The following is a 72,089-nucleotide window of genomic DNA, read 5'->3' as shown; positions in this document are numbered from 1 at the left end:
AGACCTTAATATAAATGTAGACTTTGTCATAGGATTGGACTTTATGTTACATAATAATGGTAGCTGTATGATTACAAGAGATGGAGTAATTTTCTTTAAAAATATTACTCATACACCAGTACAAGTTCTTAAGACTGAAACTAGGATCCGTCATAAGGAGATACCTACCACAGACCTACAAAAGAAAAAGGATAGTTGTTGTAAAGAATGTCAAGAAAATAATACATGCTGTAAAGACAAGCCAGAAATAAAAAATTTAACTCTAGAAGAAGAAGAAATTCTAGGAGAAAAGGATTCGTTAGAAAAAAATTATACTTTAATAGACATAGAGACAGAGTTATATAATTTTAAAACAGGAATAGAAAGAATAGGAATAATAAAAAATCAAAAAGACCTAGATGATATAATAGAAATACTAGATGAAATAGAAATTATAGGAGAAAAACCATTAAAACATTGGAAAAATAATAGGATTGTATGTAAATTATATATAATAAATCCAGACTATATAATTAAAACAGCTTCGATTGAAGCAACAAATCAAGATGTAGAAGATTTTAAAGTACAAATAAAAGAACTATTGGACTTAGGAGTAATACGGAGATCTACTTCTAAACATAGATCTGCAACATTTATGATAAGAAATCATAGCGAAATAGTAAGAGGAAAAGCGAGAATGGTAATAAACTATAAAAGACTTAATGATAATAGCAGAACAGATGGATATAAGTTACCAGACAAAACGGAATTAATAAATAGAATACAAGGAAAGATAATATTTAGCAAATTCGATTGTAAATCAGGATATTGGCAGGTACGAATGCATGAAGAAAGTATAGAGTGGACTGCATTCACCTGTCCTGAAGGACATTTCGAATGGTTAGTAATGTCATTTGGATTAAAGACAGCTCCGCCAATTTTCCAAAGAAAAATGGATAGTATATTTGGAGAATACAAAAGGTTTGTATTAGTATATGTAGATGATATACTAGTGTTTAGTAGAGATATTAAAGAACATTTAGGACACCTACAAACAGTATTTAGACTATTTGTAGAAAATGGAATAATAATTAGTAAGAAAAAAAATGGAATTATGTATAAATTATATAAATTTTTTAGGAGTAACACCAGGAGAAGGTCAGATAAAGCTACAACCTCATATAGCCAAAAAAACTTTAGAAATGCCAGATAAGTTAGACAATGTTAAAGAATTACAATTTTTTTTAGGAATAGTCAATTATGCTAGAAAATTTATAAAAGATTTAGGAAAAATAGCAGGACCATTGTATTCAAAGACTGGATCTAATGGTCAAAAACACTTTAATACTGAAGACATTAAATTAGTACAAAAAATTAAAGAAAAAATAAAGAACATTCCCGATTTAAATATGCCTCTAGAAACAGACTATTTAATTATAGAAACAGACGACAATTTTGAAGGATGGGGAGCAGTACTAAAAGCAAAACCTAATAAGTATAGTAATAAAAATGAAGAAAAGATATGTGCTTATCAAAGTGGTAAGTATAAAGAAAAAGGAAATATGAGTAGTATAGATGCGGAAATTTTAGCTGTAATATATGGATTAAATAGTTTTAGACTATATATTCTACCAGAAATACTAGTTAGAACAGACTGCGAAGCTATAGTTAAATTCTATCAAAAGATAAATGATAAAAATAGCAGTAGAAGACGATGGCTAAATTTTCTAGGTACCATTTCAATTTACAATTTAAAATTTGAACATATAAAAGGAACATATAATAATTTTGAAGACCAGTTAAGTAGACTAAAGATTACTGCTAACTAATTTTTTATTTGGACAGCATGAGACCTTCCAGTTCTCAGACAGCAGACAAGGGGAAAGGCATAGCCTCAACCCAAGACACATACAGACAGACAGTATTAGGTAACCTTCATTTTAGACCTACATCTTTATTAGAGAGAAATACTATGCAAAGAATACAATTCGGAGCCAATAACTTGGATAGAAGTTGTAGACTCTATTAAAGACATAAGAAAACCTCTTTTTAAAGGATTTAATGATTTCACTGAAGCACTAGACTATGCTAGAGGAGTACTGGGTCCAAACTACTATATTTCTCCAGCTCTCAGACAAAACCCAGACAAAATCCCTCAGTACAAGGTAAAACAAGACACAGACAAGATAATTTTTTGTGATCACTGCTCTACTATGACTGACGTGGTCAAACGATTAAACCAGCAGAAAGAGACATTGGTTTAAGAAAAAATGAAACTCTTGGATCAAGTGAAGACATTAGAAAAAAGACTACAAGCTGTTAAGTTCGAATTGATGCAATCTCAGAGTTCTCCATCTCAGAGAAAAATGGATGAGACGGGTGTGCATTCCCCAATGAATGCAGTCAGACCCACTGTATCGGGTAAGGATACAGCTAGTCCGGTTCAAACGGTAGCCGGTAAAGACTTATCAAATCCGTTGATGGTTGTCACTTTGCCAAAAAGTGAAGGTGAAGGATGTTCAAGATGGAGATTACCAAAGACACTTACGCAAGGAGCAACTTCTACAAAGAAAAACACACTTCCAAAAAAGAAAAAGAATGAAAAAATAGAAAGTATAGTAAAAGAGACACTAGAAATTTTTTTCCAAACAAAGGAACAAGATAAACATATAGTTAAAAATTCTAGCCCGGAATTATCTCCAAGTCAAGGGATGTCACCGGTCCATAGTTCAGATTTCGAAGGAGATGATATTAATTTCCAAGACAGTGCATTTCAAGACTCTCAAGATCCAAATGATGTAGACTCAGGCATGAGTTTTGATTATATTGCACTACATAATTTAGACACATAAAAAAAATTATATATATATATATATATATATATATATATATATATATATATATATATATATATATGTGTGTGTGTGTGTGTGTGTGTGTGTGTGTGTGTGTACAATCAGACAGACGTAGTGGAGGAAATAGTTATGATGAGACAAAAGGCTGAAAGATTCGTTGAAAAAAGCAACGGTTAGCAGACATTTGCAGAAAAAGAAGGCTTTATTAAAACCAACTTTAATAAAGTAGCCACAGTAAATGGACAAATCAGCTAAAAGACGAGTAAATAAAATTTCTTTTGAAAAAGTTCACGTGACGATGGGGCCCAAAAGAGCACTCGGCTGAACTCAAGAGATTCTTTAGCATTTGAAATCCGAAGTTGAAGTCTGCCAGACACCTATAAATAGCAGCATTTGTGAAGAAGCAAAGGCATCACCAACAAGAGCATCAGCCAACTCTCTCTAGAAAATTTCCATATTCCCCTTCTCTTTCAACAAATGCTCCAATCCCTTGCCCAGTCAAAAACCTGTGTAATATAAACCCTATTGTAAATCAGTATTAAGCCTTTAATAACTACCCCCTAGTGTGAAGTAGTTTTGGGGTTCCCCGAAAGGGAAACCTCTCTCCTTCTTCAAACCATGTAAGTTTATTTACTATGTTTTCTGTACTAATCTCCCTATTATGTAAATTATTTTGTGCTTATTATGTTTAAGAAATTACTTCCTTATCAACATGAATTTGTTATTCTTAGTATATGGTTATTCTCTTAACTTCTTAATAACCACGATAGATTAACCTGTAAATTCCTAGGTTTTAAAAGAGGTTCTTTTAATGTCTAAATAATAAAGGACGATGTTGGCCGTGGTTACCGAGGTGTGGTTAAAGAAGACTGTTATTAAGAACAAAGGTTAAGAGAAAGAGATGAACAGTATAACAAGATTCGTGATTGCACAAAGTTCAGATTAAAAAAAAAAGAAGTTACTGTTCAAAAAAGTACTGTTCATTTTTTACTGTCCATAAAAAATAATAATAATAATAATAATAATCCGGGAGATAGACAGAAAATTAATTATAACTACATGATAAGAAGAAATATAGGAGTGAGGAAGTACCGAGTAGGATTGTTAAAAATTTATTTGAAAACAATATAAATTTCCTGCTTTGTCCTTTGAACTTTTCTTATTGAAAAATTTACTACCCCCCCCCCCCCCCCCCCCCCCTTTATTGGTATCAGAGCGAGAAGATTTTTGGACCTATACCTGTTTAAAGACAAGATTATATGAGACAACATAGTTTTACTCAATATATAAGTTATAATTATCGTATGATATATTTCACCCAAAGAAGACTTGCAAATCTTAGACAAACAAGAAAGTTTTTAACTAAATACAGTAGATACATAGACATAGTCCATCGCCGAGACTTACATAATAGTATAACAATACTAAGTTTAAGAAATAATCTTAATTGGAAATTATTTTTCATCAACGACGAGATCGCTCGAGCTGAAGATCGTATTAGACGTCTAGAAGAAAACGTAAACTTTATACCTTTCGGTTAATAAATGCAAGATAATTATTTAAAAGTCAAGCAAGAGTTAAATAACCTATACCCAGAATATATTAAATTAAGTAGTACCAAAGAAAATCAGTTAAGACTACAAGAATTAATAGATATAATATCAGGATTAGAATATAAGTTACTAGGATATATAAAATCTAGAAAGACCTCAAAGAACCAAAAGCGATTTAGACCATATTAATTTTATGAGAACACTACCCTTTGTTAGACAAATACATATTAATCATTGGTATTTATATAGAGATATAAAGAAAAGACAAGAATATAGACAAGTAGAAAAAGCCTTAAGTGCGCATTTAGAGATAATAAATTCAGAAACATTATCATCACTAATAAACATAAATTAAGTGCAAAAATGCGCATGTAGATTTACTCATAAATTTTAGTGAAAAAATACAAGAAAATAATAAAGATATCACTAGAATATTAGAGGTGGTAGAAGCATCTCAAACTAAGCAAAAGAAAACATTCGAAAAATTAGAACAAAATCTAGATTACTTAAAAACATAAGAATTAGAATTAGAAAAGAAAGTTCAGACTCTAGTTAATAAATTTAATCTAGAAAAATTACCTACTAAGACAGAAATAGAAAAGTTAGTTAAAGTTGTTACAGAAAAACCAAAAGAATTAGAACTAAAAACAGCCCACATAGTCTGTAAAATAACGCAACAAGTAGAAGTTTTAACAAGTGACATTAGAGAATCTAAGTTTATAAATTCGTATTTTATAAATTAAGTATATTTATATTATAAGTATATTCTTAGTATGTTTTAGTTATTTTTCAAGTATATAACTTTCTAGTTTTTAATTTAAGTAGATGTATATTATAAGTATATTCTTAGTATATTTTAGGTATATTCCTAACTTAATATAAGTAAAAATATGAATACAAGTAAATAGAAGAAAGCTCAATGAGCCATATATTTTATTCATTTCTTGGATAACATTTATTTGCAAGATGTAGTTTTTTTTTAACTTGCAAATAATACATGAGTTGCAAAGAAATAGTAGAATAATAAAATCACCAATTCTCAATCATTTGGTTAATTTCCCCCATATCATATTTGGCCATGGAGATATCTTCAAAGTCTTCCATTTGGTCCGGTCCACTTGCTATCAAATCTTCAATCTCTTCCTCTTCGCCTTCCTCCGCTTCTAAGTTTTGGTTGCGTCGCTCTGATCTAATCCAATCGCGAATGCACATTAGTACTTGCAAGCTAAAGCCGGATAATGAGTGTCTATGGTCTCCAATTTGTTGTCTTCCTTGGCTAAATGCACTTTTTGAAGCCACAGTTGATACTTGAACCGTAAGGATATCTCGAGCCATTCTTGAGAGTATCGGATGACTTGCCTTGTATTTCTTCCACCATGCTAAGACGTCCAACTCATCTAGTTCCTTGATATCCACATTTGGCTGCATCAAATAAAAGTGATATTCATTAAAATTTGCATTACAAGAAGGAGTTGGATGTGAATGTAAAACTTTTAAACCCGACAAGCCCTTTTTACTACTTTGAGAAGTAGTAGGGCGTGGAGCAACGGGTGTAGCATGTTCTTCCAAATTAGAATAATGAGTAAAACTTTTCTAAACTCGTCATCAATAACGAGTTCGGCTTCAGCTAAATATAGTTGAACTCCTTCTTCAATTTCTAAAAATGTATAAATTTGACCAACCAATGTTTTAGTATAAGACACTTTTAAACAAGGATTTAAAAGAGAACCCAATATAAATAAAGTTGGGATGGAAAAAAAAAATACTTCTTAAATTTTGTTATCATATAAAAAATAGCCGCTTGATAACCGGGTTTATATTTATACTCTTGTAAAGCTCTAGTTATTTCCGCTAAGTAGGCTAAAATTTTGATTACCGTGGGATAGAATTGTTTAGAAAAAGCAAGAGTTGCATTATAAAAAAATTCTAAGAGTTCAACACATTCCTTAACATCTTCCCGTAAAATTTAACCAATCATCATTATTAATATTATATTTGTTGTGAACTTGTTGTATGGGAATCCTATAACCATATGCTTGTTGTAGCATAATGTAAGTGTAGTTCCACCTAGTCTCAATTTCTACTTGAATTTTTCTAGGTCTAAGGTTATTTTCCACACAAGCATTCTTAAAATATCTAATTCTTTCCCTATTAGCATTACAAAAAAGAAACGCAACCGCATCTCTAACTTTTTGAATAGAATCGTCAAAATGCACAAGACCGTCTTTAACAATTAAGTTTAAAATGTGATAACTACATCTTACATGAAAAATATTTCTTAGCGGAAGGTTTAGTTCTCTTTTTAAAAGACCAATCGCCTTTGTATTATTAGAAACATTATATAAAGCAATACAAAGTGTTTTTCTATAAATGTTAAAAAATCTCATAATAGTAAACATTGAATCTGCTAAATTTTTTCCATCGTGACGACCTTTTCCTTCATCATATAAAAAAGCTATAATTCTTTTTTGCATAACCCAATTGTCATCAACCTAATGACATGTAATAACAAAAAAATCTAACTTGTTAAGACTAAGACCCAAATCAGCGGTAAGAGAAACATTACAATTTAAAGAATTAAATACATGGCGCAAATAAAATCTATATTTTTATACAAATCTATAACATACACTCTATAAGTACTTCTAGGAATACCCTCAAATAATGGATTATAACAACGTTGAATGTAAGTAACAAACCCCAAACCCGAAGGAAAGGAAAATGGTAAACAATCATAAGCTACCATTTTAGCTATTTCTATACGCTCTTTTTTCTTGTCATACTTAAAATTTTTACCGGTTCGTGGGTCTATCGTCATTTGAATACCCCCACATTTGAACCCGTTTGCTCTCCCCAAACATCCATATGTTTCTTTCTCATATGACCATTTAGTGTACCCGTTCCACCATCCTTATTAGTTTCTTGCTTAAAAGTAAATACTTGTCCACATAGGGTACATTTAGCTGTTTGACTTTCCCTATCCTTAGTCATAAATTTTCAAATTTTAGCGGTTGGCTTACGAGTTCTAGGCGGTTTGTCTTGTGTATGTGATTGTGCAGGACATGTATCTCCTATGGGATTTTCGGGGGGTTGTGTTTCATCATCATCATCAATTTCATTAAAAGTGTCAGTATAATGTTGTTGCATTGCCTCATGACTTAAAAGTGGATTATTTCCACCAACATCAATTCCTAAATTAGGTGTTTCTTCCACAAATGTTTCCTCATTAAGCCCACACCAAATAATACCACTACTACCGGCACCGCGTCTAAATCTCTTTGCCATTATTAAATAGAATTAATTTAAATCACACTCAAATAAATCACAAGAAAATAAATTGCAACAAATTAAATTGGTAGAATTAAATTGCGAAAAATAAAGATAGAGTTGGAACGAAGGTACCAAATTGCCGGACTAATTTCCAACAAAGTGAAAGCGGCAAGAATTGCAAATCCACCAAAGCTACTTCGGATTGTTGCAAAATCACCAACTCCACCAACAATATTATAATTGCAAAATTAATAATTGAAACTATAATAAGACTTTATAATATTTATTTGAGAGAAATTTAAAGTGGCTAATTTTTGCAAAGTAACTATAACTGAGAGAAAGAGAAGAGTGAATTGGTGTGGATTAAAATGGAAATGGAGAGGGGTTTATATAGGGGTGGGGGATGGGTCAAAGTGTTAAAAAAAAAGTTTAGGGGGTTGGGGGTGCAAAAAATGAGTTTGGGACCGTTTGGCAACGGTCATTTTTGCAAATGGGTCGTTGCCCAACGGTCCATTGGACTGCCCCAACGGCTACAATTTTTTTTTTTTAAATTCCACACCGGTTTTACCAGTTTAACCGGTTCCGGTTTCAAAAAAATTGAAACCGGACCGGTATATAATAAACAGTTAACCGGAACCGGTTGAACCGGTTCCGGTTCCGGTTTCAGTTTTACCGGTCCGGTTACCGGTTTGAACCGGTTAACCCAAACCGATTGACGGGTTTAGTTTAATATGTATATAAATAATAGTGATAATAATATTAGAAGAGCTTTAATAAGATTAATCTCGTTCCTCACCAGTAAACATCACTTGATCTTTTTCTTTCATCATACTTTACTTTTAGGAAGTCTGCATTTATTTCAATAAATTATAGATCTCTCGATATAATTTCCTTTCATTTGATTTCATATTTAGCTCATTCCCTATATATTGATATCTTCACTTACCATAACTTCATTCTTATGGATCAATACATTTGTAGGTTAACACAAGACATGATTAGATTATCTCAAACGGCATTCTCTCATTTTATTCGTGCTACTTGTAACTTTTGGCCTATATGGTCATTTTTTAAGCTTTGAATCTATACAGTTTTAATCTGAAAGCCATAGGCATTTTTTTACTAGTATAAGATATAAAGTACATATAAACTCCTTATGGTCTTTGATTGCTGGACTTGTCATGTTTTGAGAAATTAGTCTCAAATATTTTTTCTTTTCGAAAGAAATTAGTAAATATGTGACATTTCATGATTCACCTTAACTTTTTAAGCCTTTTAAGAACCACTTTTCACTATCATATGCCTTCCATAAAGAAGAAATGAATTTGTGAAACAATGGTATTTACTCATATCCTGAAAAGAGACATTTTTAAAAAAGGATTCCAATTGGAATAAGATATTGTATACACTAGCTAAAATCTCCAACTAAATTGCCATTTGATACTTGATAGTCGCAGCATACAATGTTAACGTGGCAAAATGTGGGTCCCTAACATCACCAGCACTGATCCGTTTCCCATTTTCGGGTCGGGTAAAACTCTGACCCATTTATACGAAGGTGGGAGCTCACATTTAACTTAAGATCATATAGCTCCCTAGAAACAGGATCGGATAGCGTACCGTGGCGGTTGCCGGCGGTGGAAGTAGAAGGGTTTTGTAAAGATAAAGGGAAGGAGGTTGTCGTGGGTAGAGTTAGTGATTCCATTTGCACCATTGGAGAATGATTTTTTTTTTTTTTTTTAAGCAACATGAAGAAAATTGTAATTAGTGTGTGTGTAATTTAAAGAGAAGGAGAGAAAGAGGTTTATATATGAAACAAAAGTTGAGCCTTTTAAGATTAAATAAAATAAAAAGATGAGGGGGAATCTTGAGCACCCACCGTTTCTATCGGTTTAGCAGTTGGAAGAAGACTGTGTGCTGACGAGGCATCTTTTCCTTCTAGACGAAAATGATTGGATTTATTACTCTAAGGTTTGTGGTAATCCATTGGTTAACTAACAGAGTGTTCCACGGTTGTTACGTTTTGTCTCGTAATATATCGTACTGTATTCTATTAAATTGTCTTATATCGTACTCTATTGTTTTAATAAATTAGTATTCGTACTTGGGGTTGGCATGAAAAGAAATTAATAGTAAAAAATTAGTACATATACCTTACTTAATTTGACATCAAATTTAATTGTTTCAATTTTTAAATTGACAATTTTGCCGAGACCATTTATTTTTTCTTTATAAATCAATTTTAATATCCTACCTACACCAAAAAATTAAATTAAGAGTTGTTAATAATTTTTTAAATATGCAAATAACGGTATCTTTAAGATTTGATTTTTATAGTGTCTTTTTTCACAAATGCTATTTCAATTATTTATCCGTCCCAAATTTATATATAATCATTTCTTTCACACTAAAAATGATTAATTTATATTTTAATTAAATAAAAGTTAATTACACTTCATGTTAGTGCATCCATTAATATTGTCCGAAACTTGACATATGATTTTATAATAATTTACACTTGGCTAATATCTTTGCCCACTATATATTTTATTGATTGAAACCTTGTTAGATCTCTTTATAATTTCTCAATATGTCTGCCACATAGTACTTACTACATAGCAAAGCAACAGAACGATTTAATTACACTGCATAAGCAAAAAATATTCTTAAGCAATTGATCAAACGAATGGACTTGCAGTGAAAAACGTATTAGATATTGTAGTCGTCATTAAATCAAATTTCTTGTCCCATTATCTCAATTTTTTTCTACTCATACAATATTCACCACTCACACTTGTTCTTCAAACTCTTATTCGTTGTCTCCTTCTTAAATGGGTGATTTTAGTGATGAATTTACGAAAAGCGTTGACATTGATAAACAGCCAATGCTTGAATTCCAAGGATCAACCTCAATAATTAATGCATATAAAATGTTTTCTGAACTATATTTATCCAACGACTCTTGGATAAAAAAAAGTTCAAAATATTTTTATTCTTAACTTTTATTCAATTTCCTAGTTGAAGTTTAAAGTAAATCTTCTCAATCGCATAGAAATGTTTCATTCCTATCATTACATAGTCACCTTTAAATGATTTTTATTTCTTTAACTTGAAATATTTATCTTTGAATTTAAAGCTATCAATTGAAAACTAATATCTATAAGAATACCCCTCCCACATTTAAAATTGGCAAGTGACTTTTTAATAGCTTAGCACTGGTCTTAAAGTATTAATAATATGTCATATCCAATTTAATTTATATTTTATTTTTACTTAATTATACATCTTTTCTCAAAGGTGAGAGTCACTACCTTATGTTCGAAAACTAAAACCAATGATATTTAACACCTTATAAAATCTTATGTCTGCTTTATTTGTGCATGACGTTTTTTTTAAAAAAAAATAAATTATATATCCTCGTTTATCCTTTTCTTCCTTGAAGCATTTTTGTTTTTAGAGAAGAAAATAACTGTTCTATTTTTATCAATGCCGAGATTTATTATATCACGTGATTAGCAATTAATTTTTGTTTCTCTTTTATTTTGAACATACAAAATTTGAGTTTAATTTCAAATTAAATTTACTCACATGAGAAATTTATTTATATTTTTAAAATTTCTAATGTGTTTCCTGGAATTCCTTCATGATTCAATTTTTTTTTTTTAATCTACAAAGACAATCGTATCCATAGTATGACTTTTTTAATCATAACTTTAAGACACTTTCCTATATTAAATTCAAAATAAGTTTATTAAAAGGGGTACTTGTAAAAATTACTAACACAAAATGAGCAACGTGCCATCCTAGCTCTCCTATTTCCATTTACCGTGCGAAGGCTAATGGATTAACTTTTCTCAATAAAAAACATTCAATTCTTCTCCGATTGCATAATGTCCACAGGGTTCACGTATTTCCCCCTTTAAGTAAGTGTCCTATGAAAAAACCCAAAATCGATAACAATATCAAAATAAGTCTGCAACATTTTTTTCATTTTCAAAGATGAATGGTAATCCACAACAACTTAAAATAAGATTTTCCATGATACAATAAAAAGCGCATACATAACCTGCTTAATTTTCCTCGGTTTTCCTGTGTGTCCTTCAATATTTAGGAGCAGATAGGCTCGCTAGAATTGCTTAATCTTCGTCGGTTGAATTTACCTGAAAGATAACATAAAAAATATTTGTATACATTAGTTAATAGCAGGAAGGTAAGGGACTGTTGGAATTATAAGCAGCTATAAATAATAACATCATTGAATATTGATAGACTTCCTCAAAAGCGATATGCATATACTAACATCATTGAATATTGATTACTGATTACTTACATAATAATATTAAAAGCTACATAATATTACATATTTTATATCAAAAGCTCTCATGCAAAAATAAACTAACATGATTGAATATTGATATTTCATACAATACCTTTTTGTATAATCAACGATTACCCTTAGACTACAATTTTTCCTATAAACTATCTTTACTAAAAGAACAACCATAGCAGTTTACTTCACATAAATGAACAACCTTTAGAGTTACAAAAGGAGAAAATATAAAACTATCAACAATACAATTATCTATTTACTTCATAATCTCTGTGTTACTCCTTAAACTTTTGATAAGAGATTTCGTTCTTAAAAGTTATTGGGAAAGGCATGATAATTTACTAAGTTGATTTGGTAAAACTCCTTCATATATTTCGTTTCTCCATCGTATTTGTTCATTTTTCATATATTCATTTCGTATTTCTGAGATATTTATATACATCAGATCTATTGAACGAGACTTCAGATTCCTTAGTTACACCTGTGACAAAAAATAAATGTAATGTTAATTGTAACAACACAACATACTCAGTGTAATCCCACAAGTGGGGTTTGGGGATAATGTTAATTGTAAACAACTACAAAATAATAGCAATAACAAAGTTAAATTAAGCTTGAAAATATACCTTGAATATTATTCAGAGAAATTTGATGTGCATAACCCATAATCCTTTTACCCATCGTAGAAATTCTGTACAAAAAAAAAAAAAAACACAACTAAAAGTCCTCTTACGATTTTATTTATTGCAAGCATGGTATTTTGAATAAAAAGAATAAAAGAGGCATAAATATAACATGACCTTATCAGTACCAAACAATGGGAATTAAAATCTCTTACCGCTATATGCTACATTAAAGTATATACGAATAAAATAGTATCAAGGCGGGTAAAGAAATAAATCATCAATACCTTGTGAACGAAATGTTCACAGAAAATTTTCTTGAGGTAAAAAAAATAAATCTGAAAATGATTATTAGTAGAAGAGAATTAGAAAGCTTACATAGATTTATGTGTTATTGAAGGGATATTTATAAGAGGTTAAGCTCAAAATTCAAGCCAATCAGTTAGTTAAGCAATATCTATTTGAAAAGGTAGGATTTTAAAATATCATTATCTTATTATATATTTGAGTTTGGAAAAATTTGAATTGGTTATCCTTATCTTATATACTTAAGTATATATTCTTGTTAACTTCTTTTTTGAATTAGAGATAGGATAAGTACTTCATAAGTGGTGGAATTGTACTCATGGTCATGTTAGTAATTTGACCGTACATGAACTTTTGATGATATTAATTATGACACCTAATTAAACATCTTCATTTTTATTATATTAAATCTCATGTTGAGTATATTTTGTTAAACTTTGAATCTTCAATATTTTTCCAGTTAAAGAAGGTTACAGTACACCACCTTTTTTTTTACGTGCACCACTTTATAAAATATGCTGGAGAGCTTATTTTAATTAATTCAAATTTCAGACATCTTTTATTTGTTTGTTCAGTATAATGACACAAATATTTTTTAAATTGTGCAGATTATGTTGAAAATATTATTTGAATTATTTAAAATTCAAAATAATTTTGTCACATCTTTTAAATTAACCTCAATGCAAATACTCTTTTTATATAGGTGATTTATTTATTTATTATTATTTAAGAATATTTAAAATTCGTCTGTTTAAGATTAGAATGCTTCATTTTTGAAGATAAAATGATAAAGAATTCCATTAGGTTTAGATCACTTCTTCAAAATTCAAACTTACCGAAACCTAATTCAATGGATTATCTTCTCATTAAAATTTGAATATTTATATTTCAATTATAAATTCAAAATTTATATTACAATTTTTATTAACTTTGTCCTAATTTTCATTAATTTTGTCCTAAAATTGCCAAGTGGCTTGTCATTAGCTTGCCACTTGTCTTAACCACATTGCTTATACCTCTCCTATTTTATATATATAGATATAACGTTTAGATAGATCGCATGTTTTCCGTCGTTATATAATATCACACATCAATATTTTGGAAGTTCTACTGCTGCTGAGAAAGTATGGTTGGTTGCTCAAGCGCTCGGGGACATTGCCTTTGCCTTTCCATTCTCTCTTATATTTCTGGAGATTCAGGTGCTGCATTTTGCTTTCTACATCAAATAATAAGAGAGTTTTAAGTTTTATACACCGTTACTGTAAACAACTTTTACTATCAGGTCATCTAAACGACACCTACTGGTAAGTCTCGTTAACATGTGGGATTTGCAATATTGAAAATAAGATGTGTTGCGTGTTATAACAGGTAAAGATGACCTGATGGTGTAAATATTATTTACACTAACGGTGCATATTACTTAAAACTCATAATAAGAATGTACTCTTAAACTACATTAAGCAACACTGAAGCAATTAATGAAAACTTCCAAAAAATATGAAGGACACATTAAAGGCGCCTCCTCCAGAAAAGATCACCATGAAGAAGGTCTCGATAATGGCAGCCTGTATTACAACTTTTTTCTACCTTTGCTGTGGGGGATTCGGTTATGCAGCCTTTGGTAATTCCACACCAGGGAACCTCTTGACAGGATTTGGTTTCTACGAACCGTATTGGCTTGTAGACTTTGCTAATGCATGTGTTGTTCTCCATCTAGTTGGTGGATATCAGGTACTTGAAAACCTAAGTGTTCTGTCAATCCCTAACAATGTTGCCCTATGTTTTTAATTCTTAAACTTCTATGCCTTCGCAGAGAACTTGTTTAGTACTCAGCTAAATCTTTAGTTTTGGCATCTCAATGAGCTAGCTTTTAAGTTTGAGTCACGCCTAAGTTCATTTTCTTTACAAAACTACAAATTGCTTCCTTGGAATTGATCTTTTGTATTGACTTGAATATGCTTTACAGATTTTCAGCCAGCCACTATTTGCAGATATTGAGAGATGGTTTGCCAGAAAATTCCCAGAGAGCAAGTTTGTTCACAAGAATCACACCCTGAAACCTCTACTAATGCTGCCACTTAAGTTTAATTTTATGAGATTAGTCTTCCGAACAGCTTATGTAGCATTAATCACTGGGATAGCAGTATTTTCCCCTTACTTTAACCAGGTCGTAGGGGTGTCTGGGGCGATAACCTTTTGGCCTATCGTCATTTATTTCCCTGTAGAGAAGTACTTAACCCAGAAAAAAACTGAAATTTGGAAAACCAAAGCTATCGTGCTTCGCGTGTATACAATGGTATGCCTGGTTGTGATATTCTATGCATTTGTAGGATCCATTAGAGGAGTGATAGTCGCTAGGTTCAGGTAAAATATACTATACTTCTTCATATACCTACTGAACAGGCTTTAGTCAGAGGAAATGTAAATGAATTCTTAGCAGTGTGTAAGTCTTGATTATGTAAACAAACAATGTTTTACTTTGTCAACAACAAAATATGCCATGAAGTGTAATTTTGAAGAGTCGAGCATTCTTTTGTTAGCTTCTGCAAGTCCCTCATTGCAAACTGCAATGCTTAGCTTATCAAATGAACATGTGGATAACGGGCTCGTCTATTATTAAGTTATTAGTTTACAAAGCTATATCAGATATCTCGAAGTAAAGTAGACGGACGGGTATGACAGCTAGAATTCTATTTCTAGGAAGAGACTATCGGGAAGCTCAGTTTCGATCGGGCTCGAAGCAGAAGGTAGAGTCGTCATATCTCTTGCTGGTGCAGCATTTAGGACATTCTTGGGCTATTGAGCCAGGTGCTTATCAAGTAGCTCTAGAAGCATGTGTACAAGCTCGGAATGGAGGACGTGATCTGGCTCGAGAAGGCAATGAAGTTATTCGCGAGGCTAGCAAACCGAGCCCAGATATTGGCTGTTGCTTGTGAGATATGGAAAGAGATCCGATTTGATTTTCCAGAGAAAGCATGAAAACCTCTTATTTGGTCAACGAGAAGTGAACTCCTCTTTAGTAACCCAAGGTGATCCGACCTCTTCGATGCTTTATCTTTGTATACCATCTCCAACTATGCTTCAAATCCAAATTGGTCGATATCGAATAAATTAGTCCTCATATTCATTCAGCTTATCAGGACTAATGTCATTTCAATACTATATAATTAAGTCTCAATACCAAAAAAGTAAAGTAATAAGTTAACAACTAATGTAAAACTAATCAATTTATGATAAAGCATGCAGAACGACATTCGACTAGTGGGTATTCATATAGCCAATCTAACTTGCTTGCAAAAAAATTTTTAAGCTCACTCTTTTCAAAGAACAACATCAGATGTTCAAATTTATACTCCAAGTCAACACGGTCTGCCCCGACACCCTACTTTTTTCTTTGAACTGCGCCTATCTTAATAGTTTGTCGGCCTGTACCGTGTTAAAAAAGAACTGTATTTCCTTATACGTGCCCTATGGTTGTGTATAAACCAAGGAATGCATGCAAAGAGACGAGACCATCTTTTCGTGCAAGAACCTTAAAACTTGCCAAAACGAGAGATCAACAAGAGTAAAACCAAAGGTTTTACCACCAGCAACTTTACCACTAGAGATTTTCCTAATCATTGGTACTGCTCCTACTTCCAGAAAAATAGTCCCTTTCTAGGCTCGAACCTTAAGTATACAGCTGATGAAATGGGTAGCTTGACAAAGCCCCAACTAATGCACCAACTGCCAGTGTCACACATGAAAATAAAAATGAAACAATTGAAAAATTCTGTGGATTTATCAAAGGGCAATTAAGAGCCTGACTTGCTTCCCTCAACAAGCCTTAAGATCCCGGTGGAGCAAGTCCACCAATCACGCATCAGAGGAGCACAATTTCACCATAACCTTCCATCTCTGGTTCATGAAGAGGGATCTCCGTAGAACCAGAGTTCGTGTACGCAAAGCACATGCAAAAGACCAGCAAGGTCAGTTGCACAAGAAACTTGATGAAAACGGCTAGGATTCAGAGGATGTAACAGAAACAAGAAATGTATCAATAATTTTCAACTCAGATTGTATTCTATGGGAGAGATGATCATCTGAAGATCTCATAAATCTACTAGCGAAAGTAGATTTTTGTAATATCTAAAGAGGCCGAGCCAAAAAGTTGTCATCATTATCAGAAGAACAACAGAATGAAGAATAAACAGGGGATACAATTCATCAATGGCCAAAACTCAAAAAATGAATGTCTATTATTCTTGTCGATTTATCTTTTTATTCTATCTCTCATTTAAGGCAAACCATGAATCTCAAGCGAAGTAGGATGAGGATGATGATGTATCAGCCAGGACCTGCAAAGATGTCACAAATGATCTCGTTAGCTAGGAAAGCAGCTATTACATTAATTATAGGGGTGGCTTGTTAAAAATTATGTAAGAACTACTCCATTCTTCTAGTTGTTTAACTAGGATTTGATATAAAAAATAAAATGGAAGTCTTATAGAACTTTGAAAAGAAAACTTCCTTTTCACATTAAACAAGTAAACTAGTTTTGGATGAAATCCGATATAACCTAATGGCCATAAGATCCCAACTATGTCATAGCCACGGATCTAGATTTTCAATTCGCCTCTACTTGTATGTCAACATTTTGGTTAAAAAATTAGATTGGAGAGGACCCATACATCAGCTAAAAGTACAAAATAACAATAAATGTACGTGTGACCATACCTCAAGTTGTTCTTCAGTGAAAGAATCTTTCTGAACGTTCCACGTGTCCGCATGAGTACGTCGAAACTCTGCCACAGCTTTTGTCACGGTCGATTTTACAGGTGATGGTTCAGAAACAAATTGAGCCAATAGGGTAACGTCCTGGCAACCAGCTGCAATAAAATTTGACAATTTGTCACTAATGAGAAACATTCCTCTCGAGTAAGTCCATACTGCTGGAAATATCTAAGTTTAATAGTATACAACTTTAGACTAACTCAAAAAGAATAGATATCTTTCAACAATTAGAAATAATTTAACTATATAAGATATATGTTTTTGGAAAAGGTATTTGTATTTATAAAAAACACAAAGTTGGTACTGAAATTTATGTACAGTGAGCAAAAACATCAAAATATGGCTCTTCTAATCCTCGAGAGCCTCTATTAGTTCTAGAATAGCTTCTGCCTCATTTACAATTTCCTTTTTACACCAAAAGTGAAATAACACAATACACACTAATGAGATGATTTATAAAAAAGGGCAGCCCGGTGCACTAAGCTCCCGCTATGCGCGGGGTCCGGGGAAGGGCCGGACTACAAGGGTCTATTGTACAATGAGATGATTTATAGCCACACACATATTTATCGCTTGTTTTAGACAAGTTTAAAAGTCTTTCAATATATCTTTCTTAAATTCCGTGCCTAATCAAACAACATCACATAAATGGGACGGAAGGAGTATTATTTAATGCGGGATAGAATTGATATAAGAACAAGTGTAATAGCAATAGATGTATAAGAGTATCGAAAGACAGAGATGCCTTTATAGCAGGTAATCCCTGCATAACAGTCTATTATTATTTCACTACATAATAATTCTTATGTTATTATTAGTCCATGGACCAAACATTACATGGAAACAATACATGAGACAATATCAATATTTCCATCAAGTATTAAACCTAATTCTCAAAATTAACGAAAAAACTTGCCTATATAACTTTTTGTTTCATCCTTTTCAAAAAAACTTAGTTGTATAATTAGAACCAAAAAAAACAAAAAAGAAAGACACTAGCTAGCAACTATTCAATGATTTTAGTGGTCATGTGAAACTTGACTAATAAAATGTACTGAGCGGCAAGAAACTCGACTCTTTTGTATTAACAAAGTTACTAACTCGTAATTTGAAAGTTCTGAATGCCATGTTCAAGTAGGCATATAACAAAATAAGATTGATTAGGTAATACGACAGACTAAAATTAAATTTAAAGCAATGTTCCGTGTGGAAAAAAGTTGTTGTCGTGTTAGTGGCAGTTATGACATACACTACAGCATAATATATCAATATAAAATAGAGTTTGAATTTTTCAGCTACTTGATTATATTAATAAATCAACTAGAAATAGAACATCGTTTTTTCAAATTGCATTACTATGTTGCACGCCCGTGCAAAACTAGCAAATACAAAAGGCAGAAACAACCTATGTTAACCCTTTCCAATTAGAAGGAATACCTATCTCAATCTTTTATTTCTGTGTAACTCCATTCTAAGGCAACAATCCTTCCTTCAAGGACTTAATGCACTAGATAGACAATACCAACCAAGTATGAGATGCCTATTATTTTCTTTTCTTTTGATAGGTAAATTATGAAAGTCCATCATTCACAGTCCCAAACGTTGTTGGCTCTAGGAAGTAGACCATACAAATTCACTGCTGCTAGGATGCTTCACATGGCTTATCTGGAAGCTAATAACTTAGGAATGTAAAGTCCATAAACAAGATTTATCTACGCTTCTGTAAAAGATTGCTTGAAAGAAACTGTCTTCTAGAATATTTCAAAACATTAAGCATGATCTCTACACATACTCAGTTAGTATGTGTTAAAGCTAGTTAATGATTGAAGCTAGCTAAGTTGGTGTGAATGAGAAATGGAGGGAAAAAGATAATGGAAGGAAAATGAAGTTCAAAGCAAAGTTCTGTTGAAAAAGGAGCCTTGTACCACATTGGTGGTAGAAAGGGAAAGTTATGTGCTTATATTAGAAAGCACTTCCTCTAGCTCTTAAAGGGTCAAGAAGAGGGGCTCCCCTCGCGCCGTCGTCGTCGCTCGGCTCGGCTTCGGCTTCCCAACGTTCTTATTTTTTTTCGGAAAAGGCATGGCCTTTCCGAACAGCCACCAAGCCTAATCTGAAGAGGCATGTTCAAGGCTATATAAACTGAGGCAATGCCTCAGTTTTCGACTACTGAATTTTTCACTGCATCTGCATTCTTTCACAAAATAAACAATCGAGTCTTCGTGTGTTTTCGTTGCCATATTTGAGTTCGCTGAAGTCGTAGGCGTTTGAGGTACCGCCACTCCTGCGACAGATACATCCGTTTTATCCTGGGAGGAAATAATCCGCAACCTCGGGTACAGTGAGGGGGTTAAATTCCTTAAGGACACACAGTGTATTCTCTGGTCTCGGATGCTTCCCAACAGTTTCTGTTTTCCATCCTCGACCTACTGGTTTTTCCAGTTTCTGATTTTTTTTTTTCCCTTCTGGTTTTGAACACGGGAGACAACAAGCTTAAGGAATTTACACAAATTATTTCTGTGTTCATTAGTTGTTGTTTAGCGATTACAGAACGTTATACGGGAAAGAAAAGAAAGAAAAAAAAATGTTTCTTTATCATAAAACAGTGCTGTCCACAAAATAAAATAAACCTGTTTCTTTCTTGTTTGCATGTAACGAACTTGTATGTTGTTTGGAGACTAAAATCTTCGGATTTCTACTCCGCTTGAGATTAAAGTTTCAGAACTTTCTACTCATTTGGATACTTGATTTGAAGATATAAAAACTTCATCAAGTGTACAACATACAGTTTTCTACATTCTGTTTGAATTTTTTTTTTTTTTTTTTATTGTGTAAACTTGATTCGGTTTGAAGAAATCAAATCTTCACCGTTGTGTATTATGCAGTCAAAACAGATTCAGTTCTAAGTATTTGTTCTCTACAGTAAACTGGTGTTTATTAAATTTTTCTGTTGTTCCTGCGACAGAAATGGGAGAACAAACTCCAAATTTGAATGTTAATGCTACTGCTACTGTCACACCAGCCCCCGTGGTTGGTTCTACGAGCAATGCCGCGTCCTCCAGTCGTACTGCACCAGCACCGGCTCCGGCAGAGAAGCCCGGAAAATTCACCGGGATTGATTTCAAACGATGGCAACAAAAGATGTTCTTCTATTTAACTACTTTAAGCCTTCAAAAGTTTATTAAGGAGGACGTTCCGGTTCTGCCAGAATCAACTCCTGAGAATGAACGTTTTCTTGTAACTGAGGCATGGAAGCACTCAGATTTTTTATGTAAGAATTATATTCTTGGCGGACTGGAGGATGATCTTTACAACGTCTATAGCAATGTGAGAACATCAAAAGAGCTATGGGATGCGTTGGAAAAGAAATATAAAACAGAAGATGCAGGACTAAAGAAGTTTATCGCTGCCAAGTTTCTGGATTACAAAATGATAGATGGCAAGTCTGTTGTTACTCAAATTCAAGAGTTGCAGGTTATCATCCACGATCTCCTCGCTGAAGGTTTGGTAATTAGTGGGGCGTTTCAAGTTGCGGCAGTGATAGAGAAGTTGCCTCCTTCATGGAAGGACTTCAAAAAATTACTTGAAACACAAGCGAAAGGAGATGACACTGGAAGATCTCATCGTCCGGTTGAGAATCGAGGAAGATAACAAGGCAGCGGAGAAGAAGGCAAATGGGAGATCAACCATAGGGGGAGCACATATTGTTGAAACTGCCTCAACTAATCTGAAAAAGAGGAAAAAGGCATCGGGACCAAGGAACTATCCCAACAAGAAGAAATTCAAGGGAAACTGCCACAATTGTGGAAAAATCGGACACAAAGCTGCAGACTGTCGTGCTCCAAAGAAGGGAAAAAAAAAGGGTCAGGCTAATATGGTTGAAACAAACGATGAAGTTGAAGACTTGTGCGCTATGTTGTCTGAGTGCAACCTAGTGGGAAATCCGAAGGAGTGGTGGATTGACTCTGGCGCCACTCGCCACATTTGTGCTGTTAGAGAAGCCTTTGCTTCATATGCTCCCGCCGGGCCCGACGAGACCATTTACATGGGAAATTCTGCAACAGCCAAGATTGAAGGTTATGGAAAGATCCTGTTGAAGATGACCTCTGGCAAGGTGGTGACTCTCAATAACGTTTGTCATGTTCCTGAAATTAGGAAAAATCTAGTATCTACCGGACTTCTAGTGAAGAATGGTTTTAAGTGTGTCTATGTTTCTGACAAGGTTGTAATAAGTAAGAATGAGATGTACATAGGAAAAGGTTACCTTACAGAGGGCCTTTTCAAACTGAATGTAATGGTTGTTGCTAATAATAATAAAGTTTCTGCTTCGTCTTACTTGATTGAGTCAAATGATTTATGGCATTCACGTTTAGGACATGTCAATTATAAAACCTTGCGAAAAATGATTAGTTTGGAAGTATTGCCTAAGTTTGAATGCAATCAATCAAAATGTCAAATCTGTGTTGAATCTAAGTATGTAAAACATCCTTATAAGTCAATTGAAAGGAATTCAAGTCCTTTAGACTTAATCCATACAGATATTTGTGACATGAAGTCAATCCCATCTCGCGGTGGAAAGAAGTACTTCATAACTTTTATTGACGATAGTACGCGGTATTGCTACGTCTATTTACTTAATAGTAAAGATGAAGCAATTGAAGCATTCAGGCAGTATAAAATTGAAGTTGAGACTCAACTTAACAAAAAGATTAAAATGATAAGGAGTGATAGGGGCGGTGAATATGAATCTCCTTTTGAACAAATATGTTTGGAATATGGTATTATTCATCAAACGACTGCCCCTTACTCGCCACAATCAAACGGAATTGCAGAAAGAAAGAATAGAACACTAAAGGAAATGATGAATGCCCTGTTAATAAGTTTTGGGTTACCCCAGAACTTGTGGGGGGAAGCTATTCTAACAGCTAGCCGAATACTCAATCGAGTGCCCCATAGCAAAACAAAATCAATTCCATACGAAAAATGGAAAGGAAGGAAGCCCAATTTGGAATACTTCAAAGTGTGGGGGTGTTTGGCGAAGGTGCAAGTTCCTAAACCCAAAAGGGTAAAAATAGGACCTAAAACCGTTGATTGTGTTTTTATAGGATATGCCACTAATAGTAAAGCATATCGGTTTCTGGTTCACAAATCTGAAAATCCCGACATTCAGGTGAATACAGTAATTGAATCAGATAATGCTGACTTCTTTGAAACCATATATCCGTATAAAAAGGAATGTGAGTCATCTAGCAAAGAATCTAAACGACCTCGGGAAGAAACAAAGGAAAATATTCCTGATAAGGAAAATCCAAGACGCAGCAAACGTCAAAGGACGTCTACTTCCTTTGGACCAGAGTTTCTAACATTTTTGTTGGAAAATGAGCCTCGAACTTTCAATGAAGCTATGTCTTCATCGGAAGCTCAATTTTGGAAAGAGGCAATCAATAGTGAGATAGAATCCATATTGGACAATCATACTTGGGAATTGGTTGATCTTCCTCCAGGGAATAAACCTTTAGGTTCCAAATGGATCTTCAAGCGGAAAATGAGAGCTGATGGTAGTATTGATAAATATAAGGCAAGACTAGTTGTTAAAGGTTTTAGACAACGAGAAGGTCTTGATTACTTTGATACATACTCGCCGATAACGAGGATTACATCTATTCGGGTGTTAGTAGCGTTAGCCGCCGTGTACGGTCTTGAAATCCATCAAATGGATGTGAAAACAGCCTTCCTAAATGGAGAGTTAGAGGAAGAAATTTACATGGAACAACCTGAAGGGTTTGTAGTTCCAGGGAAAGAGAAGAAGGTGTGTCGACTTGTTAAGTCTCTTTACGGACTTAAACAAGCACCTAAACAGTGGCATGCAAAATTTGACCATACGATGCTGTCAAATGGATTCAAGATAAATGAATGTGATAAATGTGTTTACATTAAGAACACTCTGAACCACGTCGTCATTGTTTGTTTGTACGTGGATGATATGCTGATAATGAGTAACGACATTGCTAACATAAATGCTACTAAGCGCATGCTTGCTAGTAAGTTTGATATGAAAGACTTAGGAGTTGCCAATTTAATTTTGGGAATTAAAATCCATAAGACTCCTCAAGGTCTAGCACTGTCTCAATCTCATTATATTGAAAAAGTACTTGAAAAGTTCAAGTACTTGGACTTTAAAATTGCAAAAACACCAATTGATATGAACCTTGCTCTTGCAAAGAATAAAGGTGATAGTCACTCTCAATTGGATTATGCCAGAGTGTTGGGATGTTTGATGTATATCATGAACTGTACGCGACCTGATATTGCATGTGCTATAAGTAAACTAAGTCGCTACACTAGTAATCCCGACCAAACACATTGGCTGGCAATGAAACGAGTTTTGGGGTATTTGAAACATACTCAAAACTTTGCTTTGCATTATAATAGGTATCCTGCAGTTATTGAAGGATACAGTGATGCAAATTGGATCACCGGTTCAACTGAAACGAAATCCACAAGTGGATATGTTTTTACCATAGGTGGAGGAGCAGTGTCTTGGAAGTCATCCAAACAGACATGTATCGCCCGCTCTACAATGGAATCTGAGTTCATAGCTTTAGACAAAGCCGGTGAAGAAGCTGAATGGCTCCGGAATTTCTTAAAAGATATTCCATTTTGGCCCAAACCGTTGGCTCCTATATGCATACATTGTGATAGTCAAGCGGCAATAGGAAGAGCCGGGAGCGCTATGTACAACGGAAAGTCTCGTCACATACGACGAAGACATAATACCGTTAGACAACTACTCTCTAGTGGAATTATCACAATTGACTATATTAAGTCAAGAGATAATGTGTCGGATCCGCTAACTAAAGGCCTAACTAGAGAAGTGGTTGAAAGATCATCGAGGGGAATGGGACTTTGGCCAAGGACAAGTCATCGTGGCGGTAACTCCACCTAGAAGACTGGAGATCCCAAGATCTAGGTTCAAAGAGATCAAACAAAGTCATTGATGACGGTTCAACATTGTCACAATAACTTTTGTGGTCCATTCTCGTGATGAGACAATGTTCAGTACCAGGATAAAGCATTACGGCTTTTTAATGGTTTCCAAGTTTGATACGGGGTATATCAAATAGTGTATCTACGGGATGACACATTTGGGAATCACCTATGTAAGTGTGAAGTATAAGCCGCTTCAAGGAGAATTCTGTGAGGCCAATTCTCTACGCACTTATGAACCAGGAGTGTTCATGGCTGAAACGAACAAAACAATGAGAACCAAAGATGGTTAAAGGGTTAATTGTGTGACATGTGGTTGTCTAGGTATACACCAAAGCTCGACGGTTCAAAGATATCAAATCTACCGATTGACCGAGTATATCCGACATATGTTCACTACGGAAAGTTCAAAGAGAAATCTACTTATCCAGATGCGATTAATCCTTGCTTACGAATCACACAGTATTTTTGTCATGCATGTTTTTTCCATCATATAGCCATTCCCCATTCATGTGGGGGATTGTTAAAGCTAGTTAATGATTGAAGCTAGCTAAGTTGGTGTGAATGAGAAATGGAGGGAAAAAGATAATGGAAGGAAAATGAAGTTCAAAGCAAAGTTCTGTTGAAAAAGGAGTCTTGTACCACATTGGTGGTAGAAAGGGAAAGTTATGTGCTTATATTAGAAAGCACTTCCTCTAGCTCTTAAAGGGTCAAGAAGAGGGGCTGTTTCCGATTGACCCTCGGCAACCCTTCTCCTTTATCCGGGCTTGGGACCGGCAATGTGAGCGAGCTCACACCAGCATAAGTTGATCAAATTAATATTTTATCATATTGCTGGCCCTATTAATCAGGTCATCTCAAACGTTATTTAAGTTTCAATTTATTTTATTTTATTTTACTTTATCTTTTGACAAGTTAAAATGCTGCTTATCATTTCATGTTACCATTTTCTTAGAAAAAAAAAAAAGCTGCTTGTCGTTCCTGCTATGTATTGCTACTTCCAGGAACTCCCTAAGATAACTGTTACGTCCCGTATTTTTATACATTGGGACAACCCGGATTAACTATGACAATTAAGGGCCAAGACTATTCCGGGATTTGAAGTCGGGACTTTTGACCATTTGATTTTATTTTGAGACATAAGTTGAATATGAAATTGAGGGCATTGGACACTTAGGAAAAATTGGGACCACAATTCATAAAATTGGAATTTAAAAATCTTGCACCAAAAGCCATGGTGGCCGTGTGGACTTGAAATGGTCCCACACATTGTGTGGCCAATTTTAATTGGTCCAACACATGTGTGGGCCATAAACAATGTGTGGGACATAAACAAAGGGAGATATTTGTGGATACTTAAAAAAAAGAAGACTAAGTCATCTTTCTCATTTCCCACTTCTACACTTAAAGAAAAATAACAAGACTTGGAGAGCCTCCACTCCCCCATGGTTCTCGGCCACAACCAAGAAAAATCAAGTCCCATTTTTGCCTCTCTAAAATTATTTCTTTGGTATAAACCCACTATTTGGAGGTCCCTAAGTAGCGTGGAAGTATTGTTTGGGTCATTCAACCACTCATTTTGCCCATTTGCAAACCCTAGCCTATTGGTGGATTGGAGAATAAAGGTGAGTTCTAATCTTGTTTTTGGAGTTATAAATGTTGTATGCATATTGTAGTATGCTAAAATGGATAAAAATCATGAAATATGAAATGTTGAAGTTGGGTCTTGTGTTGGGTGTGTTGACCGTGTGAAGTATATGTGTGTGGTGTGGTATTGGGTTGATGAATTAATTGCTTGTAGCATATTGATTGTCGTAGAGTGGAGAAGAGAATAAAAATCATCGATACATGTATATGTGTAGTGTAGCCGTGTATATAGCCTCCAAATGGTAGCAAAGAATGAATTAATATCGCTTAGCGTCGTAATGGTTGTTGTGATGATTTGTATGTTGGAAATGAGAGTTAAATGTCCCGAATTGATATAGTAAGCGTTGCGGACTGATTTGGAGAACTTTGTGCATTTAATGCAATCCTTATATATGAGAACCATTAACATATGAATATGTGTAGTGTGAACGAATGTGAGTTTGGAATTCTAGTTTGGAATTGAGCATTTAATGACTTAAGATTGATGTTGAGATTGTACGGGCTGATTTGAGGGTTATTGTGCGTTGATGTAATTTGTATATTTTATGAAAATGGTATCGTTACATTGTGAATTGTGATACAAAACATGAATTGAAAGTCGGAAGTGTGCCCAGTGGGCTGCTCACGGGTAGGGGCTGTTTTCGGTCAAAAAATTGGAGAAATTGTGGATTGTTGGAAAAATTATGTGAATTGTTTAGAATGTTCTCGAATGTTGTTAGTATGAGTTTGGGTTAATAATCGAATGTACGAACGATATTGTGGCTTGAAAGTAAGCCATTGAATTGAATAATTGGAAAGTTGTCGAATGGTGTAAAAGAGAGCTACTATTATTAGTTTGCCTTTCGAATTGATTATCGATGTTGCTAGGTTGGTTATTGTGGTTGTTGTTGTTGATATTGAGCGAGTTAAATTCTCGGGATGGCCTATTTACAGGGGAAATGCTGCCGAATTTTCTGTAGAATTTAATGTTAGTTGGAATAAATGGCTTAAGTGCCTATGTTTAATATTGGATATTCGTTGGAATATTTGTAGACCTTGGGGAGCCCGAGGCGTAGATTGGAATTTACTTTAGATTGGCCATCTTGGAGTGCGTACGAGGTATGTAAAGCAACCTCCCTTCTTTTTGGCATGTCTTAGTTTTACATAGGCTAGATTAGAGCCTTAAGGAAATTTCAAATCCGAAATCCGAGCATGATATGATCTATATATGTTCCTTGGCACTCTTATGTATGATTTGATGAAATATGAACCTTTATGTATTTGAAATAATCGCTTTCCGAACTTTGCGCAAAAAAGTTTCACTTTAAAGAACTTCAAAATTTCTGAATGCCATACATTTCACATAAATGCTCGGATTGCTCCAATATTTTTATAAAAGTTTGCATTATGTATGATACGTATGTTTTCCATAGGCGGGCCCGACTTGGGTAAATACCCGTCCGTGGGTCCCGCGACTTTCCTTTATGTAATTCAGAGAATCTTTGAAAGAATTTGGTATGATTATTATTCCGATTTCAAATATGATCATTTTACTTATGTTTGAATTTATGATAATGATTTTATGCATATGACTACTCACGACTCTACTCGTGCATTCTGTTATTCCTTTCGCCGAGTCCCGGGCCGGTTCTGTTGTCGTGCGCATTTTGATATACTCCGGAGTTATGCTGTGTTTATGGTTCACCGAGCTACTCGCAAAAGAGGGTCGGGTTCCACCTATATTTGGTGTTATGCTGTGTATGGCGTTATGTTGTGATGTGATATGTGACGGGGATACGGAGATTTGAAACTTTCTGGTGTTATGCTGTGTTATGGCGCCATCGACGGGTGGGCGACCATATTCTTCTGTACCCTATGCATTACTTACATATTTTTGAAAGTAAGCAAATTTTGATATGTTGGATTTGCACTTATGTTTGATACTTCCATTTCGTTTATGTCTCAGATTTGCTTTCTGTATATTCTGCTTTGCATACTCAGTACATATTTCGTACTGACCCCCTTTCTTCGGGGGCTGCGTTTCATGCCCGCAGGTACAGACGCACAGTTTGGTGATCTACCCATTTAGGACACCCTCTTCTGCTGTTTGGAGTGCTCTTCTCATTTCAGAGCACACATTTCGGTATATATTCGTTCGCTATGTATATATGTATTTGTTCAGGGGCACGGCGGGGCCCTATCCCGCCATATGATTCGGTTTGTCTGTTTAGAGGTCTGTAGACGTATTTGTGGGTGTGTGTGCCTACTTCTGTACGGATGTGTTTGCATGACTCTATTCGTTATGGCAACCTCGTCGGCGTGCATTTTGTATATGTTTGTGGCAGCCTTGTCGGCGTGCATTTGTATATGCGTTTTGGGCCGTTGTGCCATTTGACAGCCTTGTCGGCTTTTGACATATTTGATAGCCTTGCCGGCTTTTTGATATATGTGCATATGTTCGGCGATGTATATTCCGCTGCCTCTTCTGATTCTGATATAATGTTTTGTACGCGCAATCGTGCAAGATAATATTCGTTCTCAACTCTGTTTAAAAATGATGATTTAGTTTGTATGTCCGTTTGGGTGCCCAAGTAGGGCACCAGTCGCGGCCCACGGGGCTGGGTCGTGACAATAACAGTTAGTCAAATATTTGAATGTATGAAACTCTATTAGATAATGGACATACCTGGGAATATCATAAGGAACTGATAGCACGCAAGCTGCCAAAGCAAGTATCTGCCCATGAAGGGATGCTACAGAGAGTCCAGAATGCATGCTTCTGCAATTGCAAATACGAAACTTCAGGTAAGGACATATATCAGTCATCAGGAATACTAGAAGCACGCGACCCACAGAATACATAAGCATTGGATAAAAGCCCATCCCAGGTGAATGGTGTTAGAATATACAGATAGGCAAGACCTCTCTAGGATGATCATCAGTAATGACCTAACAAACGATAAAAGCAGAGTAATAACTAGCCAGAATTGAGTAAAACAAAAACAATAAAAGAACCTTTGTTTTTGTCATTGTAGTAGCTGTTGTTGTTGTTACACCACTGCTAATTTCTTGATCATAATTATGCATTCCTATTTCTTGATCACTCACATTATTATTCACCCCCATTCCACCATTTTCCACATGATGTAATCCCATGTCCCCATTAATTCCATAGTACAAATTTTGGTGATGAAATCCATTGGGATTATTTTCGATAAATCCACCCCTAAGTGCATCAAGAAATCCACTAGGATTTTCATTGCACATGATTGAAATATTATTATGGTTTTCAAATCCCAAGTGTCCATTCCCTTGTTTTTGGAGCCTAGCAAATGCGTAGCCAACCTCAACTTGCTTGAGATTGTGTATTTATTTTAACCTGTTGTAGTAGGTAAGTTGATTAGCTGTAGTTATCTTTTATATGACCTAATTATGTATGTTGTATGGCAAGCCCTGCTTAGTTGGCGTTAGAACCCTGTTGTCTGCCTCTCTGAAACATGAGATACTTGTTACCATTTTTATTTTGGTACTGAAGTATACTGGTTTATCAGTGCTTAGTTCAATAGGGTTTTGGACTTATAATTTGGACTCGTTATTCTGTTTGCTTAGATTGCTTGAATAAATGTTCCTTGAAAATTTACAGACTAACAGTAACCACATTTGACAGGGTAAAGTTCCATTTGTATCCATCCATGGTTTGCATCAGCTACACATCTTCATATTCTTTTTAGCCGTCTTCCACGTTATTTACAGTGCCATAACTATGCTGCTCGGAAGATTAAAGGTGAGATTTTTTCTACAGTTTTAGTGTGACAAGCACAAAAGTTTTACCCTTTTAGGTCTATCAAAAAGTTGTTGCTCACTATGGCTGAAACTTCGTTTGAGGATCAAGATTGATTTCTCGACCGTGGACACCTTGAAATGTTAATTCCACTTCTGGTCTTGCACTAAATACTTGAGCATTAATTAGAGATTAAACTTGATCATCCTGTTTCTTATATGCAGATTCGAGAGTGGAAGGAATGGGAAAAGGAAGTTGAGCATGATTATGAAGCAGCCAATGGTATGGTGTGAAATTATCATGATTTGATTTTCTTTTTTGCTTTTTCTATGGTCTAGTTTTACGCAAAAAAAAAAAAAAAAAAAGAAAAAAAAAAGCCTAGTTTTACGCAGGCACTAGATACTAGATAGTTGATGAGGAAAGTTTATTATTAGGAATTATTGATCTTGAAAGCTAGAACTACTAGGTGCAAATTTGGTGTTATTCATGTGATTTTTAGGATATTTAAGTGTATGAATTTTGTGTTTTAATATGATCAAATTCATAATTTGTGTATGTATGTGAGAGTGATTTGAAGAGGTGAGTTGACAAGACTCTCTTGGCACCTATAAACCTAAGAAATACTCTTTTGTACTTCTCACTTGGCAATCAGGTGAGTAAAGACTTCCTTACAAAGTATTGTCTCCTCTCCTCTAGCAGTTCTCTTCCTGTAACAGAGTAGTACAGAGGCCAAAGTCCTTGGAATTGAAACAAGAGTGCTGAAAAAAAATAGAGAGATGGACCGCTTGTTTTTTTTTAAAATTTTTTTTATTATTATTATGACATAGGGGTAGGGGAAGGGGAAACGAGAAGGGGATTACAAGGCGGGAATCGAACCCTCACCTACAAGGTGAAAGTTCAGGTAGTCAACCAACTGAGCTACTAAAATCCTCAACCACTTGGTTTCTAATTCCGTGGTGTCACAAAGAAAGTTATGAAAAATTGGTGTCTTCAATACTTGGTTGTGTGCGAAATAGGCGTTTGAGGAACCCGATAATGAGGAAGTTTTGTCTCAATACGAGAAGGATATGCTGGAAAATACAAGGAAAAGAATCAACAAGCGTCAATCTCATCCATCAGTATTTGGATGATACTGTGTTTGAGAAAGTAGACAATGCAACCACCTCAAAGGAAGCTTGAGAGGTTTTGCAGAATGTGAAGAAGGTAAGGCTTTAATCTTTAACGGGTATTTTGAAGCTTTAAAAATGAGAGAATTCAAACCAATTTAGGATTATTGTTCAAGGGTGAAGGCTTTGTGAATACATTGAAGAGATATGGATCAGATATAATGTAGAAGACGTTCATGAAGATCCTTCGTTCTTTGACAAGAGCAACTTTGAAGGATGATTGAGGTGAAAATATCCATAGAAGATGTGGACGAGGAAGAGGACATGTTATTGGTTGTGGAAAAGGAAGATGTAATGGTAACAAATCCACCAATCAAGAGAAAAGCCAATAATCATTTAGAGGTCTTGGTTACTAGCAAGGAGCAAATGAAAATAGGTATGAAAAATATCAAATTGAGTGCTATAATTGTCATAAATTTGGTTATCACTCCTAAGAGTGTCGTAGTAATACTGAAAAAAGCCAATCTTGTTGATCACAAGAAAGAATAGGAGACAACTTTGTAGCTAGCACCCAAGGAGGACGATAAGAATTATTTTAGTCCGTGGTATTCTAATAGTAGCATCAAGCAAGAACTTGAAAATACAACTTCAGAAGTTGTCAAGTTGAAGGCTGTATAGACAGCTGCAACAGATGAAAAAAAGGATTTGCACTTGGAATTTCAAGTAAGATTGATTGTAAACAGAACAATCTTGAACTTGGAGCCAAGATTATACAGACATGTGAACTGGAGGAGCTATTCATTGGCAGAAAAGGAGGAAGAAAATTGTAAAACAAGATCTGCAAGTAACTGAGCGCAAGAGTGAGTTTAAGATATCTAAAGAACAGTTAGAAGAAACAAATGATTGCCCCCGTCACTTGAAAAACAGTTGCTACACCAAGGAGTACAAACCAATTTGCCTTACAAAATATATACATATTCCTATTCTAGTATCTTTAACGTTGGCGAGAGGAAATTGAAGTAGACTCAAGATATTGTGGGTATTCTTCTAAGACCTGTCAAGTTGAAGATTTTACACAATTGAGATCAAAGACTTGGGGTTAAAAGGAAATTTGAAGATCAAGGGCGAGTTTTAGGAAAATTAAACCTTGAAATTGTAGAACTATTACGTGCATGTTTGGTGTTATCCATGTGACTCGTAGGATATCTACGTGATTGAGTGCATGACTCTTATGTTGTGTAGTTGCATGAATCTTGTCCTTACAATGTGGTAAAGTTATCGTGTGTAAGTCAGTTGCAGAAGTGAGTTTAAAAGACTCTGTTGGCACCTATAAGTACCCCTTTATACTTGTCACCTGACAATTAACAGAGTTGCAATGTATTCTCCGGAACAAAATGTTCTTTTATCTATCATTCCTCTTCTCTCTTTAGCCTCTCTTTGTCTAACATTTAGTTGCCCTCGGGCTCAATTTAGCATGACGTTAAATATTCTCCAAAATGTGGTTTATTGGTGAATCATTTATGATATGAAACTATTGTAAGCGTCTTGCTTAAGAAATTTATAAATGATTTATCAATATAAAACTATTGAAAACGTCTTGCTTAAGAAATATATAGTGCTACTCTAAAGGAGGTGATTAGTTTTAACTTTTTAGAGTGTAAACATTTCCGGTTCAATCTTCTATTCCTGTTACATACGTTTTTCCAGCCAACATGCAAACATTAGCTATGTATTTTTCTGTTCACTACTGTCATGGAACATCCATTCCTCCTTTTCCGTTACTATCCTCTACTATTGTTAAATTTTTTTCAGTCCAACCATCCAGGCGAAAGCGATCTAAGAACTCTTTTCTTTTGTAGGCAAGAGGGACTTAATCTTTAATTCTTAACCTGTATTTCTTTACTTTCTTATGTGACCTTTCTATGCAGATGCCTCAAGATTCAGGCTTACCAAAGAGACATCTTTTGTTAGGGATAATACCAGTTTTGGGACCACCCCAATCATTTTCTACACTGTAAGAAAATTAAAGCACCTGCCTTCGGTTATTTTTTATTTTTGCATATTTTTTTAGTATTTTGGGATGAACGAATGGGGGCTTTGATACTTTTGTCTGAGATAGTAAAGCTTTAAATTGAGTTAGTTCTATAACAAATTTGATATTCCTAGTGTGGCTCTCTCAAAAAAATGTGGTCATTAATAGGTTTGTTTGTATGGTTGTGTTTTCATATCTCTTCTAGGCATCCTCGCCATAAGCATGGAAATCATATTTGTATGTTCCGGTTAAAAGATTACCATCTACTAAGAAAAATTTGGTTGGTACTGCACCCATAACAATACCACTCATCCTCATTGAACGTTCAGTATAGCTATTGCTTGATCAAGTGATATAACATCATAAAGCGTTTAGCTTATTAGATTAAAGTTTCTATAACTGCTTATTTACGGTGGAATTAGTTGGTGATAAAACATGTAATGTAATAAGTGAAATGTCATATTACAGCCATTGCACAAAGTATTATTTCTTCTTTTCTAACTAGATCCCCAAAATTTCCAGGTGTGCTTTTTTCGACAATTTTTCAGGTCAGTTAGGAAAGCTGACTACTTGACCATGCGCCACGGTTTCATCTCGGTCAGGGCTCCTAACTCTGTATAAATCAAATTATGTCTCTTGCAGGACCGAAAAGATAGTTATTTTGCTTATTGTTTTCCTCTTGTTGCAGGTCCATTTAGCACCTGGAAGTAAGTTTAATTTTCAAAAGTACATAAAGAGATCCCTGGAAGATGACTTCAAGGTTGTTGTGGGCATCAAGTACGTGTCTTTCGACTTGAACTGAAGCAAACTTAATATTTTGATGTGCTACATCTAGAGGTATCTAATTGTTCATCTTTATTATTATACTTGCAGTTCAGTGCTATGGCTTTCTGCAGTTATTTATCTTCTGGTGAATGTCCGTGGTAATGTTAGCACCCTCGATTGTTTCAAGACATATTATCTCTCAAATTAGAAGAATTAGTTCTAACTACCAATAGAAATACTGTCCTTTCAGGATGGCAAGCTATGTTTTGGCTGTCCATACTGCCTCTAGTTGTAAGAAATTCTTATCATTATTTCCTTTACTTGTTTCCCATTGCACTGTATTGTTCTAATGAAGAAAGAACTAACCACTGGATTGGTTAAAGATAATCTTAGCAGTTGGGACAAAGCTTCAATCAATTATAGCTCAGATGGCTATTGAAATTCAAGAAAGACATGCTGTGGTGCAAGGCATACCTCTTGTCCAAGTTTCAGACAGACATTTTTGGTTCGGCAAGCCAACTCTAATTCTTCATCTTGTCCATCTCACCCTCTTTCAGGTACTGAGCGCCGCCTTGTACATCTATTTCTTGCCACTTCACTTAAGCTTCTTCCTCATGCTTTCTTGTCCTGTGAGGCTATGACACTGATACTGGATAACTGCATGTCTGGTGTATGTGCATCTTTGAAAAATAATAATAATGGAGTAGTCTAAATTCAAAGTAAACAGGTGAGAACTATTTCAATTAATAGGGAGAGATTAAGAGGCTAAAAATATGAGAGTATGAATGCAGTATGGAGACCAATTTACCCCTAACTGTTGAAGTTAGTTGGGAAACTAAAAAAAATAGATTCACATAATTTGATACGGTGGTATTAATCGCAGTATTTCGTACTTGCTATTAGGCACTATAATAGCTGTCCTGCTTCCTTTTACATAATTTTCTATCTGTTCTTTTTGGATTTAAGTTATAAACATTGTTAGTTGTTGTGATTTAACTAGCTGTAACACGTTATGTATGCGCCTTTTTTAAGTATAAAATCACATTTTGTATATGCAGTTAGCTCAACTTGCTTTTAAATGACTTAATAGTATAAACATTTTTACATCATCAGTCCATAAATTAAAATTAAAGTTCAAAGGGGAAAAGGGTATTTCTCTTTTAGCCTTTGTTTCATACTTCAGCGGTGAGAAGTATGAAACATACCTTTTTGCAAGACCATGTTTTTCCAAGGAATTTAGGTTCTATAAGTGTACAGATAATACATAGCTTAATCTTTTCTGTTAAACATTTCATTTTTCAAGATATTCTTTTTACATAATATATATAAAGGATTGCTTTCTTAATCAGTTAAGCTTTTCGAATTTGCAAGCAAATATTAAGCTTAATCTATTTCATTATGTGTTGCAGAATGCTTTTGAGATTACGTACTTCCTTTGGATAACGGTAAGGACATATTCTCAATTTTCTTTTCAGTTCCTTCATTTCTACTACTTGGTTTAAGATGATAGCATGACATCTTCTGCAGTATGAATTTGGGCTCTATTCCTGTTTTCACGATAGTTTTTTCCTCGCCGTATTGAGAGTTGCTATCGGGTAATTAACAAGTTCTTATCTTCACTGTGTTAAGTTTTTGAATGCTTTATGAAGTATCAAAATTATATTAGACCCCATTCTTTAAAATTCCATAACCATACTCTCAAATTATCTGATGAAAGGGATGCTTGTCAGGGTAGGTGTTCAGATTTTGTGCAGCTATATTACACTTCCACTGTATGCACTAGTTACCCAGGTAACTCTTGTTCATGTTTTCTTTTAGCCTATGTTTCAGATTCATTATGATGATAACTTGGAAATGGGAGTGAAAAAGGCATTTCCAGCCAATCTATTCTCTCAATTTGCTGCTCCAATCTTACCATAAAGGGTATTTTGGATGACTAAGAGGCCAAGTCACTTGAAAAAGGCTTGGGGGTTTTTTGACGGATAAATTTCACACATGGTCACTGAATTTTATATACTTTTACGGTGAAACCACAACTATCTTTTGTCACATTAAAGTAACTGAACTTTTTCCACTATAACAAAGAGAGACTATTATCCATGGGAATGGTAAAATCACCTTGATGGGCTTGTTATGTCGTTCTGGTGGGTGAGTTTTAGTGACTTTACTGTCATAGCAGATAAAGTTCAATTACTTTAATGTGAAAAAAGTAGTTTGATGATTTTACTGCTATAGTGGATAACTCTGTTACTATACATGAAATTAATTGGTGATTTGACACTATATAGGTTAAATGTTTGGATTACAATAAGTAGACACTAGACACCTCCCATGAGAGAAGTTACTCTTTCATTGTACAATAACTCCAAGAACATGTTAACCGATTTGCTTTTGGATTTTCCAGATGGGATCAACCATGAAGAGATCTATATTTGATGACCAAACTTCCAAGGCACTGATGAATTGGCATAAGAACGCAAAAAATAAGAAGAAACCTACAAAGCCTGGACCAGTTGAAACACGAAAATTAGGGAGTCCAAGGGAGTCACCTGAAACTTCCCCGAGTACAAGACCTGGTCATCGATCAAGAATAGAAATGTCTAACATAGAGCCATCGTCCTCTAGTCAGACCGCTAACATTGTTGCTAGCGTGGATATTCCAGAGGAAATAGATGGCAGGCCACGGCCTGCGAACCCTGACCTACTTACAGGTCCTTGATTGAGATAACAATGAGCAGAGATAACTCATGTCACATAAAAAGGGAAAAAAAGGGAACAAACACTGATGGTGAAAAGCTATAACTTGTCCTGGATATTGGCTGTTACCCTGCTTTGCACAGCATTGCAGAAAAACTAGCATTTGGTTCCAAATTCCAGTTTGATGCTCAATTTTGTAAACTCCCATTTGTACTATTATCATTACCGGAGAAGTGAATGTATGCTTGTGTAATGAAGGCTATAAAACCACGTTATGCTTGAAAGTGCCTAATTATACACATTTTGAGTATTAAATCTCATGTCCTTCCTATTTACCAGCATTAAGGTCTAATAGGTGTACTTACATACCTTACTCCACAACCTGTAAATTTATCAGCATCTTTTTTTTCTTTCTCCGCTATAAAACTAGGTCCATGCTGAGGGGCCTGGATAGTTAAACAATTGGCAAAGAGCTTTTTGGATTTGGAAACAATGCAGAACCAAACTTGTTGACAATTCATGATGACAGCACCAACTATAAGAAAATACCTCATAATAGACAATGTTGGCCTCTGCACCCATAATGCACCAGTTTGAGGCTCATATTTCCCAAGGTGGGAGATGCCAATAATCGAAATTTTGAAATTGAAACTTCAGTGTATACCATCAATAAGTCAGTTACAAGCTCAAAATGTGTACTTTTTTTTTTATAAAGTTGAATAAGTGCTCGGATTGGATCATACAGGGGTCCGCTCTACTTCGACCGATGCAGATATGAGCACCACATGCCAATATTTGTCTCACCCAAAAAACAAAAAAAAAAGGACGACAGGAAGATGGCTGTTTGAAATTGATAGTAAACGAACAAAAAGGGCACTCAAAAATGTAGAAGAGGGTCATTTGCCACCTTTTAATATTTTACGCAACACTAGCTCAACCAGCCAGAAAGCCTATAAAAAGAAAGCTAGTAAGGATAGCTTTCTAGAAAGTACATCTTGCGATAATATAGGAGGTACAAGTCTACAAAATCTTCCATTTGCGCTCCACAGCATTCGTGATCATTGATATGCAGTATGCAGCACTCAATGGATAATCCGAAACTGCAAGATACATTAGATGATTAGACAAGTTTCAGCTACAGAAAATAATGTAATAATTCGCCATGATGATTTTCGTGTAGCGAAAACAGCATGGACCTAGTTGAGCATTTACATGGAATATACATGCATTTTGTCCAACTTATCAGTAAAACGATTTCTCATATTCTGAGATGGTGTTAGAAGCATCAAGTAGGTTGAGATGCAGTTTAGAGCTCGCGTATTTACTTTAGAGTTGACAGGCTGACACTGAACCAAACAACTCATAGGGAGAGCACAATGTCTCACTTTACAATACATTTTGTATGGCATATACTAGAGTAACATGATAAAAAATCAAAGATTATGTTTGACAATCCAACCATATCTACATTCTGCAGCAGCCGCAATCTATTTAACTTTCATTTGCCAAAGACATAGGACTCTCGAGAAGTACTTTTTACTCTCCAGGAAGATCAATAGTATACAAGTGTCGCCAATTGAGCATACAGACACAAGTAATAGATGTTAGCATTCCTAAGCATTAAACACTAGCCAAGCAAATCAAGACAAAGACAGAAGAATCAAATGACAGCACTCAAGTTTTATTTGACACAACATAACAAAAAAAGAGGAAGAATTAGCTTACTTGATAAATAATCTTCGACATAATCTTTATCAATTTTCCCATGGGCCATAGCCCCAACCTGCACATTTCAAATATCAAGTAAACTATAACTCCACACAAAACGAAGTTCTCTATAGAAAATTACACTAGAACATACCACAAAAACAAGGTTCATGTCATTGTTGATGCCATTAACATAGTCCTGAATATCCACCAGCTTCTCAGAACTATGAGAGAAGCCTGATGCATAAGCGAAGTGGGGTATTAGTCAATTGTCAAGAACATTCCATTAGAGAAGGAACTCAAACAGAAAAATTATTCACCTATCTTCCGACAGTCGATGGGTAGGTACTGTGTAACAGGGTTCTTTATAACACGTAACAGTTTCTCTCGCTTACCAACAGCAGTTATGTTCAGCTTTTGTAGCAGCTGCACTGAATTTGAAGCAACATAAGAAAACAGAAATATTAGACACACAGAAGGGAATAAAAGCATGAACAGAGATGATTGAAGAAATTAAGCCCAATGTAATTTAACTTACACATGATGCCAGCAAATCGCTTAAATGTCCTAGGGATACGAACGTGAGGTTTCACTTCAAAAAGGACACCTTTCTCAGTCCTCACATACAAAGCTTTTAATCGCCCAGCTTTGTTTACTCGGCTATCTAGAATTGAAAGCATTGCCTGTGACAGGAAAGAAGAACTTACACAAAAATTTAAGGAAAAAGCATGAACGAGGATTTTTAAATAATTGCATAGCCTCATAAAACAATCATGAAGTTTTTGCAATAATTAAGTGCAAATAAAGTTGGTGAACATCAACTCCTTTGTTTCATTAGCTTTCAAAGGAATTAGAACTTATTTCCCTTACGTACCAAAGACTGAAAACAGATGGGCTTTCTCCCTTCCGCTAGAAGGATCTAACAGGAAGCCCATCAGTAGGAGGAAAAATCTCCTGCTCTCATTTTCTATTAAATTTTTAGCAACTGCTACTTAAATTTTCTCTTTTTTCCCCCGGCCCCTTCTTATTTCAACAACAACTATATATACTAAAGAAGAAGCACCAGCTCTCCACTGCAATTCCATCTATGATCTCCAAATCTAATACACACTCAGTATCTGAACCAGAAAGAAGTAGGATAGAAGCAAGATCAAGTGATGAACTCACACTAAGAACTAACACTGAGCAGAAAAATGGTGGAAGGGAAACCCACAGCCTAAGCAATACATGTCTGCATCTTTTCATGGAAGGTAATGGAGAAGCTTTAGAAAAAAATAAAGAAGCTTTTGACAGACATCATGCCACGGTTGATATTGTCAAATGTATAAATCAAACAATGCAGCATAGAGAGGTTGCCCAGAACCAGAGGGTGGTGGGTTGAGAAGGCATCTCACTTTATATTTGTTTTTTCCCTCCTTTTTGACTGTGGGGGGAACTTAATCGTTAAATGCCGGTAACTAAACAAAAAAACACGCTTAGCCACTTAACCATAGTCCTAACCTTGTTATGTTCTCTAAACACTTCAGTAGAATTTTCTATTAATCTCTGGGACACAAAATACCTATGACAGATGGACAACAGATATTAGATGCAGCCTTAATTGCAAAGTGTATTGTGGAATTGAAAAGCTCGATTCTAGAGCGAATCAGCAAGATCTTGCCTAAAGGCATATGACCATGACAACTGGGAAGATTGCATTTGGCAGAAGATGGAGAACTGGATAAAGTTCTCCATAACTACGTTGAGATTCCATTCTGATAAACAAAAATGCCAGAGGAAGAAACTAGAGAGTTCTGGAAGGCAAAGAGAGACCCATAGTGCAAATGAAAAAGATCTTGGTGCTTCTCCTCTACTTTTGGAAAATACATGATCTCCCCACTTGTATAGATGACTGGGTAGGCCTTTTTTTTTTTATCAGGTATAAAAGAACTCATATTTGTAGAGTTTGAAAGAACTTATCTTTGTAGAATTGTTGTACACATCTCGTATCCAGAAGTTATTTTTCTATATTAAAAAAGATATATCATTTATACGAACAAGCTGTTCTGTACCCTATCCATGAATTCAAGTGAAATAACATTTAGAAAAAGGTAAGGATGCATATGGACTGAACAGACTCAGGTATGCTCATTCCTATTTTCATCTTCTCATTCTTGTTCAATCCAAACTCATATTGTACCCTGCGAGAAATAGAAAGTTCTGCTAGAGCTATAAAATATATTTGATCAAAGAGCTATTAAAATGACTACTTGGCGATTTCATGGAGGACAACTACAAGATATCTCTTTCCTTATCATTGTTCCATTTCAGTAGCTCGGGGTCTGATTAAACCCAGGTTACTCAGACTCGACTAGACCTTGGATCGGGAAACATCATCTAAATGATTCTTTAATATTCCTTCAGTCCTAACTTGTTTGACAGTCTTTCATTTTTGTCTGTCTATTTAGAAACTATCTTATTTTACATTTACTGCTTTTATGATACTGTGCGATAAGAAGGTGTCGATAAGGCTTAAAGGTAAGTTTTGGTGAGTGGTAGTTTGACCAGCATTGCTGTATGGGGCAGAATGCCCGCCAGTTAAGAAAGTCCACGTCCAGAAAATGAAGGTAGCGGGGATGAGGATGCTCAGATGGATGTATGGGCATACTTGGAGAGATATGATTTGGAACGAAGTTATTCAGGACAAGGTGGGAGTGGCATCAGTGGAAAGACAAGATGAGGGAAACGAGGCTAAGGTGGTTCGTGGAAGACGAGGTGCAAGGATGCGGCAATAAGGAAGTGTGAGAGGTTGGCTGTAGCAGGAGTTAGGAAAGGTAGAGGTGGGCTGAAGAAGAAATGGGGGAGGTGATTAGGCAGGACATGGCACAGGACATCACCCTAGATAGGAAGGTATGGAGGTCGAGAATTAGGGTAGAAGGTTCGTAGGTAACTAAGTGTTGTTGCCTTCTGTGTGGGGAGGGAGGGGATCCCCTCCTCTCCTATTTATCCTTTAGTAGTAATATTCAGTTATCACGTAGTTTCCTATTCCTTGATGTTTATTAACATCTATTGCTACTAGTATTTTGTATCTTGTTATTTTGTTTCTCTTTTTTGACATTACTGTGCCAGGTACTTTTTCTAAGCCGAGGGTCTACCAGAAACAGCCTCCCTACCTCACAAAGGTAAGGTCTGCGTACATCCTACTCTCCCCAGACCCCACTTGTGGGATCACACTGGGTTTGTTGTTGTTGTTATGATAAATTTTTAACATTCCTTTTTTGCCATCAACATGACTTATCAGAGGTCCCACTAGACAAAAACAAATAGTTTTATGATGAGGGTACTTTTGGCACCTTACACATACTTAGCTTATGAGTCGAAACTCTTCTTTAATTTTATTTCTGCCTAATAAAATGCCGTCAAACAAATCGGAACAAAAGGAGCATCTTTTGATGTCAACTAGTTGAGCTCCTGTGCAGATTCACACAAACTCCTTACAAAGTTCATTGTGTCTTAGCTTGCTTGTGTTAGCTGCCAAATTTGACAAATTTAGGTTTAAAAGGCAAAGGCAAATCAGTTTCGTCCATTCCAACAGAACCAAGTATCAACTCACGACATACTTTCACCTGTAGGACTCAATATCTGTTACCATTGATCTATGGCCCACATGCAGAAATGGTCTCAAATGACAATCGCTTAAATCTGAAATCTACAGGAACACCACAGTGTTCAGACTTTCGGACTATTAAGCAACAAGATAGGCCCGGAGTTCCAAAGTTAACCAACCTGATGAGCGATATCAGGCCGATAATCAGAAGGGTTTCGACCATTCTTCTTCAGAAAGTTGGAGTGTTCATCAGAGTTCAGAAGTTGGTAAGTCTGCATCAACAATTAGAAGAGATCATTACACACAATAACTTCCACTTCCTTTATACACAGTGAAGGGAAGGGTTAGCATTATATGCAATGCTAAAGATCATTAATAACATGAACTAGTTAGCAGTTGGATAAAAGCATACAACACTGAAAAAGCTAGAACCATCTAAGGCAGAAGTTCAAAGGCTGTGTGATGCAATATGAATTTGGGAGCTATATTATGAGAGATAAGCTAATGCTTCGGGTGGTTGAACCGCGTCCAATTGGCGCAGTACACAGCTGTTGGGAACTTGATCTTCGGAAGGAGGACACAAGTTTCATTAGTTACATTCAGAACCTTAAGTTTAGTTCTTTAAATTATGCATTTACCCCCAATTCTTATTGTAATAGTTTCTTTTAGACCCATTAGCTAGCTAGGGTTCCTCTTTATACATTCTGCTGGTCTAACCATTTTAGAGATACATTAATAAAAATCATCTTTTAGCTCTCTTAGTATAGCTATAGCTTAGCTTACTTTTTACTCCCTCCGTCCCAAAATAAGGGTCACCTTAGCAAAAATCATGCCCATTAAGAAATCAATACATACAATGTAGAGTTTACTAAACTACCCCTCCTTATTAGATGTTTTTTGAGAATTAAACAATATTAAAGAGGACTAACTCTTTAATGCTAAGTGCATAGGTGGACACACTTGCCAATTTTTGTCTTGAATTCCTAAGGTGACAGTTTTTTTTTTTTTTTGCTAAGGCGACACTTATTATGGGACGGAGGGAGTAGCTAGGTTTTAACTGAAATCCATTCAAACCATAATCGAAGAAACAAACGTAAATGACAAAAAATGACATTGCAATGACAGACCTTTCCAATTTTAGCGATTTCGAGAGAAGCTCTTTCGATAATGAAAATAACACCAGGTTTATTCGTGCTGTGATCAGTTGCAACAACAGGAATGCCAGATAGTAAATCTACAACTCTTTCAGCTGCCTCAGTATCCGCCCAAGTGTGTTCGATTTTCGCTCTTTTTTCTGACCCTGTTGATTCCTCTTCCACATGTTCCTCTATTTCTTCTTCTTTATCATAATTCTCTCCTCTCTTTTTTCTCTTTTCACCTTTTACTTTGTATGCTCGCACCATTTCTTGTCACACCTACAAGTATAACTCAGTACTTCAGAGAAGTAAAGAGATTGTCAACTATCCATACAAAATCACATATACATGTGGAAATTATGAAAAAAATGCAGAGGCAAAAACAATTACAGTGAATCCCAAAGGTAAAACTTTGCTATAGTAGTAACAATTTAGGGCAAGTAAAAAAAAAAACTACTTTTTTGAAACTCTTTGTATAGTAGAAATACATGAAAACAAGTATAGTACATAAATAATCAATCTTCCTGTCAAAAATGCAGTGCATGATAATCGAACTTTGAAAGGTAAAGCAAGATTGCATCATCACTTGTAACCCAATTAGAGCAAAAAAACATATTTGCAGTATTACCGAGAAAGATGAAGAGAACAAACTTACTTGGATTTGGGCCGAGAATTAAAGATGAAGAGAACAAACACAGGGGTTCCGCCGTAAGGTAGCTACGTATGAGTTTTGGATGGCTGGGGATTTGCGTTAAATCTTACTCGGATTTGGGCCGATACCTCTCCTTTTCTTTCCAATTGAGTTTGGGCCCTAAATAAGTTTGGACGCGAATTGCCCTTCTTTTTGGGTGGTCTTTAAATTTTGCCCCTCATATTTGCGGTCTTTAAATTTTACCCCTCATATTTGTGGTCTTTAAGTTTTGCCCTTAGCTTGGATACCTGAGGTTCTGGGTTCGAATCCCCGCTCAGGCATAAAATAAAAAAATAATTTCATAAGGCAGGGCTGGAGGGAGTGTATGCCGGATCTGGCATAAAGTCCTTAAGGAAAAACTAAAGTTATGCCGGAGGGGGCATACCTTTTCCTCAGGGCATAGTTTAGTTATGCCTTATGGGGCAAATTTTTTCCTTAAGGAATTATGCCTTATGGGGCAGACTTTTAATTAAGGCATAACCAAAAGTATGCCTCATAAGGCAGAACTTTTAGTTATATTTTATGGGGCACACTTTTAGTTAAGGCATAATTATAAGTATGTCCCATAAGACGGAACTTTTCCTTAAGGCATAATTAAAAGTTTGCCTTGAAAAGTAAAAAAAAAAAAAATATATATATATGTCTCAAGAAAAAGTCTGCCCCCTCCGGCATAACTTTAGTTTTTCCTTAAGGATTGTATGCCGGATCCGGCATACACTCCCTCCAGCCCTGCCTTGCGAAATTATTTTTTTATTTTATGCCTGAGCGGGGGTTCGAACCCAGAACCTCAGGTATCCAAGCGAAGAGCAAAACTTAAAGAACACAAATATGAGGGGAAAAAAATTAAAGACCACCCCAAAAGAAAGGCAATCCGTGCAAAAAAATGTATTTGGACACAAAAAATGGGGGAGAAATTCGCAAATTGAGATTTACACAAATAGACTCTTTCAATGCATATTTTTGCGCGCATTGCCCTTCAAAGACGCTGGTCTCTAATTTTGTCCCTCTAATTATTGGTCTTTAATTTTTGTGCTTAGCGTAAAAATATATGGGTTTCGTGTTCAAATTCCCGCTCAGTAAAAAAATTAAAATATATTTACAAGACAGAGTTTTGGATTCAAACTCTACCTTGCCTTATGCCTGAAGACAAACTCTGCCTTATAAGGTAAACTCTGCCTTAAGGTAAAGCTTGTTACATTAAGGTAAACTTTGCGTTATAAGGTAGCAAACTCTGCCTTAAAAAAAGCTCGTTACCTTAAGATAGACTTTGCGTTATAAGGTAGCAAACTCTGCCTTAAAAAAAGCTCGTTACCTTAAGATAGACTTTGCGTTATAAGGTAGCAAACTCTACCTTAAGGTAGAGTTTTGCAGGCAATCGTGCAAATCCCGTTTAAATTGATGGGGCAAACTTGCTTTCATAAAAATTGTCAAGATTTTAAATTGATTTCCAAACTTGCTCTTGCACAAAAATCGCCAAGATTTTTAGACAAATCTTAATGATTCGCCAACATTTTTGCCACAAATCTTAAGGATTTCAAGTTGGGAGATTTGTCTTGTCACAATTCTGATGGATCACAAGAATTTGTGATCAAATTCTGACGTAACGCATTAAATTTGACCAGAAATTCTGATAAATAGCTAAAATTAGTATATTATGATGTTATAAAATAATAGCCAGCATGTATTTATTTTTTGTATATTATGATGTTATATATATATAGTATTTGTTTTTATATATTTAGCTAGGAATGTAATTATTTTTGGCCGTCCGAACAAAGGTGTAACTTACCTTAAATTAATGAGAGGTACTATGAAAAATATAGAAGAATTTTCTCTTTCTGCTTCAACTTCTTGAAGAAACAAAAATTTGTTGTTCCCCCCTAATAACAAACACTGCTTTTGGTGTTACTCATAAGCCTTTTTTTTTTTTTTTTGGCCAAACATCCCCAATCTTTATAAAAAAAAAAAAACTTTTTTTCAACTTTGTCTATAAGTCCTACAAGGGGCATAACACTATTCAAATTACAATTTACAAATTTATATCTAGTCAAACTATAATAACACAAAATAGTTAAAATCCAGGCGTACACAGTTATCGGATTGCATGAGTCTTCGGGTTCCAACTTCCACGGCTATTTTCTAACTATATAGATGCACCAGTTGAGGTGCTTTTTCGTCGTCCATTTTCGTCGTCCGTTGTGGGCACCCCTATTTGCTAGCTGCTTTTCTTAATTTATGGTACAGGGATATTTTTGTAACTCATGAAGAATTTGCTTTTCCTTATTGGTCAGTAGTGCTTGCTACTGTTGTGAAGACTTTACTATCCTTTACAATAGTGGGCCCATATGAGTTTATCATTTCAGTCCTGATCACCATTGTAGCTTTGTACACGTGCTATTGTATACCTTTTGAGTCTTTGACATTCAGTTGCTACTGCCATCCTACTGATCAAATAAATGTACATCGTTATTAATGAAATTTTGTTTAGTTAACGTTAATTTATTATATTTTCGTAATTGAATCGGAAAAGGGTACAATCTTTTAAAACATAACAGTATAACGATGTACCTCATAACAGTATATAATCTATGTAAAAATACATAGATTATGAAAATATAATAAATTAACAGTATATAAAACATAACTTGGGCCTCATATTAAACAGGCCCATAAAAAAATTTATATAAAAAAAAAAAACCTACTGATCAAATAAATGTACATCGTTATTAATGAAATTTTGTTTAGTTAACGTTAATTTATTATATTTTCATAATTGAATCGGAAAAGGGTACAACCTTTTAAAACATAACAGCATAACGATGATAACGATGTACCTCATAACAGTATATAATCTATGTAAAAATACATAGATTATGAAAATATAATAAATTAACAGTATATAAAACATAACTTGGGCCCCATATTAAACAGGCTCATAAAAAAAAAATTGTAAAAAAAAAAATGTCAACTAATATAAAAAAAAAAATTGTGGGCCCTTCTATATAGTAGTAATATATCTGTTCCAATTTAATAAAAAAAAATTGTGGGCCCCATATATATTAAACAACAACTAATATTAAAAAAAGTGCATCCCATATTAAAAAATCAAACAATATTCATATAATTTTCAAAGTATCTCATTAAGTTAATAATGATGGATTCATTGTCACGTGCGTATTCGTAGCAAACACTAATATAATAAAATTTTAAATACGGAGCACAAACTACAATGTTATATTAATCGTGTTTTGAACATAGTATCCCATATTGACAAAATCAAGCAATATATAAAAAAAAAAAAAAAAAAAGTGAATCTCATATTAAAAAAACAAACAATGTCAAAAAAAAAGTGCAAAAAAAAAATTGTGGGCCCCATAATTCTAATATATATATATATATATATATATATGCATAAAAATAGTGCAAATTAATAATGTAAAAAAAAAAAGTGCACCCCGTATTAAAAAATTAAACAATATTCATGTAATTTCCAAAGTATCTCATTAAGTCAATAATGATGGATTCATTGCCACGTGCGTATTCGTAGCAAACATTAATATAATAAAGTTTTAAATACGGAACACAAACTACAAAATCATATTAATCATGTTTTGAACATAGTATCTCATATTGACAAAATCAAGCAATATACAAAAAAAAAAAAAAAAAAAAAAAAAAAAAAGTGAATCCCATATTAAAAAAATAAACAATGTAAAAAAAAAAGTGCAGACTTTGTATTCGTAGCAAACACTAATATAATAAAGTTTTAGATACGGAGCACAAATTACAATGTTATATCAATTGTGTTTTGAACATAGTATATATATATTATATGCATAAAAATAATGCAAACTAATAATGTATCAAGCAATATAAAAAAAAGTGAGTCCCATATTAAAAAAAATATAATGTTAAAAAAAAAGTGTTGCCTTTGTATTCGTAGCAAACACTAATATAATAAAGTTTTAAATACGGAGCACAAACTACAATGTTATATTAATCGTGTTTTGAACATAGTATCTCATATTGACAAAATGAAGCAATATATATAAAAAAAAAAAAAAAAAAGTGAATCCCATATTAAAAAAAAACAAACAATGTCAAAAAAAAAAAGTGGGCCCCATAATTCTAATATATATGCATAAAAATAGTGCAAATTAATAATGTCAAAAAAAAAAGTGCAGACTTTGTATTCGTAGCAAACAATAATATAATAAAGTTTTAGATAAGGAGCACAAACTACAATGTTATACTAATCGTGTTTTGAACATAGTATATGTATATATATTATATGCATAAAAATAGTACAAACTAATAATGTCCAAAAAAAAGTGTGGGCCCCATAATTCTAATATATATATATATATATATATATCCGTTCCAATTTAATTAAAAAAAATTGTGGGTCCCATATATATTAAACAACAACTAATATTAAAAAAATAGTGCAAATTAATAATGTCAAAAAAAGCGCACCCCATATTAAAAAATAAACAATATTCATGTAATTTCCAAAGTATCTCATTAAGTCAATAATGATGGATTCATTGCCACGTGCGTATTCGTAACAAACACTAATATAGTAAAGTTTTAAATACGGAGCACAAACTACAATGTTATATTAATCGTGTTTTGAACATAGTATTCCATATTGACAAAATCAAGCTATATATATATGCATAAAAATAGTACAAATTAATAATGTCAAAAAAAAAAAAGTGTGTTCCATATTAAAAAATCAAACAATATTCATGTAATTTTCAAAGTATCTCATTAAGTCAATAATGATAGATTCATTACCACATGCGTATCAATCCATTAGTGGGAGCAAATGACAATTCAAAGACAATTACATACACATACACATAAATGCACTATAATCTAAAGTGTTGGGCCCGTGCGCGGCACGGGCATGGGCCGTCTAGTATTTTCAGAGAAAGCATTAAATTGAAATAGAATTTGAACATAGAAGTTAATAATGTATATTCATCCCATCTCTAGAAAATTAACTAGGCATATTTAGTAGGCGTTTGGCCATAAGATTTGGGACCTCAATTTTAAGTTTTGATTTAAAATAAGTGTTGTTTTTTTTTTAACATGCACAAAATTTGAATTTCATATCATGATTTTAAATTTCGAATTTTTCGAAAAGTAGGATTTCAAATTCCAAGTTGTGATTTCAATTTTTTTTTAAATGTAAAACTTGACCCATTAATTTATAGTTTTTAAAAAGGGCCCATCATTTTAAAATTTACAAAAAAAGACTCATGCTTAACGTGAAGAAATTGTTCATACTATGTGAAAGACTTACATTAAAGAATAACTAGTTACTAGAGTACTATTGTCAAGGGCGATTTTATGCAGTATTTTTGGGTTACGTGAACACATGGTCTCTCTGTAAAATTAGGAATTTTATATATATTTTTTAAAAAATTGGTATAATATTAACTACTGGAACACATACTACAAGAAAGCAAAATGGTGCACTTGATTGAAGTTTGAGTTATTTAACTAGAGGACTAGGGATCAATTCTCACTTCATATAAATTTTCCTTCTTTTTTCTTTAGTGATGAACCCATGTTCTAGAAATTTTAGATTCGCCTCTGACTATTGTTGATTTTTTTGGATCAATGGATCATTGTTAAATTATGTACTTAAAGGCTTGTAATAACATGTAATTGCAAACATTTATTGATAAAAGGAACACAGAGATATGCAATTTATTAATACGACGCCTTACAATATTCTGATACCTTGTTCATGGACTATGATTTGCTTATTTGGCAAGATTGTATAAGAGTAGAGAAATTTTTAATAGTTTTCATACATTGTGGGGTTTTCATGTTTATAAAAAAAATATATATAAGAAATTCAAGTTGCATGTCCAAATAAAATTTTAACTTCAAATCAATCAAATCACTAATATTAAATCATAATTTGAAATCATGTCCGGATCGGCACAAGGTATACTCCTCTTGCAAAAGGTATCATAGGTAAGCGATACTATTTTCTAATGAGAAGTACAGCGAATTTGGATATCCTGTCTCAAACAAATTAATATGACTTGATAATCTTATGTGGCATTAACTAAGAGGGTGTTTGGATTGACTTTTCAAAAGTAGCTTATAAGCTACCCTCTGTTTGGATGGTTGTTTCCCATTGTTCATTAATGTATTATTTTCTACAAAATCATATTTGTTTTTATTATTCTTAAAATTATATTGTATGGTGTTATAAACCAGTTGTAATCTCGTTATTATATAACCATGAAAAAACCCAATTTTTGTAACCACGGATTTGGTGATTTTTGCGTAGTTACGTATTTTATTTCCCCATTATACCCCTACCCACCTACATCACACCCAAACCTACCCCACCCCCACTAACCCCCTACTGCCACCTACCCCACCAACCCCCACCCCTACCCCCATCCTCTGCCACCCACCCCACCCTACCACTCATCACTACCCTTCACCACTACCCATCCCACCCCCACAACCACTTACCCCCATCCTACCACCACCCTACTACCCCCACCTACAACCCATAACCACTCACCCCCACCCCCTACCCCAACCCACAACCCCTCACCCTATATATATAAACTAGTTTGTAATTAAGGGTTAATGGTATTTTAGTAAACTCACATGTTATTATATAGTATCATACTGTCAAACAAAACAATAAAAATGTTATTAAACCGCAACAAACGATACAGTACATCCAAACATTGTATTCATTAATACAATACAGTACAATACAATACCATACAGTACAGTACAATACAATACAATACAATACCATACTATACCATTCCATATTGTACATTATGAAACCATGGGTAACGACCATCCAAACATAGGCTTAAAAGTAATAAATTAGGAATACCAACTTTTGACTTTTGACTTATTTTGTACTTTTTAAGCCTAACCTTCTGTTTGGATGGTTGTTTCCCGTGGTTCATTAATGTACAGTATGATATGGTACAGTATGGTGTTGTATTGTATTATACTGTATTAATGAACACAATGTTTGGATAGACAGTATCGTTTGTTGTGGTTTAATAGCATTTGTATTGTTTGGTTTGACCGTATGGTACTGTATAATAACTTGTAAGTTTACTAAAATACCCTCAACTCTTAATTAGAAATTAATTTATATATATTAATAAAACAAAATAGGAACTTTAAAAAATAAGTAGGTAGTGGGTGGGGGTGGTGGAGGGGTAAGTGGTTGTGAGATGAGGGTGGGGGTAGTGGGGAGGGGTAGTGGGTGGGGGGGTGGAGGGGTGGGTGGTACTTGGTAGGGTGGGGGTGAGTTGTTGTGGGGTGGGGGTAGGTGGCAGAGGAGTGGAGTAGTTAGGGTGGGGGTGGGGGTGGGTGGGGTGGATGGTGGATGGTGGAGGGTGGGGAGGGGTGGGATGGGGGTGAGTGGTAGGCTGGGGGTGGGGAGGAGTGGATGGTGGAGGGTGGGGTATAATGGGGAAATAAAATACGTAACCATGGAAAAATCACCAAATCCGTGGTTACAAAAATTAGGACTTTTCATGGTTATATAACCATGGGATGAACCAAGGGTTTACAACACCATACCACATAATTTTAAGAACAATGGAAACAAACATAGTTTCATAGAAAATCATACATTAATGAACCACGAGAAACCACCATCCAAACAGGGGGTAAAAGTAAGTGCTTAAAAGCATTTTTATCTTTTCCAAACACTACAAAAACTAGAAAAGAGCTTAACACCCAATAAGCACTTAAAATAAGTCAATCCAAACACACTCTAATTAATTATAGAATGGATAACAATAATCTCAACCTCTCTATATATAATTAATCTGTTCTACATGATCATCAGATCTAGAATTCTACACTAATTAGCGACATTGGACATGAAGACTACCAAAGCGATAATGATTTTAGTTATTTTCTTCCTTGTTTTCTCACTAGGCTCTAACTTTGGCCTCTCCTCATTTGAAGATTCACCGCCACCGAGGGTGAAGGGGCAGATTGATGTTCCAACTCAAGATATAATTGGCAGATCATCTCTCGAGACGATGCATCATAGAAGAATGTTACGATGTCGCGGTTGTCCTTGGTGGCGTTGGCCAGTGTGTTGTGAATCTATCACCGTTAAAAAGCCTCAGTGAGATAGTCGTGTACCTTAATTACATGTTCTTTGTACTTGTTTAATCTATTGGGAAACTAATTCAGATAATTATATTTGATGTGTCACAAATCTTTTATGGCTAGTAACTTTTGCATCTCCAACTTTTTTAACACTTTCGATGGCTGTTCACCGGTAATATAATAGGGAAAAGGACACAAATATTGATAACCAGTGGACCAAGAATCTTAAAAGTCATTTTTTAGCCTTTTCAAAATAGTTCTATTTTTAAGCCATTTTTCAACTAATTCCAGCATATGTATAGAAACTGTATCATTGTTGTATACGTATAGAAAATATATCATATGTATAGAAACTGTATCATTATTGTATAGAATATATATCACAACTGTATATGTATAGAAAAAATGTATCGTACATATAGTAAGTGTATCATTATCGTATAGAATATGTAAAGATGTATAGAAAATATATCATTGTTGTATAATTTGTGTATAATAAATGTATAATCAACGGATAATTAGAAAATGTATTATTAGTGTATAATTCTTGTTTAATAAATATATAATTAATGTATACTTACTACTTATACATGTTTCGGGATAATTTTTTTCATCGATCTTTAGTGGCGACTTTGTCGCCACAAATAGCCCCGTTCTTTTTGTAGTGAACTTTCAGTGATGACTTTTAAAGTCGCTACAAAAAGTCTAATTTTTTGGGTAGTGAATGGGTTGGGGTAGCGCTTGGCATCAATTTGGGTCGAACAGTCAACTCAGGTCATTTGCTTAAAGGGAAAAGTACATGGTGTGATCATCAGGAAGAAAAAAAGGACCCAAAATGGCCCCATTTTGAACAAATGTCCCGAGTTGGCCATTCGGCCAAACTAATGCCATGCGCTGGCCCAAAAACAAAGGATCAAACTTTTAGTCGCCACTAAAAGTTCGCTGCAAACAACAAAAAGATTAGACTTTTTGTGGCGACTTTTAAAGTCGCCACTAAAGGTTCGCTGCAAATTTCCATTTATTTTTCTATCTTCTACTAGGAATTAAAAAAGAAGAACTAAATAAATAAACTAAAGTAACCATCATCGAAAACTTAACAAACTAAAATATATCAACTACAAACTGATAAAATTAGTAAGTATACATTAACTATACATTTATTAAACATAAATTATACGTTAATTATACATTTATTATACATAAATTATACACATATTATACAATAATGATACAATTTCTATACGTATGATACATTTTCTATACATATAAAGTAGTGATACATATTCTATACAACAATTATATGGTTTCTATACGTATATGTATGATATATTTTTTATACGTAGGATACACTTTCTATACAAGAATGATACAGTTTATATACATATGTTGTAATTATATATACACTTTTTATACAAGAATGATACAATTTATATACACTTTCTATATAAGAATGATACAGTTTATATACATATGCTGAAATTATATATACACTTTGTATACAAGAATGATACAGTTTATATACACTTTCTATACAAGAATGATATAGTTTATATACATATACTGGAATTATATATACACTTTCTTTACAAGAATGATACAGTTTATATACACTTTTTATACAAGAATGATACAGTTTATATACACTTTTTATACAGGAATGATACAATTTATATATACTTTCTATACAAGAATGATACACTTTATATATTGTATATGTATGATACATTGTCTAGACGTATGATACACTTTCTATATAAGAATGATACAATTTTTACATAAATTATACAACAATGATACATTTTCTATACTTATGTATGGAATACATATAATATGTGAATCATTAGTGTATAATCAATGTATAACTAATGTATAATATATGTATGATTAGTGAGTATAAGTTGATGATACATTTATTATACACAAATTACACAACAACGATACAAACCTATGATACATTTTCTATAGATATACGGTGGGGATACATATTCTATACAACAATGATACTTTTTTTTACATATGATACATTTTTGATACATTTCTATACATAGTTGATCTTTTAGTGGCAACTTTTAGTGCTTTTTTTGCAACGAACCTTTAGTGGCGACTAAAGTCGCCATAAAGGTCTTTTTTTTGGGGGGGGGGGGGGGGGTAGTAAATGGGCTGGTGGGCTACAAAATGGGTTTGGAGAAACTTGAGCCATCCGGTGGGATTAGTTTGGGCCGGATGGCCATTTATGTCCTTTTCCCTTCCTTAAAATGGGGCCTTTTGGGGTTCCCAATATAGTATTCTTTCTGTCCGAATTTATGTGAGAAGTTCGGATTACGAGAGCAAAACACTTAATTTTTTATGTGAATTTGTATATAAATTCTTTAATTAAAAAAAAAATAAAAAATTTACATATTTAAAAATTACATATAAATATTACAGGTCAAGATACCTAATTGATTCAAAATAGTTGTTTTTTTTTTTAGAAAATCCTAGTCAAAGAAAAACTGTTTGACTTCTTAAATAGTAACATATTCACATAAAATGGAACATCGAAAGTACTTGTTATTACTGATGGTTGAATGTTTACGAAAGCAAAAAGATTATCAACTTACATACAAAATCACCTATACATATGGCAATTATGAAAAGATGCAGAGGCAAAAACAATTATAGTTCCTCTTATTATTTTCTGTGAGGCAAAAAAGAAAGGAAATTCTCAAAAATATACAACCCAACATAAATATTACGCCACGTAGCCATATTTTCAGTTTATACAATATTATACTTAACATTATACCAGAGGAAAGCATTATACATAATGTATCAACCTTGTATAAAAGATGTTTATACACAAATATGGGCTAAAGCGTAATTTTCCTTAAAAAATTTGATGCCCAAAGAAACGAAAGGTAAAATTTTGCTATATTAGTGACAATATAGCGTATTTCCAAAGTAAAACCATACTTCTTAAAACTCTGCGTACAATATAAATACATGAAAACAAGTACAGCACCTAAGTAATCAATCTACCTGTCATAAACGAAATTGTTTTGTGCAATGTCTCAGTGCATGATAATCGAACTTTGTGAGGTAAAGCAAGATTGCATCACTTGTAAGCTAATTTTTTACATGGGTTATTAACAAAAACATGAGGAATTTTCACAAATGACTATCCTTTGTTTTTTTTTTTTAAGGCATAGCTATACTTTTGCTAATTACATTTCGTAGCTACAGTAACTTGTATTCAATTCGATTGTATTTGGTTGTATTTAAATTCGGTTGTATTCAAATAATATAAAATACAAAAAAAAAAAAGAGGGATATTTAGATGTATTCAAATTCACTGTATTTCATTTATATACAAAAATATCTCCTTCCAAATACAGGCGAAAAATACATAAAGAAACATTGCATTTTACACTAAAAAGATAACGAATACACTCAGATCTGAGATACAAGAAATAAAAGACACTCGGATTTAAGATACAAGAAATAAAATATACTCAGATCTGAGATACAAGAAACAAAATACGCTTAGATATGAGAAAATGCACTCAGATCCGAGAAAAATTGGGTCGATTGGCCATGGATTCCATCCATAGAAGACGACGGCGATGGAGCAAAAATGAGGGCCGGAGAAGATGATAGCGGTGGAGGAGAGAAGCCAACGATTTTGAAGGAGAAGCCAACGATGGAGCTCTGTTTTTAATGATGAAGCTCTCTTTTAATGGTTATTATGAGAAATACACTCAAAATCGCTTCGAAATCCGGCCAGATCTGATTCGATTTCGAAGGAGAAGCCAGCGATAGAGCTCCGTTTTAATGACAACAATGATGGAGCTCTGTTTTAATGGCAGAGTTGGGGTGGTCCAATGGGTGCTTCCGGGTGGTATTGAGGCGGAGATAAAGAGAGGACAATGAGGAAGACGGAGAAGACATTGGTGGATCCATTGTTGAAAAGAGAGAACTTTGATACAGTACCGTATGTTACAACTTAGGTGTAGTAGTTATGGTAGGTAATTCAAATACGTAATATAGCTACATTGTGTAATTAAATTAAAGTATACCTCTTATATGTTATCTACACCGGGTAAAATTCCCAAAAAAACATCTATGCAGTATTTATAACATGACCAAGAGTATGGGTTTTGGAGGGCCGGGCATTTATGCCGATGCGATTAATCTTACATGGCTTTGGGTCGATACCTATCCTTTCCTTTCAACATTGTTTTGTGCGGAGTTCCCTTCAAATGCACTGGTCTTTAATTTTTGCCCCTCAAATTGGTGGTCTTTAATTTTTGGCCCTTTCGCCTAATACCATGAGGTTTGGGGTTTGAACCCTAGCTCAGTAAAAAAAAAAAAAGGACAATTTTGCAAGGCAGCGTTTTGTAGTAAAGTTAGATCTCAAGACAGAGTTTTGCCGTCAGGTATAAGGCAAAACGAATGCAAAACTTTGCCTTAAGGTAGAGTTTTAACATGCCTGAAGGGTAGAGTTTTGGCATGCTTGAAGGTAAAACTCTACCTTAAGGTAAAATTTCAAACTCTGCCTGAAGGGAGCAAAATTTTGTATGAGGCAGAGTTTTGTAGGCAAATCTTTGCTCTGTGAATCCAAACTCTACCTAGCGATATTTTTATTTTTTATTTTTAACTGAGCAGGGGGTTCAAACCCGAAATCAGGGGGTTCTAATGAATGACAAAAATTAAAGACCAGCCCAAAATAAGGACATTCCTGCTAATTGCCCTCCTTTCAGTTGGGTTTGGGCCCTAACTCTTATTTGGGCACCACACATGAACAAATAGAAATTGGCAAAATTCTAACGAATCACCAAAATTTTAAATTGATGACAAACTTGCCTTATCACAAAAATCACCAAGATTAACGGAAAAACGCAGACGAATTGCCAAAAAATTTGCTACAAATCTTGAGCATTTCAAGTTGGAAGATTTGCCTGGTCACAATTCTAATGGATCACAGGAATTTGTGATCAAATTCTGAGAGACCGTATTAAGTTTGACCAGAAATTCTGATAAATAACTAGAATTAGTATGTGATGATGTTATAATATAATAGCCGATAAATGTTTTTTTGAGAAAATTACATTGTATGTTCATTGGGGGCAACAATGCTACTAAAATTGAACCATTTTTTTAATTCTTACAAAAAATGACCCATTTTTTTTTCAAACTTCTCTCTCTCTCGCTCTCTCTCTCTCTGCCTTTGTATATATGTTTGTATATGTTGGTATAAGTGTCTGTATATGTTTGTATATTTTGGGCTAGTTTTTGTAATATAAGTTTTGGGCTATTTTTTGCAATGTAAGTGACCAACTTGTATATTTCTGAAATTTTACCATATTTTTTTTCTGTCTATTACGATGTTATATATATATATATATATATATATATATATATATATATATATATATCTACATAGTATTTATTTTTTATATATTCAGCTACGAATGCTTTGTAAATTGTACACGCAATGAATGCTTGTACCAAAAGCTATATAACTTGTACACTTTAACCAACTACTTTTTTATCCCACATGACCATATGTCATAGTACTTAATATTTATTCGCTTCTCATGTATAGATGTATGCACTTCAATTTTAATTCTCTGACACATTTATTTCCTCCGTGCACTTTTACTTGTTCACTTTTGACTTTTTACGTTCTTGCTGAATTCTCTTCTCATGTATAGACGTATGCAGTTCAATTTTAATTCTCCTACACAAATTTGTTTCCTCAGTACACTTTTGACTTTTTATGTTCTTTAAGAATTAATAAATCCCATGTGAACATATGCCATAGGACTGAATATTTATTCTCTTCTCATGTATACACGTATGCACTTCAATTTTAATTCGCCGACACATGTTTATTTCCTCCGTGTACTTTTACTTGTTTATTTTTGACTTTTCACGTTCTTGCTGAATGTATATTCTCTTCTCATGTATACATGTATGCACTTCAATTTTAATTCTCCGATATATAGTTATTCTTTTGTGCACTTTTAAGTGTTCACTTTTGACTTTTCACGTTCTTTAAGAATTAATAAAAGAAGTACTCCATCCGTCCGATATTACTTGGCCACATTGCTTGACTTTTCACGTTCTTTAAGAATTAATAAATGAAGTACTCCCTTAGTTCCATATTACTTGGCCACATTACTAAAAATATATATCTGTTTTTCTATTCTATATACAACAACAATAAGTTGTACCAAAAGCAACTAAAATTGTACTCTAAGCAGAGACTAACATGTGCACATTTCAAAAGTTGAACATTAGTTCTACCTCTTGTGTGTTTACTTTTTAAGTCCCCACGGGTCCACAATATCTTAATTGTCCTTTCATTCGTTCATTTGGCATAGTCTCCCTCTGTCTTAGTTTAAATGTCTACGTTTAACTAGACACGCAGTTTAAGAAATAAAGATAGAATTTCAAATCTTGTGGTTCTAAATTAAAAATGTGTATAATATAATAAAATATCCTTTGAGTCTTGTGATTATAAACTTGACATGTAGAATATTTGAATTGTCAACTTACTAAATATAAAAAGAGGCGGACATAACCAAAATAAGACAATTTTATTTTTATTTAACAACAAATGCCCAAGGTGGACGAACACAACAATAATAAGTTGTACAAAAAGCAACTGAAATTGTACTCTAAGTCGGGGTTAACATGTGTACATTTCAGAAGTTTAACATTAATACTACATCTTATGTGCTTACTTTTTAAGTCCCCATGTGTCCACAGTGTCTCAATTATCCTTTCATTTCCTTTATTTGGCACATACTCCCTATGTCTCAATTTAAGTGTCTACGTTTGACTAGACACGAAGTTTAAGAAATAAAGATAGACTTTTGAATCTTGTGGTTCTAAATTAAAAATGTGTGTAATATAATAAAATATCCTTTGAATCTTGTAATTATAAACTTGACATGTAGGATATTTGAACTGTCAACTTACTAAATATAAAAAGAGACGGATATAACCAAAATAAGACAAAATTTTAACAACAATTGAGAAATTAAGGGGAAAAATAAGAGGAAAAGAAAAAAAATATGGAGACTCACTAAGGAGAATTGCAGTATCCTTTGCAAAATATATAAACCATAAAACTAACTAAATTGACTAGTCAAATTAATTATGTTGGACCCCGTGCATCGCACGGGCATAGTTTGCTAGTATTATATATATATATATATATATATATATATATATATATATATATATATATATATATATATATATATATATATAAGCCCCAAGCTTGTACCAATAGCTTCACGAATTGTACATGCATTATATTCTTGTACCTTGAGCTATATAATTTGTACACTTTATCCAACTATTTTTATATCCCATGTAGACATGTGTCATAGTGCTTAATATTTATTCCCTTCTTATGTATAGACGTATGCACTTCAATTTTAATTCTCTGACACATTTGTTTTCTCCGTGCACTTTTACTTGTTCACTTATGACTTTTCACGTTCTCGTTGAATATTTATACTCTTCTTATGTATAGACTTATGCAGTTCAATTTTAATTCTCCTACACAAATTTATTTCCTCCGTGCACTTTTACTTATTCACTTTTGACTTTTCACGTTCTAAATTAACAAATCCCATGTGAATATATGTCATAGTACTGAATATTTATTACACGTGTGCAATTCAATTTTAATTCTCCGACATATATTTATTTCCTCCGTGCACTTTTACTTGTTCACTTTTGGCTTTTCACGTTCTTGCTGAATATTTATTCTCTTCTCATGTATACATGTATGCACTTCAATTTTAATTCTCCGACACATGTATTTCCTCTGTGCACTTTTACTTATTCGCTTTTGACTTTTCACGTTCTTTAAGAATTAATAAATGAATTACTCCCTCCGTCCCATATTACTTGGCCACATTACTTGACTTTTCACGTTCTTTAAGCATTAATAAATGAAGTACTCCCTTCGTCCCATATTATTTGACCATATTAAACGCCCAAGGTGGACGAACACAACAACAATAAGTTGTACAAAAAACAACTAAAATCGTACACTAAGCAAGGACTAACATGTGTACATTTCAGAAGTTGAGCATTAATTCTACCTCTTGTGTGTTTACTTTTTAAGTCCCCATGGGTCCGTAGTATCTTAATTGTCCTTTCATTTCCTTCATTTGACATATACTCCCTGTTGACACTCAATTTTGGCTCATCCTTCTTAAAATTAACGTTTCTGCACAAAATAGCACAAAATACAACTTTTACATATTTTTCACATTTTTAATACGATTTATTGATACTTATCCTTATTTATGCAAATATTATGATTTTTTTTTATCAATTTATCGTCATTTGAATTAATTTAAATAATTATTACTTTTTCAGAGTCATTTGTACAGGCACAGCATAATAGGGCAATTATATCTTAATAAATAATTATTTTTTATTTCTATACAGCACATTATAAAAATCAATCACATTTTTTCTAATTGTATATTAATACTCGTATTTTTATATGTATATTAGTTATATTTTAATACTGTCGATCAATATATAAAAATCGAAATAGTTTATCACATACAAAACTAATTCAACGATATTTAATTTATCTTGCGCAAATTAGCATGATTACATCGCATTACTCCGTAAAATGGGAAGACATATTCCTAAATTTAGACTTGTCTCCCACTCTTTCCCCCCTCCCATTTTTTTTCCAGATTTTATTCCTCTCCCTTTTCTCTGCAGGGCCCCATGTGTTTTCTAACTTTTGACTTTCTCCCATTCTTTCCCCCTAAAAACTCTCTCTCTTCATTATTACACACACACACTAAATATTTGACAGATTTCATTTTCTCTCCCAAGAAACCTAAGCATTTTCCCTCCTCTCATTTTTTTTTTCTTCACCCACTGCCCTCCACAAATCGCCGCCGCCCATCACCACGCCGGAGCTCCGAGCTCCGGCGAACCCCAACTTCACCTCCAACCAGCAGCCACCACGCCACCAAACCACTAACCCGCTGCCCCACAACTTCATCTTCCACCATCTTCTCCGGTGACGAGCTCGCCAGAGTTCTAGACCAACACCACCAGCCCTTTGCTCCCTCCGTTCTCATCACCAAAAGCCTCCACTACGACACACCCTTATGCCCTCATTTTTTTTCTCCGTCACAGGCCCAACGCCACCACCAGTGATGTAAGGATATATTTGCTACTCTTGATGGGACTTTATCAAATTTCTATCTAATGATTATTTATCCACCAAGATCTCTGAGGCCTTATTTTTAAATTGTTTTCTTTTTAAAATATAAGGTTATATTGTTAGTGTGGCCCCATTTATGGGGCAAGTGCTTTCAAATTCTGACGAATTTTTGCCCAAGAAATAGTTAGTACTTATAAGTAAATATGATACATGCTTCGTCTCTTTCAATTTAGGTGTTTTAAATGTATACTATATCAAGTATCTTTTTTTTATTTTGAACAGATTTAATAAGAAATTAGGACTCTAATCCGTAAAATGGTTAATGTAAAAGCTACATAGATAGTAAATAGTTCATTCTAATTTTTTTTTATTCGCATATTACTCATGAGTTACAAGGGAATTGATTACACTCTAAGTTCTAGTGTGAAAATTACAAATACTTGCCTTGATTCTTGTATCATATACTCTTAATTTAGTACTACAACAGTAACATATCAACATAGTACACTCTTTACCTAGTATTATATGAATAATTATGAATAATTATGCTCTGCATCAGAATCCGACAAACACTTAAAAGAGTGTCTTTGTACTGTAGCTACAATTAATCGAATAATTATTGGCCGATGAAGAAATTTCCGTCGATTTCCAAGGCCTTCCATGTACAAAGACGGGTTTTTTATTTTTAGTTTATTCATTATTTCTTTAATTCATCTGATAGTTATTTATTTTCTTACTAACATTTTTATTAAGTCTCATGCAGGTATCCGGAGTTACTTTTTGAAGATGACACTCAAAAGAAGTTCAAATAGCTTCTTAAATTCTCTGTTTATATATATATTTTTTACATTATTAAATTATACAAGCATAAAATATAGTGAAACTTTACTTTTTTTAGGGTGCAGGTTGATGATATTTATTTATGATCTGCTTAGGTGATTTAAATTTTATGTGTTTTAGACAAATCAATATTAGACAGTTATTATTTTCGTAGCTAATATTCTTATAGTTATCATGTTTCGCTAGAGTTTTAATTCAATAGCTTAGTACACTTAAGTGAATAAATAGGGTGATTTGCCTCAATATTTAGGCTTTAGAATATACTCTCATAATTAATTGATCAGGCGTACATACTTAGCTAATTAAATTAGTTAACTCACCTTGAGTGCAAAATAATTTCATGTCCATTCCTTATACCCTTTTCACATACCCAAGCTTCTAAGTTGCACATAACTTTTTTTTTTAAAAAAATTTATTATATCACATATGTATAAAATACGTATTGCACGATTATTTATGTGAATAGTCATATTAGTTATTCTTTAGTCTAAATTCTACTAATTTTTGTAAATAATAATCAAGCCTTTTTACACATCCCTCGTATAGTTAAATTGGTCCAGCCGGGAACCACATTTGTGGATTCTGAAGGATGCCTAACACCTTCCCTTCGGAATAATTTGAACCCTTACCTAGAATCTCACTTATTTTCGTAGATCATGTTAAGCTGCATATATTAATAATTTATAGGTACCCTAGTATACCTTAAATGCTAGGTGGCGACTCTGTACATAATTAATTATTTCAGAGCTCCATAAGTTGTGCTTTGTTTAGCCTTTGGTAAAAATGGGGTGCAACACTCCCCTCTGTCTCAATTTAAGTGTCTACGTTTGACTAGACATGAAGTTAAGAAATAAAGATAGACTTTCAAATATTGTGATTCTAAATTAAAAATGTGTATAATATAATAAAACATCCTTTGAATCTTGTTTTTATAAACTTGACATGTAGGATATTTGAATTTTCAACTTACTAAACATAAAAAGAAGCGGACATAATCAAAATAAGATAATTTTTATTTTATTTTTAACAACAAATGCTCAAGTGGACAAACACAGTAACAATAAGTTGTACAAAAAACAACTGCAATTGTACTCTAAGCCGGGACTAACATGTGTACATTTCAGAAGTTTAACATTAATACTAGCTCTTGTGTGTTTAATTTTTAAGTCCCCACGTGTCTGCAGTGTCTCAATTGTCCTTTCATTTCCTTCATTTGGCATATACTCCCTCTGTCTCAATTTAAGTGTCTACGTTTGACCAGACACGAAGTTTAAGAAAAGAAATAAAAGATAGAATTTTAAATCTTGTGGTTCTAAATTAAAAATATGTATATTATAATATAATATCCTTTGAATCTTCTGATTATAAACTTGACATGTAGTATATTTGAATTGTCAACTTACTAAATATAAAAGGAGGCTGACATAACCAAAATAAGGCAAATTTTAACAACAATTGAGAAATTAAAGGGAACAATAAAGAAATTAAGGGGAACAATAAGAGGAAAAGCAAAAACCTATGGAGAATCGCAGTATACATTGCAAAATATATAAACCATAAAAACTAACTAAATTGAGTAACAAAATTAATCATATCGGGCCCCGCGCATCGCACTATTCAATTACAATTTACAAATTTATATATAGTCAAGCTATAATAGCACAAAATAGTTAAAAATCCAGGCGTACACAAGTAATTAACTAAGTATTTTGGTAGTTAAAAATTAACTACGCATTTTAGTAGGTGTTTGGCTATAGGATTTGGAACTTCAATTTTAAGTTTTGATTTATGAAATCTGCATAAAATTTCCATTTCAAATCATGATTTCAAATTTTAAATTTCAAGTTTTGATTTCAATATTTTATATGTAAAACTTAACCCATTAGTTTATATTTTGTAAAAAATAAAATAAAAATCTATTGTTTTAAATTTTGCAAAAAAGGACTCATGCTCGACGTGAAGAAATTGTTCATACCATGTGGAAAACTTCGATTAAAGAATAGTTAGTTTCCACTCCCTCCGGATAAAAAAGAGTCTCCACTTAGTAATTTGCACAACCCTTAAGAAAATACTATCTCCTAGATAAAAAATATATATTTTGACTAAAGTGCTCCTAATTAAATAGGTGTTGGGATTTGATCACATAACACTTAATAGGGAAAATCTGAAAAAATAAGGTTAATTCTTTCTTGATTTGATAAGTGGACACTCTTTTTGAATCAAGAAAAAAAGGCTAAGTGGACACTCTTTTTTATCCGGAGGAAGTACTATTTATGATTTTTTGGATCAAAGGATCTTTGTAAAAATTATGTGTATCTAAAAGTTTGTAATAGCATGTAATTGCTAGCATTTATTTATAAAAGGAACATGGTGATATACGATTTATTAATACGGCTCTAGGATATTCTGATACCTTATTTATGGACTATGATTTGCTCATTTGGTAAGATTATGTAAGAATTGGAGAAGTTTTGATAGTTTTCACAAATTGTGGAATTTTCATGTTTATGAAAATAAAAACATAAGTAATCTAAATTGCATGTCCAAACAAAATTTTAATTTCAAATCAATCAAATCACTAATTTCAAATCATACTTTGAAATCGTGTCCAAATGGGCAAAAAAAGGTATATTCCTCTAATAGAGGGGGAAATGTTGTCATGAAGTTTGATATGACCAAAGCTTATGACAGAGTCTCCTGGAGTTTTCTGTGTTTGGTTCTAAAGAAGCTTGAATTTGCCTAGAACTGGATCGAGCTTATTAAAAATTTCATATCCAACAACTGGTACTCAGTGCTTATAAATGGTGGAAGAAATGTTTTTTTCAAGTCTACTAAGGGGCTGAGGCAAGGGGCCCCCTCTCCCCATCCCTTTTCATTTTAAGTGCTGAACTGCTGTCCTAAATGCTTAATGAGCTGCCAAGAAATCCTAGGTACAAAGGTTTTTGGATGAACAATATGGGACCTCAAATAAACCATTTGACCTTTGCTGATGACACTATCTTATTTTGCAATGGGAGTAAAAGACCTATACAATTGCTTATAAACACTCTGTCTAAATATGAGGAAGTTTCAGGACAACTTATTAGCAAGAATAAAAGTTGCTTTGCTATGGGGGAGAAGACCAACTTGCTTGCTATAACCAGGGTTAAGTTGATTACTGGAATGAGAGTTCAAAAGCTCCCTATGAAATATATGGGATGCCCTCTCTTTATAGGAAGAAAGTTAAATGATCACTTTAATGACTTTGTGAACAAAGTTGTCAACAGGATTAAGGGCTGGCACACTAAGTTCCTATCAACATGTGGTAGAGCCACTTTGATCAGACATGTCCTACTGGCTATGCCTATTCACCTACTTACTGCTATCAGTCCAACCAAAGGAACCCTTGATCTTATTGAAAAATATATTAATAGATTCTTTTGGTATGGTCATGACAATGGAGGCAAACACCACTGGGCTGCTTGGCATAATATGTGTTTTTCTTACAAGGAAGGGGCCGCCAATTCCAGAAGACTACAAGATAGTTGCCAAGCTTTCAAGGTAAAACAGTGGTGGGCACTCAGGACAACTAACTCTCTATGAAGCCAATATATGAGGTCTAAATATTTTGGAAACCACCATCCTAATGTTGTCAACTGGAAAAAGGGTGACTCTCAGTGCTGGAAAGAATTATGCAAAATAAGATGCAAATCCGAGAAATATATCTACTGGAAACTTGGAAAAGGAAATATGTCATTTTGGTTTGATAACTGGTCTGGATTGGGGCCCATCAACCAGCTGGTCATTGTTGATCAGAACTATAGTAACATCAAAGTGAATATGGTATTGAAAAAAGGTTGTTAGGACTGGACTTGTCTACATATGTAACCGGCTTTGGAAGTTAAGAACCTGGCCAATAATCTTACTATTTCTCTTGGCAACCATGCTGAAGACAAGGTTATCTGGACTTTAAACCCCACTGGGATTTTCTGAGTAAGTTCTGTTTGGGACAATATGAGACAAAGAAGAAGTTGCAATGAGGTGCTTACCAGAATTTGGCACAACAAAGTCCCCTTCAAGATGTCATTTCTGAACTGGAGAACCCTTCAAGATAGACTCTCTACTGATGCTAGAGTGGCAAGGTTTGGCATTCAAATTGATCCTGGATGTTACTGTTGTGAGGGTGGTCACAATAACACCTCCTTAGAGAGTGTGGATCACCCTTTCTCCTATAGTGATCATGCCAGGAAGATTTGGAACATCTTTGCAGACTCCCTGGGAGTTCAATATAGAAACTTTCCTCTTAAAATCATTATGCTCAACTGGTGGAATCTCAAAACCACTAATCCCATTGCTGCATTTGTATCTAAGATCCTACCAACTATTACTTGTTGGGAGCTATGGAGATCTAGATGTAGATGTAAATATGAGGATACTAAACCTTCAATCATCTATACAAAATCTAATATCCTTAATGTTATTTTGCAGATCACTAAGAAGAGGTTCAGCAGAGCAGGACTAGGAGATAGTTGGAATAGCATTTGCAGAGTCATGGAAAATGCAACAAGGCAGATGACTACATTAGTTGTCAGATGGATGAAGCCCCCCACCATGTTTGTTAAACTAAACAGTGATGGAAGTTGCAAAGAAGGAAAATGTGGTGGAGGAGGCTTGATAAGAGACTGCAAAGACAAACTCATTTTTGCTTACACAGTCTCCAATAGTGTGCTAGGAATGGGCTAAACTCAACCTGGGGAGAAACTGACTCTTTACTTTTGGCTAACTGCATTAACAGGGAATGGAGACCACCTTGGAAGATAGAGAAGTACATGAAATTTAGAAGTTAGTTGAGGTAAATGGATTCAACATCAGTCATTGTTTCAGAGAAGCAAACAGACCATCGGATAAACTAGCTTGCCTCAGTCACAACTCTAATGGAATCCAAACCTTCAACTCCTTTTCTGAACTTCCCAGATCAGTTAGAGGATTAATAAACATGGACATATGGAACATGCCTAGCTTTAGAACCAAACCTGTCAAACCTGCCTGCTTTACTTTTGATCCTCCCTGAGTGGTCAGTTCTTCCAAGGTATAGTTAGATTAGATTTCCTAACTATATCCAAAGCTTTTGGTGATTAACTATAGAAGCTAACCTTGGTAGATAGTCTCTTATCAATGATCATGTAAAAAGTTTGGGATGCCAAACTCAATATGTACTTCTTTTGCTTATCAATGATCAATGGAGGTAGTTATAAATAAAAAAAGAAGAAGGTATATTCCTCCTGCACAAAGGTACCATAGGTAAGCAATACTCTATTCTAATGAGAAATAGGGCGAATTCAGATGTTATGTCTCAAAAAAATTAATGCGATTTGATAATCTTGCGTGGCAGTAACTAATTAATTATAGAATGGATCGCATTAATTGTGTGATGGATAACAATAATCTCAACCTCTCTATATGGCATTAACTAATTAATTATATAATGAGTCACATTAATTGTGTGATCGATAACAATAATCTCAACCTCTCTATATATTATTAATTTGTTCTACGTGATCACTTCACTAGATCAAGACTAATTAGCAATATTGGAGATGAAGACTACCAAAGCAACAATGATTTTAGTTATTTTCTTCATTGTTCTCTGTCTATGCTCTAACTTTGGTGAATCTTCAGTTGAAGATTCTCCATCACTGAGAGTGAAGGGGTTGATTGATGTTCCAACTCAAGATATAATTGGCAGATCTGCTCTTCGGACAATGCATCAAAGAAGAATGTTAAATTGTCGTTGGTACTGCTACCCGGTGTGTTGTGGATCTATTACTACTAAAAAGCCTTAGTGAGATAATCATGCAGTTTAATTACATGCTCTTTGTACTTGTTTGATCTCATGAATACCTAATTGATATAATCTTATGTATTGCAAATATTTTATGGCTAAATGCCTTTTGCATCTCCAACTTTGTTTTTACACTTTAAATGGCCATCCTCTGCTAATATTATAGTCGTTCCTCCAGCGAAAAAAAAGGACTTTTGAAACTTGTAATCTAAAATAAGCTAAAGTTTGAAGGTAAATTTCTGCTAAATATGAAAGATGTCTTTCTTTTAGTGACTGACTAAAAAGAAAATGGCAACACATAAACTGGGACAGACGAGATATTTGTTACTACAGTCGGTTGATTGCAAAAAATATTTGTTGATATTTCGACAAATCTTCGACTTTTGAAAAATGTGTCAGAACATTCCCCAAAAATCCGAATAATTTTAAAGAAAGTTTTACACGATATAACCTATATAAACACCACTATAACACATTTGTACATTTATCTTTTAAATTTCATTCGGTATCACAATTACTTCTAATATTCATTATTAAGTTCTTAAATATTCCCTTGATATCTTGATTTTATCCCCTTTGATAGTTGTTTTGAGTTGGTTTTATTAGCTGATACTAGATATGTTTTGCAAGCTGGCTTTCTTTTCAGCTATGTAGCTTTGATAAATTCGTTGCATTTTGCATCCCAAACATATGCTCTCTTTTGTGATTTGCACACTCTCTTTTTTCTTTACTTTTTTGCAAAACAATGAAAACACTTTTTTTTTAAAACAAAAAATTCACAAGGGCAAAATGAAAAATACAAAATAACAAATAATAAAGAAAGAACAGACACAAAATTTAATAAGCAGAAACTGTGTCTTAATTTCCACAAGGGCTTACTCTTCCACACCTTCTAATCGTCCTCTATGAACTCATCATAGCGGGTAACTCTGTCTGCCCTCTAATCGTATTTTCCATTTTGCCCTTGTGAAATATTTAAAAAAAAAAAAGTATTTTCATTACTTTAAAAAATCTTAGAAAAAGGACACGGTATGAATCACAAAAGAGTACATACGTTAGGGGTGCAAAATACAACGAATTTCAAATTTAATTGACATTGTACATATTTTATTTTGATAAATAAAATTCTTTAATTACCAAAAAACAAAGTTCTTAAATATCATACTCCAGTGGCTGACCACTGGAGTATGATATTTAAGAAATTTTTTCCTTGGATAAATTAGTAAATTACAATCATAAATGCGTATCAATTGTGGTCAAAATATGTTTGGGCCAGGTAACCACTGGAGTATGATATTTAAGAAATTTTTTCCTTGGATAAATTAGTAAATTACCAATCATAAATGTGTATCAATTGTGGTCGAATATGTTTGGGCCAGGTAGAACTTATCAATGAGTTGGTTCGGGCCTTTTGCTTTTGGTTATGGGCTGATGTCTACCATATGTAAATGGGTCTTCTTCGGTTTGTCTTTTCTGATTTTCATCTTGTAACGTTTACTCTTGGTACTGCATGTACCCCAAACAACCTGCAATTTTTTTTTTGGGTAAAGCAGATCCATATTATACATGTAGCAAAACAACTGCAGGGGAGCAATTTGTTGTGGCCCAGCCTTCATGCTGGTATACATTAATCAATCAAAAGCCAAAACAAATTAAACTCACAAATTATTTATCAGCATTCTTCTATATAAAATCTCATATATAAAACAGTACTTAGTACAAGCAGTGGTGGAGCCAAGAAATTTATACAAAGAATTCAAAAAAATATTAAAATATCATAATTGGAATTTGAACTTATGACCTATGTTTTCAATCTCCTTTTCTATTACGCTGAAATCTTTTCTTTGTATAAAGAGAATTCAACAGTTTATATATAATAAAAATGAATATTATATTGGATTCAATTCAACCCTTTACCTACACGGCTATACCCAACTAATTACCTGAAAATGTACAATAAACTTTATTACTAGTATGTTAATATAGTGAAGCACCATTTACTATTTTTTCGCACCAACTTTAGTACTTTTGGTGCAGATCGAGTAGTATTATAATCCATAGTTTCCCATCTCCAGCGAGTCACGAGCCTCGGCAGGTTTTCTCGCACGATGGTTTCTAATGAGTTTCCGTTCCACGGGGACCACGACCTTTTCTTGCTCCATTTAAAACTGAGGCTTATAAGCCCAGCCCAAGTTAGCCTGCTGGCCCTTGAGGCTTGATCGAGGTTGGGCCGAGGCTAGCCCATGGCGCAAAAAGCTATTTTATTTAAATTAAAAATTAATAGATAATTGTGGAAAAAAAAGTAAAAACTAGGAATAGTGATTACTGAATAGGTCTTAGTATCTTACACAATACTTTATTCATTTAGCGTTAAATCCTAAACACCAAGTATAGAAATTGCATTCATTATTGCAATTTAATTTGAATTCTAAATTTAAAAGAAAATTGTGAAAAAAAGAAGTAAACTAGGTATATTGATTGCCGAATAAGTACCCCCTTGAACTATACCGGAAATTCCAGAGACACACCTTATATTTACAGGGGTCCTATTACCCCGCTGAACTTTTTAAAAGTGGAATAAACATCACCTTAATTGCTAACACGGCGCAAATAAACAAATGAGCAGCGGTGCAAATAAACAAATGAGCAGCTGATGGTGTGTTACACATGCTCTATACATATACTAGAGATTTTTTCCGCGCTTCACGCGAATTAAATTTATATATGAAGTATTATCTTCTAACATCCGCATATTAAAAATGTCTTATGTCTTTTTTTTTTTAGTCTTTGAATCCAAATAAATTAGATGTCAAGTTTCAACCCATTTTATTAGTATTGACATTGCTCTGTCTTGTATTTTTCTCTAATTTTTCACTGCTTAGAACTTTTAATTTTGTAGAAATACTTGATTTTTTAATAAGTTGATAAAGGTGAAATTATATTTCCTATCGTTTCTTAGAAAGCATGTAAATCAAAAAAAGATTTTCAAGAAATATTGATTTTTTATCTACATGTCTCAAAAATTAAAAACATGAATTTACATGTGTACATTGGGAATATGCACATGTAAGTATCTGATTCATTTTTTTTAATTTTATTACAGAAAAACAAATTTTGATGCGTTTGAGGTTCTTTATTCAGTTTTGCTTTCCTTTGAGAGCCAGAGCTTTCATAATTTTCTCCTTGTTTAAATTGGCAAAGAGAACCAACAACAACACAAATTGAATTTTATGAAATCTCTTCTATCACTTCTCCCAACATTAACAAATGACTAAATGAGAGCATTCACAAATATCAAAATATTTTTCAAATTGAAAATATATATGTTCTTGAAAATTTCGCCTCGCTTTTCTATCCACTGCATATTACTCTAACTTAGGCATAACTTAAGAACTCTCTTAAGTAGAGCAGAAAGATAAAAATTCACCCTGAGATATAATGTGAATCATATTACATGTAACTTCTATTATATTCAAAAGCATCAGAAACACATATCTTCCTACAAAACTCACAGATATACATATTAGCAGAAGAAAAAAAACCTCATAAAAGTAGTTGCTATGCTTGCTAGCTTACGTTTCTCAATCTACTTCCTTAAACTGGCAAGAGGTTACCGAAACATGCTAACTAAATAAACCCAAAAAAATGAGATGTTAATAAATCTAATATATAAGCAATGAGGGAGGAGAAAATTTTTGAAACCTTAAAATACATAAATAGATATCAATAATTTAATAAAGAAATGGTGAAACTATTGATAGGTTTTGGAGCAGCACTCTCACTGTACTTACACATAAAGCCTCGACATTTGATCAGTGTCTAAACAATGTCATCGTAGCACATGGGTTGTGACTGCTGAATTAAAAAGAAGCCAATATGAATATATTCATATCATGCACCTACAAGAAAACAAAAGATTAACATTATTTCTAATGGAAGAAATAGAAATGTTTATACGTGATGATAGGATATCGGAGGGCTCAATTGCTCAAACTTTTCCAAGGATTGGCACTAGAAACCGAGACAAGGACTTCCAAGCTTTAGAGGCCATGTTCATGGAAAATGGAGCTATGGGAGCACTTGAAAATGGCCAATAGAGGGCTTCAAGCTATGAAAGATAGCTCCGGGAAGAGTTCAAGAGTCCATGGCCCAAAGCTTGCGTGTGGCTACAATTGTAAGCTTGGGTAGTTGAAGACTGGAAGGTGGATATTTGCGCAAAAAGGTTATTCCTCAAAGCCAAGCCTTCATCCTTTGAAGAAGACCAAACAAGACCCTTATTTCATTAAGGGCATT

The 72,089-nt window shown here is 33.9% G+C and overlaps 4 protein-coding genes and 1 non-coding gene across 9 annotated transcripts; 3 read left to right on the top strand and 2 right to left on the bottom strand.

The window, feature by feature from the left end:
- The first annotated feature begins 14,024 nt into the window (after positions 1-14,024).
- Positions 14,025-15,436, top strand: LOC132619221 (probable amino acid permease 7). The gene is made up of 3 exons (XM_060334170.1): positions 14,025-14,115; positions 14,420-14,647; positions 14,883-15,436. Exons 2-3 carry the CDS (start codon positions 14,456-14,458, stop codon positions 15,282-15,284), a joined length of 594 nt encoding a protein of 197 aa, XP_060190153.1. The 5' UTR covers positions 14,025-14,115; positions 14,420-14,455; the 3' UTR covers positions 15,285-15,436.
- A 1,584-nt stretch (positions 15,437-17,020) lies between these two features.
- Positions 17,021-17,839, bottom strand: LOC132618069 (proteasome activator subunit 4-like). The gene is made up of 2 exons (XM_060333123.1): positions 17,633-17,839; positions 17,021-17,253 (listed from the first exon to the last, which is right to left on the bottom strand). The coding sequence occupies exons 1-2, from the start codon at positions 17,822-17,824 to the stop codon at positions 17,212-17,214; spliced, it is 234 nt and encodes a 77-aa protein (XP_060189106.1). The 5' UTR covers positions 17,825-17,839; the 3' UTR covers positions 17,021-17,211.
- An 8,219-nt stretch (positions 17,840-26,058) lies between these two features.
- On the top strand, positions 26,059-36,979 carry LOC132617047 (MLO-like protein 5). Of its 3 annotated transcripts, none has more exons than XM_060331916.1 (15): positions 26,059-26,298; positions 27,353-27,418; positions 28,354-28,442; positions 29,967-30,083; positions 30,305-30,362; positions 33,115-33,200; positions 33,741-33,815; positions 33,907-33,995; positions 34,092-34,141; positions 34,234-34,274; positions 34,367-34,540; positions 35,393-35,428; positions 35,511-35,578; positions 35,714-35,774; positions 36,388-36,979. In XM_060331916.1, the coding sequence occupies exons 4-15, from the start codon at positions 30,063-30,065 to the stop codon at positions 36,700-36,702; spliced, it is 1,074 nt and encodes a 357-aa protein (XP_060187899.1). In that variant the 5' UTR covers positions 26,059-26,298; positions 27,353-27,418; positions 28,354-28,442; positions 29,967-30,062; the 3' UTR covers positions 36,703-36,979. The 3 variants fall into 3 exon arrangements, with proteins under 3 accessions (XP_060187899.1, XP_060187897.1, XP_060187896.1); XM_060331914.1 differs by having other exon boundaries at positions 27,353-28,199; XM_060331913.1 differs by lacking the exons at positions 26,059-26,298; positions 27,353-27,418; positions 28,354-28,442 and adding an exon at positions 29,721-29,825.
- A 334-nt stretch (positions 36,980-37,313) lies between these two features.
- LOC132617048 (uncharacterized) lies at positions 37,314-43,912 on the bottom strand. Of its 3 annotated transcripts, none has more exons than XM_060331917.1 (8): positions 43,765-43,912; positions 43,101-43,407; positions 42,153-42,245; positions 38,926-39,070; positions 38,708-38,818; positions 38,542-38,624; positions 38,406-38,463; positions 37,314-37,780 (listed from the first exon to the last, which is right to left on the bottom strand). In XM_060331917.1, the coding sequence occupies exons 2-8, from the start codon at positions 43,374-43,376 to the stop codon at positions 37,701-37,703; spliced, it is 846 nt and encodes a 281-aa protein (XP_060187900.1). In that variant the 5' UTR covers positions 43,377-43,407; positions 43,765-43,912; the 3' UTR covers positions 37,314-37,700. The 3 variants fall into 3 exon arrangements, with proteins under 3 accessions (XP_060187900.1, XP_060187901.1, XP_060187902.1); XM_060331918.1 differs by having other exon boundaries at positions 43,101-43,388; XM_060331919.1 differs by lacking the exon at positions 43,765-43,912 and adding an exon at positions 43,617-43,635 and having other exon boundaries at positions 43,101-43,388.
- A 17,207-nt stretch (positions 43,913-61,119) lies between these two features.
- LOC132620550 (small nucleolar RNA SNORD24) lies at positions 61,120-61,211 on the top strand. The gene has a single exon (XR_009574994.1). It is a non-coding gene; the product is annotated as a small nucleolar RNA SNORD24 (small nucleolar RNA).
- Positions 61,212-72,089: the final 10,878 nt, after the last annotated feature.

This window comes from Lycium barbarum, chromosome 11 (assembly GCF_019175385.1).
Source record: "Lycium barbarum isolate Lr01 chromosome 11, ASM1917538v2, whole genome shotgun sequence".
Lineage (NCBI taxonomy): Eukaryota > Viridiplantae > Streptophyta > Magnoliopsida > Solanales > Solanaceae > Lycium > Lycium barbarum.
This window is presented reverse-complemented; position numbering and strand designations above follow the sequence as displayed.

Coding starts and splice junctions, on each gene's coding strand:
- LOC132619221 (XM_060334170.1), top strand. CDS start 14,456: ATGAAGAAGGTCTCGATAATGGCAGCCTGTATTACAACTTTTTTCTAC. Junction 14,648..14,882: donor ATCTAGTTGGTGGATATCAG/GTACTTGAAAAC, acceptor TATGCTTTACAG/ATTTTCAGCCAGCCACTATT.
- LOC132618069 (XM_060333123.1), bottom strand. CDS start 17,824: ATGTTTCTCATTAGTGACAAATTGTCAAATTTTATTGCAGCTGGTTGC. Junction 17,254..17,632: donor TCACTGAAGAACAACTTGAG/GTATGGTCACAC, acceptor ACATCTTTGCAG/GTCCTGGCTGATACATCATC.
- LOC132617047 (XM_060331913.1), top strand. CDS start 29,736: ATGTTGTATGGCAAGCCCTGCTTAGTTGGCGTTAGAACCCTGTTGTCT. Junction 34,142..34,233: donor TCTTCTGGTGAATGTCCGTG/GTAATGTTAGCA, acceptor CTGTCCTTTCAG/GATGGCAAGCTATGTTTTGG. Junction 34,275..34,366: donor TGTCCATACTGCCTCTAGTT/GTAAGAAATTCT, acceptor GATTGGTTAAAG/ATAATCTTAGCAGTTGGGAC.
- LOC132617048 (XM_060331917.1), bottom strand. CDS start 43,376: ATGGTGCGAGCATACAAAGTAAAAGGTGAAAAGAGAAAAAAGAGAGGA. Junction 42,246..43,100: donor AAATCGCTAAAATTGGAAAG/GTCTGTCATTGC, acceptor TTGTTGATGCAG/ACTTACCAACTTCTGAACTC. Junction 37,781..38,405: donor TGTCGAAGATTATTTATCAA/GTAAGCTAATTC, acceptor TGTATCTTGCAG/TTTCGGATTATCCATTGAGT.